The 72,089-nt window shown below is 42.4% G+C and overlaps 1 protein-coding gene and 1 long non-coding RNA gene across 2 annotated transcripts; one reads left to right on the top strand and one right to left on the bottom strand.

The window, feature by feature from the left end:
- Nucleotides 1–1,051: 1,051 nt before the first annotated feature.
- On the bottom strand, nt 1,052–22,390 carry LOC118292063. Its single transcript, XR_004786823.2, has 5 exons — nt 16,504–22,390; nt 16,287–16,416; nt 8,097–8,182; nt 4,683–4,851; nt 1,052–2,230 (listed from the first exon to the last, which is right to left on the bottom strand). It is a non-coding gene; the product is annotated as an uncharacterized LOC118292063 (long non-coding RNA).
- A 13,993-nt stretch (nt 22,391–36,383) lies between these two features.
- Nucleotides 36,384–41,559, top strand: LOC118292456. Its single transcript, XM_047330406.1, has 11 exons — nt 36,384–36,462; nt 36,947–37,179; nt 37,413–37,488; nt 37,584–37,861; nt 37,939–38,018; nt 38,287–38,358; nt 39,027–39,189; nt 39,311–39,414; nt 39,505–39,649; nt 39,768–39,864; nt 40,183–41,559. Exons 1-11 carry the CDS (start codon nt 36,384–36,386, stop codon nt 40,434–40,436), a joined length of 1,581 nt encoding a protein of 526 aa, XP_047186362.1. The 3' UTR covers nt 40,437–41,559.
- The last annotated feature ends 30,530 nt before the right edge of the window (nt 41,560–72,089 follow it).

The raw sequence follows: 72,089 nt of genomic DNA on the forward strand, positions 1-72,089 counted from the left end.
GTGTGAGATTCGGATATTGTAATTTTATCACTCGGAGACCGGGCGTGCAACCGCTGGTGTCGGAGTTCTTGCAGATAAAATACAATACGGATCAGACACGTGCAATCAAAAATTAGCACCATAGTAAATACTTTGAACAGTATTCTGCAGCGTTAAAAACGGACTCACGTCCTTCAGGTGATCGGCAGCAACACAGATAAGGTCTCTTAAGTCCACAAGCTTTACAAACAGTCATCATTAACAATTCAATTCAATTTTATTTGTATAGCGCCATATCACAACATACATTGTCTCAAGGCACTTTACATAGTGAGGTCAATATTACAATATTACAGGGAAAACCCAACAAATCCCACAATGAGCAAAGCACTTGGCGACGGTGGAGAGAAAAAACTCCCTTTTAACAGGAAGAAATCTCTGACAGAACCAGACTCAGTTGTGGGCGGTCATCTGTCTCGACCGGTTGGGGTGAGGAGAGAGAGGAGGAAGAGAGGAGAGGTGGGCAGAAAGAGGGTGGGAGGAGAGACAGTAGGAGAGAAGAGAGAGAGAGGACAGTTGTACAACCGCCGCTGTAATCTCTACCAGACTGATACTTATAATTAAAAAATACAATTATGTTGTTGTCATTATATAGTGATGACATTAATATTAATATTAATAATAGCAATAATAATAATGACGGGTTTGGGTCCTGCAGCTCTGGGGTCAGAGATACACTAGGAGAGATAGAAAACACAAACAGGGTTAGTGACATGTACTGTAAACATATCGGGGGATGGGGGGGGTAGTATAACAGTTGCTTTAATTTCTACTAGACTGATACTTATAATTAGTGAAAACTGATACTTATAAATACAATGATGTTATTAATAATAATGATAGTAATAATAATAATGACGGGTTTGGATCCTGCAGATCTGGGGTCAGATCTACTAGGGGAGAGAGAAAACAGAGTTAGTGACATGTAATGTAGATACATGGGGGCAGAGAGAGAGAGAGAGAGAGAGAGAGAGAGAGATTGAAAAGGTGGGAGAAGGAGAGAGATATAAAGGAAGAGAAAGAGGGAGAAGGAGAGAACGGGAGAGGGAGAAAGATGCTCATGATATAAGTTCCCCCAGCAGTCTAGGCTTATAACAGCATAATAAAGAAATGGTTTATTAAACACCTGAGCAATAAGTTTACTCGATGGTCAAACTTATAATAAACACACATCAGCTAAACTATCTCTGCCCAGATAAGGTTGCCTTGCATCGGAGCGACCGATGTCGGTCGTGGCGAGTGTAGGCTGTCTTGGCATGCAGCGTAGTGTACAGCGGCTGAACAGACTTTGTTGGGCAGCGAAGGGCCAGCGAGTTGAGTTGAAGAAGAAAAAGGAAAGGGGAAATTTCGTTGTCGGCCATCTCTGTCGTGGGGTCCGCGGTGTGTTAAACGTGGGTTAACACGAGGCGATCTCCCTGACTCCAGCGTGAGGTGGGGGAGGAGTTGCAGGACCTGGTTCCAAGCACGTCTACATCCTTTGGTGAGGTTACCGGAGTGCAATTTTGAAGAGGGGGACAGTTGGTATTGTTTAACTGGTTTAAGCTGGCATGGTGACCGGAACTTTCGTCAGTAAAAAAAACTGACACTTATAAATGCAATGATGTTATTAATAATAATAATAGTAATAATAATAATAGTAAAAATAATAATGACGGGTTTGGATCCTGCAGCTCTGGGGTCAGAGATACACAAGGAGAGAGAGAAAACAGAGTTAGTGACGTAATGTAAATACATGGGGGCAGAGAGAGAGAGAGAGAGTGAGAGAGAGAGAGACACATTGTCAACAATGGACCTGCCGGGCACACTGTAGGTCTGGGTCCTGTGGATGACCCGGTTCATCACCTTTTTCAGCCGGGAGGACAGGACCTTGGACAGCAGTTTGTAGTCCGAACACAGCGGAGAGACTGGCCTCCAGTTCTTTATGTCCATTAGGTCACCTTTCTTAGGGAGGAGAGTTAACACTGCCCTCCTGCAACTCTGCGGAAGCCAGCAGTCCCTAAAACTTTCGGTGAACACATCCATAATGTCTGTTTTTAGTTCCTCCCAGAAAGTCTTGTAGAACTCTGGGGGGAGACCATCGATGCCAGGGCCTTTGCCCCCCTGCATGCTCTGTAGTGCTCTGAAAACCTCCTCTTCACTCAGGGGCTCCTCCAACTCGTGGTTGTCGTCCCCAGAAACTGTGGGCAGGCCCCTGCAGAACACATCGAAAGCCTCGTCATCTGCCGTGTATCCTGTACTGAACAGGTCGGAGTAGAACTCCACGGCTCTCCCCCTTATCTGTGACGCTGTGGTGAGCTGCTGTCCTCCTGCCGAACGCAGAGCCCCCTGTGCTTTCAAACCCAGTAGATTTGCCAAGACTGCTTTTCCCTTCCTGAGGTCGTCAACACACCCCTGATTCCCATCGGACTCAGCAGAAATCTGCAGGTCCACTATGGTCTTTTCTAGATTTTGCATAGACTTGGTAATGTCCCGGGAAACATTGAGAGTGTACTGTTGACAAAGCTGCTTGATGTCAGTTTTACCCCGGTCCCACCACAGCCTCAGTGAACTAAACTGACCCGTCTGTCCCTAAAACCTTTCCAAAAGAAAATGAAAACATCCCTAAAGTGTGCATCCAAAAGCAAAGCAGTGTTAAAATGCCAATATGCAGATCTGCTTTTTATGTTAGCAATATATACATCGCAAGACACACATGAATGATCAGAAAACCCAACAGGTGATATAGTGCACCCCTTAAAAACATTAAGATGGTGGGTGAAACAATAAAACCTGTCTAATCTAGCCATAGTGAAAACATTTTCCCTGCTATGAACCCATGTGTACCGCTTCTGCCCCGAATGCCGTTCTCTCCACACATCTGCCAAACTGTGAGTCTCCATCAGCTGCTTCATGTTTTTTTTTGAAGGAGCATGTGGCGCACTATGATTCCTGTCCAGTACATCATCACTAGTGCAGTTAAAATCTCCCCCTAAAAACAAATACTCACACTCACCCAAAACCCGACGAGCTCATTCAAAAAAAGAACTCAGGTCCTGAGCTTGGAGCGTAGACATTTATAAAAACCAGATGAAAAAGCTCATACTTGGCTCTGACTACCAAAAGCCTGCCCTTCACTCTCCCTTTTCTATAGTGTGGGACTCTGGCAGAAAATTCTTCGCAAATAGGAGAGCTACTCCTCCGCTGGTTCTGCTAAGATGACTCCAGTCCGTCCTGTTTAGAGTGTCGCTGTGCATTTCTTGTAGCAGTGCTATGCTAATTCTCTTAAGCTGTAAATGCTCAAAGAGGCAAGCCCTTTTTTTCACATTTCTGCCACCGTTTATATTAAGAGTGGAGATGGTAAAATTACTCATAAGATCAGCCATGAGGAGAGATACACACATTAAAAACGATACAAAAATTGAGACCGACAGCAGACGGACCGTCTAACAAGTCTTCTTTTTCCTCAACATTCAAAAGCTCAAGTTTGAGCCTCCAAACCAGATTCTTGAATCTGTAGAACTCCTGCTCAGTGAAGCCCCCTTCACCTCTAAGGTTTATCTGACCTCGCATTGAGGTCAACAACACCATCTTGTCCCCAAAATGGTCTTCAAACTTCACATTTTTGCAGTGTTTCGTTTTCTGAAGGAACTTCTTTATCTGCTGCACGTGGTATATCTCTTCCTGCACCGAACCAACAGCGACCTGTGAGTCAGTAAGAGGCTGACTGACAGTCTCCTTCCTCGTCGTCATCTATCTCCATCCCATCGTCCCCATCCCCCCCCCTTTTCCCCAGCCTCCCCCCCTCGTCCTCCTCCACCTCCTGCCCTGCCACTGCCGCCCCCACCACCTGCGCCCCCCCGCCACTTTGTTGGCCTGAGAATCGCCCTCGTTCATCCGTATTATCACTTCCTCCCTTCCCACCCCCACTTTTTTGGCCTGAGAATCGCCCTCATTCGTTCCTTCCTCCTCCCCCACCGCCACTTTTGGTGACCTGAGAATCGCCCTCGTCCGTCTGCATTTGACCTTCCTCCTCTCCCACCGCCCATTTTTGGCCTGAGAATCGCCCTCGCTCTTCTGTATTTTTCCTTCCTCCTCCCCCACTGCCACTTTCTTGGCCTGAGAATCGCCCTCGCTCGACTGTTTTCTTTTCCTCACAGCCATCACAAGAAGAGGCCGTCCCCAATCCCCGTGCCCTCCTTAGTATTGGTTTCCTCCCCTCCCCCACCCCCTTGTCTTCCACCACCACTCCATCGCCACTGCGGCGACCTGACAACCACCCTTCTTGTTTTTCTGTTTCCTTTTTTTCGCAGACACTTTGATGAAATTCCCATTGTCGCCCACCAAACCCTCAGTAGTCCCCACTGTGTCCACTGCTGTGACCGCAGGGACGACAGGTGGCCCAACCTCAGCCGACTTTCTATTTTCGGTGCGGGTCTGACCTTCAGTGGGACTGTGAGGTCTGTCCACTGACTTGCCCACAGCCCCCTGTTCAGTCTGAGGCTGAGTCGCCCCATCCTCAGACTGAACTACCGACCGAGTGTCATCTGTTCCTGATGGCATCTGATTGCCAGACTGACCTGGTGGATCGTTTTCCTTCGCAGGACCAGCTGGGTTCGGATTTTTTTTTTTTTTTTTGTGCGACGGCAATTGGGGTGCAGACTGACCTGGTGGATCTTTCCCCTTGTCAGGTTCAGCTGGTCTCTGACGTCTCCCAGGGCAGGCTTTCACTAGGTGTCCCACCTCCCCACAGCCAGGGGGTACCAGTTTGAGTAGAAAAAAATTTTGCAATCACCGACATTAACCACGGGAAACCCGGAGCACCAGCAGCGCAGCCTAAGGAGAGAGGGAGAGAGGGAGAGAGATGCTCATGATATTAGTTCCCCCAGCAGTCTAGGCCTATAGCAGCATAATAAAGAAAAGGTTTATTAAACAACTGATTAGCTCTAACTATAAGCTTTATCAAAGAGGAAGGTTTTAAGTTTAACTTTAAATGTAGAGAGGGTGTCTGCCTCCCTGACAAAAACCTCAGTTTTTTCTGAATTTAGAAGTAAAACATCATAAGTCATCGTGGCCTTTATGTCTTTAAGACAGTCCTGAAGTTTGTCTACCTGATTAGTTTCATCTGGCTTTATAGATAAATACAGCAGGGTATCATCAGCGTAGCAATGGAAATTGATGTGGTGTTTTCTTATAATATTGCCTAAAGGAAGCATATATAAAGTGAAAAGTATCGGCCCCAGTACAGAACCTTGTGGTACTCCATGTCTCACTTTTGTATCAATGGAAGATTTGTTATTAACGTTAACAAACTGAAATCTATCAGATAAGTAGGACTTAGTGCTACTTATTCTAGTGCTGTTTCTTTAATCCAAAGGTGTTATAGTCTCTAACAGAATTTTGTGATCGATGGTGTCCACTGTCTGAGGCCATGAGAAGGTCGTTGGTAACCTTCAGCAGGGCTGTTTCTGTACTATGATGTTTTCTAAACCCTGACTGAAAGTCTTCAAGCAGACTATTTCTGTGTAAATAGTCCACATAACTGGTTAGCAACAGTTTTTTCAAGGATTTTAGAGATAAAGGGGAGGTTTGATATGGGTCTATAGTTAGCTAAGATATCTGGGTCTAGAGTCGGTTTTTTGAGTATAGGTTTAACTACTGCCACCTTAAAGGACTTTTGGTACATAGCCTGTTAATAGAGATAAATTGATCTGATCTAATATGGAACTATTGATTAAAGGTAATACATCCTTAAATAGCCTTGATGGAATAGGATCTAAAAGACAGGTTGATGGCTTGGATGAAGTGACAGGTGAAGTCAGCTCAGCCAGATCTATAGGAGAGAAGCATTCTAAATATAAATTAGGCGATACTGTTGGTTCAGAGGCTACTGTAATGGACAGTGTGTCTGTGCTATTAGTGGGAAGAAGCTGGTAAATTTTTTCTCTGATGGTAATAATCTTATTAGTAAAGACGCTCATGAAATAATTGCTACTTAGAGTTGGGGGAATAGACTGTTCAGTAGAGCTTTTACTCTCTGTCAGCCTGGCTACAGTGCTGAAGAGGAACCTGGGGTTGTTTTCATTTTCCTCTATTAGTGAAGAATAATAATTGGTTCTGGCATTTCGGAGGGGTTTCTTATATGTTATTAAACTTTTTTTCCAGTCTAGGTGAGAATCATCTAGACTATTGGATCGCCACTTCCTTTCTAACCTACGTGACGTCTGTTTTAAAGCATGTGTCTGTGCATTAAACCATGGAGCTATCCTCCTCTGTTTGACTGTCTTCTTTTTCAGGGGGGCGACAGTGTCAAGTGTGGAACGTAGTGAGGCTGCTGCACTATCAACAACATCATCAATTTGTGTGGGAGTAAAGTTTTGATAACTATCCTGCACTGTATCGACACATGGCAGTGGAGTAAATAACGAAGGAACTTTTTTCTCTGTTAGAATTTACTAACAGAGTTTTCTGATAGACACCTGCTGTAATAGAACTTTTCTCCAAATTCAGTAAAGTTAATCAAGAATTCAAATGTAACTACGTAGTGATCGGACAGAGGGTTTTGAGGAAATACTTTTAGATTGTCAATGTCTATGCCATATGTCAGAACGAGATCGAGGGTGTGATTAAAACAGCAAGTGGGTTTGTTTACATGTTGAGTAAAACCAATTGAGTCTATGAGCAAATTAAAGGCAGAACTAAGACTGTCGTTTGCAACATCCACATGAATGTTGAAATCACCCACTATTATAACTTTATCTGTGCTAAGCACCAAGTCAGATAAAGAGTCTGAAAATTCAGATAGAAATTCAGAGTAAGGGCCTGGTGGTCGATATACAACGACTACAATAACTGGTTTTTGAGATTTCCAGCTTGGGTGAAAGAGGCTAAGAGTTAGGCTTTCAAATGAGTTAAAACTGTGTTTAGGTCGAGGGTTAAGCAATAAGTCTGATTAGAAGATTGCTGCTACTCCTCCTCCCCGGCCTGTGGTCCAAGGAATTTGAGTATTATTATAAGAGGGAGGAGTTGATTCATTTAAACTAACATATTCTTCTGGCTGTAGCCAGGTTTCATCATACAGAATAAATCAACGTGCTGATCAGTTATCAGATCATTCACTAACAAAGATTTAGATGGGAGTGACCTAATATTAAATAATCCACATTTTATTTTTCTATTTTAGGTTCATTTATAGGCTTTGTGTTGATCTTCATGAAATTTGTGTGAATTACACCTCTTTTATTTACCTTTGGTATAGATAGTCGAAGTGGTCGTGGGGCAGAAACAGTTTCTATGGGGTTTTGTGTGGGCGACTCCTGTAATAGAAGCACAGAGAAGCGTGTAAGACTGCAACTCTGCTTCCTGGTCCCAACTCTGAAATGTCACGGGTTTGACGAGTCAGGTTTCTACAAATGATGGGTCAAGCTCTGCTGTCATAAAAAAACAACTCCTGGCTGTCAAATTACTGGACCATTTTTTAGAATTTTTTTGGTGTTCTTTTATGGGGGATTAATGGTGAGCAAAAAAATCCCCTCTGGGTTTTGTGCAAGTGGACATTTTGATTTGCACCTCTGAGATGAATGTTTCCGTAGACAACTGCTCAAAATGTGAAGCAGATTGACATGATTTCCTTGTTGCACCTCATGATCACGGCACTGACACAATGGTCTATGATTTAGCAAACAACACTCAAATACACATCCTTCTTAAATGTGCCTATACGTTATTAACTTGACATTAATTATGATTTTTTTTATGTGCCAATAACCTGTTGTATGTGAGTTTTATTCTCCCATATGACCAAAAGCTGTTTGTTTCTGTGGTTCTGAAATCTTCCACTGTGTCAACAGTGTAACCATCTCTCCAGGCCATGGTGAGTGTGTGTCGCTGGACTTTTAGAGGATGAGGATGGGATTCATTGAGATTTGAAATAGGAACCAGACTAGCAGAGGCTGTTCCAGGGATGATATATCTGTGCGATAGTGGGGTCCATCCAAATGTGTGTGGTGTCTTTGTCTCTGCCTGGCTCCCAAATGTCCCTCAGGGGGGCAGAGCAGCTAGGGCTGAAGGGTTCTGCATACCTGCGTCTCTTCAGAATCAGCCGTCAGCATCCTCCGTGAAACCGGAAACCTTTTTCTGTGGCATATCCGTGATCATGATCCATTATCTACAAGAAAAGATTAATTGTATTTTACAAATTACATATCAAGAAGTGATCCAACAGAAATCCTTAAATCATGGTTTAAGGTTAGAGGTTATCTTATCAAAATATGGCAAAAGAGATGAAAAGCATGTTGACTGTGAATATGATTTTTAACATTGTCCACATAATGCTAGTTGTCCTTTTTCTGGATGCCGGTTCCTTCTATTTTGCTTTGTGGAATTTTTTGTTTTGTTTTCTTGCAGATAAGAAACAGGCCCTATAAAAGTCTGCATACACTCTGGCCTCTATAAGGAACAAATTCAGAGACTACTTTGCTTTGATTGCTTCAAGATGAGAATGTGTGCCTTGTCTCTGTTACCTGTTTATCAGTGGTGACTTAAGACCGCTGAAACAAAAACATGGAGGGTTTGTGCAAAAAGAGGTGCATCTAAGCCTGTGACTCCTTTTGAAATTATAAAAACCATGAAAGCCAACTCTCTGTTCCCTAATTGACATGACTTCACTACACATGATTAGATTTTGAAACAATTAATAATTGCATGTTATTTTCTGTATACGGTTCGTAAATTACAGCGGGGTTTTCCAAACTGTTTATTTAAAGTCAGATATATGTTGAACTTGTGCACCAAAATGGGAAATTGATTGGCCTATGGGGGAGTAAACAGGCTTGGTTTGTTTAAATGTTGTTGTTGAGAGATGCTTTCCCACAGGAAACAAATGTCCTCTCTCTCTAGAGTATTGGAATCAGACAGTGTGATGATGTTGTGTTAAATAAATGAGAGCGCTCATGCCCTGTCAAATACCTCCAGCTGGACATTGCCAATTTTCTCGGATCTTCTCTTTTTAGGATGTTAATGGATTTGAGTCATAATCTGAACTGCATGTCGGAGTCTTGGTTCCATTCTCTACCATCCTCATTCCTTTTCTCTTTCATTCCAACTTCCTTTCACTCTCTTTCTGAACCTGTAGCTGTTTGAGGGAATATTTTTGTCTCTTTCATTCTCTGTTTGATCAGAGCGTCTTAATATATTACCTGCTTGTAGAGGTTATGCAATGATTATCCCTTACTCTCTGAACCTTTACCATGTCTTAGACTTCCCTCTTCATCGGCAAGCAAATGTCACGCTCACCAGAGGATGGACCCACAACTGCACGACTCAGGTAAGTACAACCGGTTTTATTTACAAACTGGCGCAAGCTTACAAACAAGTGTCCAAATCGACAGGCAAACGGGAAATCCAAAAGACAGACAATGGTCAGAATCCAGGGGGGAATCAATACTCAGAAAATCAGGATACAGGGGAACAACGCTCGAATGCTGCACGTTAAGAAATCAGACAATCTCGCACTGGGGTAAGGGGAAGAGAGATCTTAAATACACTGGGCAGGAATGACAATGAGCCACAGGTGTCACACATTAAGGCGGGGGCAGGTAATCACCCAGGCGAAAGAAAACAGGAAGTATAACAAGCTCACACATAGGGGAACAGAGAATCACCAAAATAAAACATGAAATGGAAAAAACTAACAGCAGACATGACAGCAAAGGTGTGTATGTGAATATGTGCACGTGTGTGTAATGTGTACTCCATCCATCCACTCCACTCAGCACATCTGCGCCACAGCTGAACGTTCCTTCAGGCAATGTTTGCACTGTTTGGTTTTCAACATCTTGTACGTGTGTGTGTGTGTGTGTCTGAGAGAGTGTTTGTAAGGATGTGTGTGTTTATGTATGCTCTACTCTATGAAATAAGACAAGCAGAAAAGGATAAGTAATTTAGGAAAAGGATGGATGTCTATCATGTCTCAATATTTGCGCTTGTACTTTAATCTTTATCACTGTGTACATGTACATTTTCCATGCATATAGGATAAACGTGGATGTCACTCCTTTATGAACCCATTCACCCCTACGTCTATACCGTTTCCAGGTCCCCTGGGGCTAATATTTACTAGGTAACAAAATATAGTTAATAGGGAGGACTGTCTTTTAGCCTATGTATTTTCCTAATTTTTCCTAATTAGCAATGATTTTATGAGCTTCTTTACTGATAAGATTATTACCATCAGAGAAAAAATGTACCAGCTTCTTCCCACTAATAGCACAGACACACTGTCCAGTACAGTAGCCTCTGAACCAACAGTATCGCCTAATTTATATTTAGAATGCTTCTCTCCTATAGATCTGGCTGAGCTGACTTCACTTGTCACTTCATCCAAGCCATCAACCTGTCTTTTAGATCCTATTCCATCAAGGCTATTTAAGGATGTATTACCTTTAATCAATAGTTCCATATTAGATCAGATCAATTTATCTCTATTAACAGGCTATGTACCAATAGTCCTTTAAGGTGGCAGTAGTTAAACATATACTCAAAAAACCGACTCTAGACCCAGATATCTTAGCTAACTATAGACCCATATCAAACCTCCCCTTTATCTCTAAAATCCTTGAAAAAACTGTTGCTAACCAGTTATGTGGACTATTTACACAGAAATAGTCTGCTTGAAGACTTTCAGTCAGGGTTTAGAAAACATCATAGTACAGAAACAGCACTGCTGAAGGTTACAAACGACCTTCTCATGGCCTCAGACAGTGGACATGTTTCTATTCTCGTCCTATTAGATCTTAGTGCTGCATTTGATACCATCGATCACAAGATTCTGTTACAGAGACTAGAAACACATTGGGATTAAAAGAACAGCACTATAAATGTTCAAATCCTATTTATCTGATCGATTTTAGTTTGTTAACGTTAACAACAAATCTTCCATTCATACAAAAGTGAGACATGGAGTTCCACAAGGTTCTGTGCTGGGACCGATACTTTTCACTTTATATATGCTTCCTTTAGGCAATATTATAAGACAACACCACGTTAATTTCCATTGCTACGCTGATGATACCCAGGTGTATTTATCTATAAAGCCAGATGAAACTAATCAGGTAGACACACTTCAGGACTGTCTTAAAGACATAAAGGCCTGGATGACATAATTTTTTACTTCTAAATTCAGAAAAACTGAGGTCATTTTACTCGGCCCTTAACACCTCAGAGAAACATTATCTGATCATATAGTTACCTTGGATGGTATAACCTTGGCCTCCAGCTCTACTGTGAGGAACCTTGGAGTTACCTTTGACCAGGACTTGTCCTTTGACTCACACATAAAACAAGTCTCTAAGACAGCCTTCTTTCACCTGCGCAATATTAAGAACATTAGAAACATCCTATCTCAAAAGGACGCTGAAAAACGAGTCCATGCATTTGTCACTTCTAGACTGAACTACTGTAATTCAGTACTGCTATGATGCCCCAATAAGTCTGTGAAAAGCCTCTAGTTAATCCAAAATGCAGCAGCACAAGTGCTGTCAGGAACTAGAAAAAATAGATCATATTTCTCCAGTGTTAGCATCTCTGCATTGGCTTCCTGTAAAATTCTGAATATAATTCAAAATCCTGCTCCTAGCCTACAAAGCCCTTGATAATCAAGCTCCATCATATCTTACAGATCCGCTGCTGTGTCCGACCCAGCGCACGGGTAGAGTACTGTATATACACCGTGTGTGTGTGTGTGTGTGTGTGTGTGTGTGTGTGTGAGACAGTGGGGAGAATGTTTTGGTTGAGACAGGGGAAAAGGAGGTGGAAAAAGGGGAGGAATGAAACATATTAGATCTGTTTCAGTGAACAGGTGGAAGTTAAGACAAGTGAGGAGGAAATACAGGCAGGTGAAGGAAAGGAAAATGAACAGGGAAAAGAGGAAGGAGGGAGCAGTGAAACTGTTAAATAGAGTCTATGGAGTGAACAGGTGGAAGAGGCTGAGATGAAGGAAGAATTAATTGTCAAATCAAAGACGGCAACAACAAGAGGGAGGAAAACTAAAAACACAAATGATGCGAAAGCTAATAAATTGGAAAATTCAACACAGATGAAAGTGAAACTGATGAGTGTGTGTCAGACAACAGCGATAGTTTGAACAGCAGCCAAGAGAAGAAACTGTACAAATCAGAAAAAATCAAGAGCTTTTTACAGCAAACAAAAAAAACATAACGGGTGAAAATAGGAGCTCATTTCCCAGACTTAGGTCTTTTTTAAACTTTGGCCAGGCTCCACATAAGTCGTAGAGCAGAGTCTGGCCTCACCGATCAATAGGTTTTCACATTAAAGAAACTTGTGCTGAAAGCAAAAAAACAAATAAATGATGACGGGAAAGGCAGCTGTTTTAATTAATTAATTTGTTTTATTTCTTGTTTTTAATATGTCACTCATTATGGATGTTTTTAGAGGTGTTCTTAATGTTAACGGTGCTAGAGACATAATAAAAAGAGCAATGATTTATGAAACTGCCATAATGAAGAAAATAGATGTATTTTTTTTTTTTACAAGAAACGCACAGTGATTTTATGAATGAATCAGACTGGAGGAGGGAGTGGGAAGGGGAAGCCATTTTAAGTCACAACACTTCTCTGAGTGGAGGAGTGGGCTTCCTCTTCTCCAGGGCTTTTAAACTCAACTCACTGGAGGTCCAACATTTTATCCAGGGGAGGTTGCTTTTAATCAAAGCTCAGTTCAAGACGTTTAAAGCTGTTTTTATTAATGTGTACGCTCCAACACCTGGTGCAGAGAGAAAGCCTTTTTTTACAAAAAGTTAATGATGTTTTAAATGGTTGTGCATCGGAGGATTTTATATTCTTGGGTGGGGATTTTAACTGCACTGAAAATGCATCTTTGGATCGCAATCACGCAGAGCCTCATCCAGCCTCTCAGCATGCCTTAAAGCAGCTGGTCCACTCCCATGGCCTGGTGGATATGTGGAGGAGGATGCACCCAGACAGTAGACAGTACACCTGGTCCCACCTCAGAGAGAGTAGGGTCTCCTCAGCCAAGTTGTATCGTATTTATTGTTTTAAACATCATTTTAATGTTGTAATATTTTACCTGCCGGTTTTAGTGATCATTCCCTGCTATTATGTAATGTTATTATCAGAAATATTTGACCAAAAAGTGCATATTGGCATTTTAATTCTGTTTTAATATTTGACAACAAGTTCAGGGAAGTCCTTATTTATTTCTGGAATGTTTTTAGACAGAGGAAGGGTAATTTTAGCAGTCTTAGGCAGTGGTGGGACAATGGTAAGACTCAGATAAAAATGTTGTGTCAGCAGCACACCCTCAATGTCACACGAGACATCACCAGATCTATGAAAGATCTAGAGACCGATATAGTGGAACTAGAACATTTAAGTGAGTCCACAGAAAATCGAGGCTGTTTTGAAAGTCTCAAAGTGAAAAAGAAAATGGCTTTAGCCGACCTGCTGGACGCTAAAGTACAGGGTGCACTGGTCAGGTCCCGCTTCCAGAACATCAGGGAGATGGTTGCTCCCTCTAGCTTTTTCGGGAGACTGAAAGTAATCCACACACTGCTCTCGAACACAGGGCAGGAGCTTGTGGAACCAAGCCAGATACGAAGGCGAGCTGTGAGTTTCTGTGCATCCCTATACAAAAGTGAATATGAAAAGGAGCTGACACTCCTAGAGGAGTTCTGTGACAGACTGCCTCAAGTCTCAGAAGAGACAAACTCAGAGCTTGAGGCCCCCCTCCAGATGCAGGAGCTGCAGACTGCCCTGCAGGGGTTGATGGCCTAACGTAGAATTTCATAAAAAGAAGTGTCTGGCCTCTGGTTCCATGCCAGTGTCCTGCAGGGGGGCAGTTCTGACACTACTGCCAAAGAAGGGGAGCCTGCAGGACATCAAAAACTGGCGCCCTGTGTCATTGCTCTGTGTGGATTACAAACTTCTGTAAAACGTCTTGGCCTCCAGGCTGGGGAGGGTTATGGAGCAGGTCATCCACCGGGACCAGACCTATTGTGTACCTGGCAGGTCCATGGTGGACAATGTCCACCTCATTCGGGATGTTTTGGATGTCTCTAGTACGTTGGGTATAGATACTGATCTGATTTCGCTAGACCAGGAAAAAGCTTTCCTTTGGAAAGTCATGGAGAAGTTTGGGTTCAGCGCTGGGTTCATAGCTAAGATCAAGGTGTTGTACAATGAAGATGAGAGTGTGCTGAAGATTAACGGCTGTGTGTGTGCTCCTTTTAGAGTGTGTAGAGGTGTCAGGCAGGGCTGTGCTCTGTCAGGGATGCTCTATACGCTCTCCCTGGAACCCCTCCTCAAAAAAATACGCTCTAACCTACAAGGTCTGGTTTTACCTGGTTTTAATGGAAACATGATTTTATCAGCATATGCGGATGACATTATTATTTTAGTTAAAGATCGGAGAGATGCAGACCTTTTAACCAGTATCATTCATGATTTTAGTATAGCATCGGCAGCGAGGGTGAACTGGAAAAAAAGTGAAGCCCTTGCTGTCGGTGAATGGCATGGCGGTCTCCCAGTCCTCCCACAAAGCCTAACCTGGAAAAAAGATGGGATTAAGTACTTGGGAGTGTTTTTGGGAAAAGAGAACATAGTTAAGAAGAAATGGGGGACCATTACAGAGAAAATAGATGCAAAAATGGAAATGGTTGCTCCCTCGAATGTCTTTTAAAGGTAGAGTTTTGGTTTTAAGTAACCTTGTAGCATCCCAGTTGTGGCACCGCTTAACCTGTGTAGACCCCCCTCCCCCCCAGGCTCTTTTGGGATGGTCTACACTGGGTGCCACAAGGGGTGCTGTTTTTAGCCAGAGTGGAGGGGGGACAGGGCCTCGTCCACCTGGCCAGCCGGACTGCCACCTTTAGGCTTCAATTCATACAGAAGTATCTCACAAGTTCGGCAGATCTGGTGTGGAGAGATGTGGCCAGTTGCATCCTTAGGCGTAGTAATAACCTGGGGTTGGATAATGCTCTGTTTTTAACTTTTCTAAATTTCTAAATTTAACAAGGTTACCTCCGTTTTATCAAGGTGTTTTTAAATCATGGGCCTTTTTTAATCGAAAAAGATGTCCCGAAGCCGAGTCTCTGCAGTGGTTGTTGAGAGAACCACTGATCCATGGAAACAGACTGGGTGTCAGCAGCAACGCAACACCTGGCCTGACAGAGGCGCTGATCCGGTCTGGGACCCTCACACTAAAACAGCTGGTGGATGCAGTGGGGCCAGCGCTGAGCGATGCCCAGGCTTTGGGTTCTCTGTTGGGGCTGCAGTCGGTGCGGTTGGCCCAGAGGATCCTGGGACTCTGGAGCTGCCACTTCTGGGCCCAGAAGTGGCAGCTCCTTAATTTTCTTTTATGTGAAGCTAAGATGGCCATTTATGTGTCCAGGAAGAAATGGGTGGAGAACAGGGAAGGGCAGGAGGCCAGAACAGTGCAGTTGGTGAACCTCAGGACCTCACTCTGGTTAGAATTCTGATTTTATAAAAACATTGGGGATATAGGAACTTTAAAAAAAATTTGGTGTTACGAAAAAATTCTTTGTTCTGCTGATAATGACGATTTGCAGTTTGCTCAATTTTGACTAACTGATTTTGTTTTTGAAAAAGGGAAATATTCACTTGTATTTGAACTCGATTTATGATGAAAACATGTAAATAAAGTGTTTTTGTATATCTCAAATCTCTCTCTCTCTCTCTCTGCCCTCATGTATTTACATTACATGTCACAAACATTTTCTATCTCTCCTAGTATATTTCTGACCCCAGAGCTGCAGGATCAAAACCCATCATTATTATTATTACTAACATCATTGCATTCATTAAGTTAATTTAATTATATAGTATAGTAAATTAATTATCAGTCTGGTAGAGATTAAAGCAATGGTTATACAGCTGTAATCTCTCTCTCTCTTTTTCTCTCTCTCTCTCTCTGCTCTCCTCTCCTCCTGTCTCTCTGCCCACCTGTCCTCTGTCCCACATTTATCTCCTCACACCAACCGGTCGAGACAGATGTTTCTCCCACAACTGAGTCCGGTTCTGTCAGAGATTTTTTCCTGTTAAAAGGAAGTTTGTTCTCCTCCACAGTCGCAAAGTGCTGCTCATTGTGGGAACTGTTGGGTTTTCTCTGTAATATTGTGAGGTGTCACTATGTAAAGTGCCTTGAGACAATGTATGTTGTGATTTGGCGCTATACAAATAAAATTGAATTGAATCTAATGACTTTATATATGAACAAACCTGTAGATAGGCCACTACATCTGCCTCCACGTCTGCCACTGGCCTATTCACGTCCATGGCCGCTCCTTTTGATGGACTTTTGTGGTGTATCCCCTCTAGACAGTGCCCGTTTGACATCTTCTGCACGATTCTGTGTGTTTAGGTCAAAGATCTTGTTAGACTGAGTTGCTGAGAAACTGAAACATTAGTTTGTGTACGAAAGGTGTTAATACCTTACCCTGGCTTCAGCTGGGTCAGCGGATTGGTTCATTTATCAACCCAATGGCAAGGTGTCTTCCATCTTGGCACTGGGGGTCATGGGGGTCAAGCTCAAACTTGTATGCCATTTTTCAAGGGAGGGAGAGAGAGACATAGAGACACATAGACACATAGGCACAGAGAGAAATCAATAAAGACTGTCAAACTGTCCTGCACTGAACATTTGCACTGCATATAGTCTATATACAGTGCAAATGTTCAGTGCAGGAACATTGCACATACGCAACACATTTTATGTTAAAATGGAATTGATAGAAAGATGACAGAAAATCGAATTTTAATAAAAATTAATAATAAAGGAAAATAACCCCATATTTGAACTGATCGTCGACTATCTTATTGTTTAATTCACTATTAATGATTAGAAGCAACGAGTATGTAGCATGCTGCCAGTGTATATAGTGCTGTGTGTGTTTTGGTGACATTACGGTAACTGTGTAAACAGAATAAACACCGTCGTTAAAACTGCTGTGTACGGTCTTGTGATTTAGAGGGAAGAATGAATATAATTGACAAGAGCCGTGATAATGTTAACACAGACGTTGCTAAACCCTTTAAGAGACTTTCAAAGAAAATTCACTCAAACTTACCTTCTGTGTCTTCTCTTCCTAGCTGCACTGGTACGTCGATAGTGCAAGTGTGCACATGCGTGAATTCAACCAATAAGCTCGTAGTGCTGCTGCCCATTGAAACACATGACTCGCTCTGAGCGTCAAATATTGCCGTGGATGGAATTACATTGGAATTAGTTGAAAGCCCCCTGCGTCTACCTGACACGCTAAGGGAGACTTTTTGCGGCAGTAACTGACGCCAAAGGTCCGGTTTTTGACGCGCTGGGAGTGATACTGTGTTGGTGGAGTAAATGCAAACCAGACAGACTTGGCAGAATGTTGATTACAATCTTGGAGATTGTTTAACAAAGCAGCGTCAACCTCTAAATCCATATCAGCGCTAAACTAAACCAAATCTCCTGTGAGTAAACAGGAATGGACATAGTCAGTCGCTGCATTTCTGCAGTTGCAATATCTCCACCAACACTTTCCACTAGCTCGCAGAATCTGGAGAGACACAGGGCTTCGCGATCCGACGATTAACGTTAACTGGTACAGAGTACTGTAAAACTTAGTATAAACTACTTTTGTTTGGTTAAGAGGCTAATACTGAACTAAAGGCAGCTCCGTCGTACTGGCCAAGTCAAGACCAAAAGTAGTAGGTTCGATGATCATGCCACTGTAACCAATTCAGCTTGAGTTAAGCTCGCCTACCTGATTACCATTCATACACTGACACAGAGACACAGAAATAAATAAATGTAGACATGCAGAAAAAGGAACTCCAGTACTGAGCCTTCTCAGGAGGTACAGCCTCTTCTGCACCCTGGAGCAAACATCTTCCACAGGGATCTTTGAGACTAAATGTACAGTATATCAATGTGGATACCCATGTACCTTTATGAGTCCGCCTGTACTATGATCTGGTCATGGATGACCACTGGTGAATGGTTACCAAGAGACCTAGGGTCAAACACCATCTTTTCTGGGTAGTTCTCTTCTGGGTTGTTTTGAGTGAATGTGTATTGAGAATGAGATAATAATAAAGCAGCTCACTGGCGTCCGTGTCACCCACAGAGCAATGCCATCGTTATTGAGATATATTGCTGTTACATTTAGAAAAAAGTTCCAAGTTTGATCCTAAAAGGGTCGACAGTGAATGTTCTTATGAAATGCATCCCTCTTTTTTGACTTTCCTGAAAGATATTAACAACTATGGCAATAAAAACCTTAGTTCGCAAATGTTTTTACAATCAACATTCATGGTCTTCACCTTGAAGTGTATCAATTACATCATTTGAACATGGACATTCCTCAGTCATTGGCCTCGGCTACCTGCCAACTGGGAGGGAACCAGAAAATTTGACTTATCATCAGATTAATATGGGAGCATGTTTAAGCCCTGGAACATATTTAACTCAGACTTAAACTTAGCGTTTTTATCTACTGTATCAGAAAATTGGAAATTGGAAAAAAAAAGTTCACTAAGCAATTGGAGCCCACAACGGAGATCTTAGCAAATCTTAAGTCTAAGCATTTTTCTGTCAGTTACAGTAACAGTAAAAATACAATTATGTCATTTAATTAATTAGTTTAGGAGAGGCTAGCCACAATAGCAAGACTATTTTCCAAGATTATTAATCATATGGTAATAAATTAACATAAAACATCTTTACATTTAAAACATTTTTTTTCTATTTTCTTCCATATTTTCATTCGTTTCCTTTCTGCCTCCAATAAGATTTTCCAGTTGCAGTTAGACTCTTTCGCTCAACCTGTTCCAATCAATGAGATCACTTTTGCCTCAAAAGCATTTTTGACTGAGATGTTTGTATAACTAAATCTCTAGTCTGCTGTTTGCATCTGTATGCAGAGAGGATGTTATGATAGTCCCACTTTCACAAACAGGAAGCATTTTAGCCCAAGCGACAGTGCAGTTTTCAGCATTTTGATTTTGACTTGTTTAGATCTCAGCACACCACCCCCCCCCCCCAGAAAGTATTGTATGCAAATACATGATTTATTTTTGATACACTTGCTTGCTCCTCGAAGTGATGAAACATGGTCAATTAGTGTGGTGAAAGATCTTTTTACTTTTACCTTATCAGATGATGTGATTGAAGTTCTCTGACTGAGAGTGAATATGGGAGGTTCATTGCGTCAGTGTACTTGAAAATGTAGAAATTTACCTGCAAAAAGATTACTATGCAAACGGATGGTATATTGCTTCCTCCTTGTGCCAAGTTAGAACAGTGGGACACCCAAATTACTTAAATTCATGCTATTTCACCCATGCTGCTCGTGCATGTGCATGTTTGGGACTCTGCTATGCTTTGCACCATTGCAGCAAAATTGATTTCCTCAGATTGTCTCATTATACTGAGGGCAGGAAGCAGGTAGTGCTTGTTTCAAGCACGCAAGCGTGAATGTTATGCTCTGATAAACTGTGCTTTAGTGACACTTGCCAAGGAGCGCTGTTACTGCCTGAACCGCCCAGCGGTTGTGCAGACGTGCGTGCGTGTCTCTGCGTCTGTTCAAGTTTTCTTGCTTCCTTAATGCATCGATTCCTACGTCTATTTGTCTTCTCACAAATGGGTGGCTGGCTTTGCACAGGGGACTCATGTGAGATAAGTTTCAGAGGTCACTGAGTGCTCATTAAATACTCCCTCGAGATCTTTACATCAATGAATATCAGTCCAGTCAGTAACAAAAATGAATATCATATAAATACTGTAAATAAATAAAATCAGAAAAGATCTAAACTTAAAGACTGTCCGGAGAGATCTGTGATCCACAGCATTACTCAGCTGGACCGGGGGGAGAAGATGGATTAAGTCTTGGCCCTGACCTCTGCCTCCCCCCCTTGAAGGAACCCTCTGCTCTTTATCCCTGAAAGTTACGCCTGACAGAAGCCCTATTTGTCCAATTCATATATGCCTTTTGTCAAAAACAAAAACAATGAAAAGATGACAGTGTGTGTGTTATGTAACAGCACTTTGGTATCTACACCCTCGTGCCTAACACAGTGGGAGGCAAGCTCAAGAACACATGCAGTTGACTGTCAAAAAGTGCCTATGATTTCACTGAGGCTGGCTAGTGTCATGTATCCCACTGTGGGTATATGTGAGGCTGACAGCGTAACTACCCACTGGGGAGCAGAGACTTTACAATGGACCTGTAATCAACTGTCACCCCACAATCCTCTGACAACCTCTGAGGTCATGCAAAGCATTTGTGTGGTTTTGACAAGGGAAGAAAGAAATACTTCAGCTCATTTATCATCTTACAAGGCAAGTGAATGAAGAGAATTAGTATTAATTTGTAATTACTTTCTACATATCAGAGCGCAATGTAAGTCAGAGTCTTTAAAAGCATTTGGAGTGTGTAACAAATGTTTCGGACGCCTTTGTGTTTTTACATTCCAGATGTACAGTGATGAGGGTCATTCGTCTTGTGCGGTCATTTGTGTGAGTGCCTGTGTGTGTGTGTGTGTGTGTGTGTGTGTGTGTGTGTGTGTGTGTGTGTGCGTGTGTGTTGGTGTGTAATTGAGTGTGGGCGGAGCACATATGGGAAATGAAACGATTTAGGCCAAGGCATTAAGTATAAATGGGTGTACAGCGAAAGACAGGAAAAACAAAGTGAAGATTGATAAAGTGAGAGAGTGGAGTGAGGCAGAGAAAATTAAAGGAAAATAAATGGGAGGGTAGAGAGGCAAGTAGAAATAGAGGAACAAAGTGTGGTGGAAAATAGTGGAAAAAAATAAGGAAGGTGGGAGGGAGGGCTGAGGGTCTGAGGGAGTGGAAGTGAGGGTCGTTTGAGTTGGTGCAAAATGAGAATGGGCTTTGGGAAGCGAGAGAGGGGACACTGTGAAATGTTAAAGAAAAAACCTCCTCACAATTGATGGTGTTTGATTTCCACAGTAATTACCATTCCTCTGGCTCTGTGCATTCCCAATCTGGGCCTATCTTATATCCACGCCAAATTCCGCAAATGATTAGCTGGCCCACTGTTTCTATCAGCTGCCCACGGACCAAAGTCTATAAAGGAAGACAGGGTTTAAATGTTTCTCAGAGCAACAAAAAACAAGAGGAAAAACATTTCACAAAGAAAAGAAAGAGCAGAATACAGGAAAACGCACAACTGAAAAAGAACAGGAGAGCGTCTCTGCCAAGCTTATGCGCACAGTGCCAAGAGCAGCCATGCTAAGCTGTGTGAAAATAACTGGCTTCAGGCTACTATAAAACGTCCATTTCACTTTTCTCTGTTGATAATTGTATACCAGAGAAGAGGTGGTGTGCAAGGCCAAAATACATGCAGCCCATCATCCAAACTACCTCCTGCTAAATTATCAGTTTAAGTCTGTGTGTACACCCTCTCACAGTTATGAAATCCTTGTCTTCTTGTGTACTTGTATTTATCTGTTTGTGTGTGTGACTGCATAATAAGTAAGTTAGTACATTATTCATATTTATTAATATAGCACCTTTCACAGACACTTTCGAAGACAGTGTGAGCACCTGGTCTCAGTCTGCATGACTAAATAAGTTTGTATGGTTTATAAGACATATTTCTTTTGATTAGGTCCACTCTTACCACTGTACTTTAAAACAGTGTTCCTGGATTTAATTTCAACCAAACCATCTGGGAGACCAAACAACAATTGAAGTCGGATATGCTTTTCCATTTCGACTCAAAAAGGGATCATATCAAATTAAGCTTCACCCTGTAAGGGTTTTTTGCCTAAAGACCTCATCAACATACTCAATGATTCATTTTGTTTAGCCTCACAATGTTATTGGGTGGTAAATGTGCATACAGGCCTGGCCACATGGCCATGAACTCACAAAACATGCAATGGGAAATTCATCTAAACTAAGCAATACATGCAAGGCCAGCCAAACCCATGGGGTTTCTAATTGTGGTTAAAACTAAAATCTCTGACATGCTCTGTGACTTTGAAGTGTCAACGGAGTACAAGCCAAATCTGAACTTGGATTGTCAGGTGATGTTGATTCAGTGAAGCCACCAAAACCTACATTAATGTTGAGAGGCCTTACATTGTGGGTGCCTACAATAAATACAAGGTGATGGAGATGTTGACTTTTTTGGACTAATTTGCAGCCACAAGTTCCTCATGAAATTGTGGCGCTGGTACATTTACATCTTCTGGCTCACCGTCATCCTCGCCATGGTTAACATCTGGCTCCTCTACAAGTGGGACTGCAAAGCTCTCAACCTTCCTAGGAAAGAGATAGTGAACAGGAGACTGTTCCAGGCACAACTAACATCCTCTCTCATCCTGGTGAACACAACTGTCACACCAAAGAGGACAACCATCTTGAGGCAATGGGAGCCCAGTAACACAGACAGTGCCATCAAGGAGGCCTTTGACTGCTCAGAAGAGACCTTGCTCAGGTGATCAGAGTCCACCAAATATAGGGTCCTAGCCAAGAGGACTTCTGTGCACCACCTTAGTGGATATACGCAAGGACATGATCGCACATTTCCCTGTGAAGATGAAGAGAGAACGCTGCAGACACTGGGAGGAAGGATTCACCAACACTCTGCAGTAAGTGCAATGTCTGTGAATAAAGGAGAAGAACTGTCATTGGGACTGTCACTGCTAATGATCATGGTGGAACACCATATATATAATTTCCCCACCATTTTTCATTAATAAATTACTATTCCTTAAAAAATATGACTGTTGTTTGATGATTATTCATGATATTTGTTATTATGGGGCTATATAAGCAAACAAGGCTGTAAATAATCCCTTAGTAGTTCTGTATATTCATTCAGAGTGTGAGTGTTAAAACAGAACTCCTGCTACCACTGAGGCCCAACGTTGCAACATTACAACATTACCCTAAAAACTTACTAAAACGTAAAAAAATTCAAAAACCCTTTTTTCTATATTTGGGCTTTACAGGGTTAAACACAATACAGGGATCACTGACGACACTCATACCTCTTTCACACCAAAATTACTGTGTAGTGACAGTTTGCGGCCATAGATGTAGATGGCGGTAGAGAGCGGTGCGCGCCATGAAACAAAGAAGAAGAACAGTGTAGTAAACAAGAAAAAGCATGGTAGCCAGTGAGCCGGTGGTCAACGTTACCTGTTATCTTGTACTTGTCACTCTTTCAAAGTTTACAAACTCAGTGCAGTGTTACGAGCCAAGCGTGGCCCTTTAAGCAGGTGGCAATATGGGTTTTGAAGTGTGTGTGTATGTATGAGAGAAGAAGAAGGTTGGCGCTGCACGCTATGTTTGTGTACGTAGCTGCAGCCACAAGGAGAATGGGCTCCGCACATCATCCATGTTACCGACAGTTTATGGCCACTGCGTAATGAGCGACCGCCTGATGAGGTTTGTATGTCCGCCGAAGGGTGGAAATAAAGTGCCCCGTTCTAAACCTCATTGATGATCTGGATTGTGTTCATTGTTACCACCAACGAGCCAAAGCTAGGCTTAGCGAGCTAGCTACATGCGAGAGGTGTCTTTAATAAAGTTGGTGAGGTAACAGCAGTTACCGGTGCCTCCGTCATGGCACAATTAGAGTGTTCACCCGGGTGTGACGTTCACATCAATGCCGATCAGAGGTGAGGCCGATTATTACCCGGGTCTAATGCAGACTCATTTGACCCGGGGCTGAATGACGATTAAACATTTTCACACTGCAGAAAACGCCGGGTGTGTGCGGGTTTAAAGCTTTTTTTTGGCCAATGTGAAAGGGGCTTCAGAGAGCAGGTGTCCGAGCTTGAAAACAGAGTCAGCACTAATGAGGACAACATCACAGAAGGAAAACTCCTACCTGAAGGAAAAGATTGAAGACGCAGAAGATGAGGGTCGGGATATTCTTGGCTTTATGAAACAACTGATCCACCTCCTCCTTGGCAAAGAGAATTTCCCAACTCCGGCAACTATTGAGAGGGCTCATCGTTCTCCTACTGCTTGTCGAGATGATTCCAGATCTGGAACATGACCGATCCTGGTTAAATTTATCATTGGCACCATTCTCATTCAGAAAGCACAGCATTCAAGTCATCACAACCTGAATACAATTAGCACCCAATTTCTCAGGTGGAAACACTGGAGTACAAATTGTTCACACACCAATCAGAACCTCAGGATGGATAGATAAAAGGGCCATGGGGCAGTTTACTGGTTTTGGAACAAGTGATCAACATGAAGGAAGAGGAAGAGTAATAGGAGGAGACAAATTGTTTCAGATGAAATTCTTGTTGACCATGTCCTTGTCCATGAGGGAGGTTGAGTGCAGCCGAATCTTAGCAGCTTTACTATAAGTAATATGGACCTTCATAGAGAATAAAAGCTAATTTACATACTGCTCTCTACTGTAACTTTGGATTCCTGTACTCTGCGCTGTTACATCACATACATGTACTGTAGCTGTTGTGCTGTATGCTGTCGGAAATGCATTGAATTATGGTACCATATCACATACAGGTACAGTAATTTGTAGTTATTGTATGCTTCTAGTTTTTAAATTGGATGGTTTCCCATCAGTACTTCTATTATTGCAGAACTGAGAGACGAGCACCTGAAGGAGGCAGAAGACATTTATTTTCAGAAGCATAAGAGAGGAAAATTGTAATTTATGGTCAATGCCAGGCAGCTGAGTCAGCCAGGAAATGATTATACTGTATTCTACAGTACATTACTATAAGGAATAAAACAGTTCAAAATGTATACATTGGTTGTGTCTTTATATTGTGTTTATCATTTAGAGTAAAGAGTTGCTGTTCAGGGGTAAAACCATAAGTGTCTTTAATGGCAGTTTGTAGTGTGTGAATTTGATGCTTTAGTGTGATGTCTTCACCCACTTGAAGTTCAGCATGTTATATCCTCTTTATAATTTATTGAATTTATCCTTATCCACATGTGAAATTCCCCTAAGTAGGAAATGTGCCAGTGTTACCCCATTGCATAAAGGTGGTGATTCTCACAATTTTAACAACTATAGACCTATTTCCACGATTAACAATTTAGCAAAACATTTAGAAAAGTTAATCTTAACCAGCTATCACATATGTTAATGATTTCCACATCCTTTCTCCATACCAATCTGGTTTCAGACCTAACTTCTCTACAACCACTGCCCTTTTGAAATTCACCAATGAGATATCCTCATCCCTCGACAAAAATATGTCTACAGGCACAATATTCATTGATTCAATTCAATTCAATTTTATTTGTATAGCGCCATATCACAACATATATTTTCTCAAGGCACTTTACATAGTGAGGTCAATATTACAATATTACAGGGAAAACCCAACAAATCCCACAATGAGCAAAGCACTAGGCGACGGTGGAGAGAAAAAAACTGGAAGAAATCCCTGACAGAACCGGACTCAGTTGTGGGCGGTCATCTGTCTCAACTGGTTGGGGTGAGGAGAGAAATGGGGAAGAGAGGAGAGGTGGGCAGAAAGAGGGTGAGAGGAGATACGGGAGGAGAGAAGAGAGATAGAGGAAAGTTGTACAATCGCCGCTTTAGTCTCTACCAGAGTGATAATAATAATAATAATGAGCTGTGGCTCAGGACGTAGAGTCGTTCGTCCGCCAACCTTAGATCCCACCTCCTGCCAGTACACATGCCGTTGTGTCCTTGGGCAAGACAATTAACCCTAACTTGCCTCTGACGGCTCTTCCGACAGTGCATGAATGAGTATGAATGTGACAGAAAAATGCGTGGTAAATAGCAGCGCTGTTTGAATGTGTGTGAATGGGTGAATGTGACTTTCCTGTAAAGCGCTTTGAGTGGTCTATATGACTAGAAAAGCGCTATATAAATACAATCCATTTACCATTTAATAACAATAATAATGAGGGGTTTGGGTCCTGCAGCTCTGGGGTCAGAGATACACTTGGAGAGATAGTTAGTGACATGTAATGTAACCATATCGGGGGAGAGAGGAGTTGTATAACAGTTGCTTTAATCTCTACCAGACTGATACTTATAATTACGGAAAAACTGACACTTACAAATGCAATGATGTTATTAATAATAATAATAATAATAATAATGACGGGTTTGGATCCTGCAGCTCTGGGGTCAGAGATACACTAGAAGAGAGAGAAAACAGAGTTGGTGACATGTAATGTAAATACATGGGGGCAGAGAGAGCAAGAGATGTTTTTTCGATTTTTGAAATCAACTTTTATTAGGCTTTTTTTTCTCAACTGTACACAGTGTACCAAGTTATTTCCTAATCAATTATTTTCAAAAACATTTCTATAAAATAAATAATTCACATGATAACACATGGTAATTTGCAGAAATTAGTTTCCCAGCTGTGACAGAACACAAACTGTTATTAAAGCACCACAGATCTTTAAAAGAGTCAAGGTCACCTGCTGTTCTGTCGAAACTAAAATCAACCAACAGTCTGGCTTTGATCAGGTAGACACAGACAGGGACCGACTCAACATGGAGGTTTCCCTCCACCTTCGTCTTTCTGCTGACGTACACCGCCATCTTGGCCTGCCCTAAAACAAAGTTTAAAAGCTGGCTCTTCTGTTTGTGTTGGCGAGTGTAAAAAACCCCCACAGATAAACCCTGCTTACTAAAAACCTCTTGAAAACTGGTAAAAATAACTTGTAAAAACAGAAACAGCGCTGACAGACGATGACACTCATAAAAACAGTGAAAAATAGTCTCTCAAGCCACAGAATGGGCATTTGTCCTCCATAGCTTGATTTATAATGGACACGAAAGAGTTCACTGCCATTATCCCATGGAGTATCCTCCACTGTAAGTCCCCATGCCTCTTGGATAGTGGAAGTTTGTATAAAGACCGCCACTGGGGCCTGGATCCCGGGTCCAGCCCTAGGTATCCCCTCCATGCAGTGTCAGTCCGTCCGTTCAGTTTTTTTCTGTTCAAAACTTTGACCAAAATTTTATAAAAGCTTTTCCCCGATCCTCGCTCCAGGGAGACCGGGTTTACTGGATCTAAAAGAGGAACAGAGTAATCCATAAAATCCACAGCCAGAAAAGTGGCAGGAAAAGGGTCCTCTGTGTCTGGCAACGATCCATCAGTGAACGTTTTTAAAAGCAGGAAGTCTTGATCTGTCAGTTTTCCCTTCCAGTAATCAAGCAGTTTTGTTTTATAATCCTAATGGATCTAACTCCCAGTTTGTCAGCCAGCTCAGTGGGGTTCTCCCAGCAGGGCCCCGACCAGCTCCACCACCTGGCCCAGCATGGAAACCCTCACAGTCTGCAGCAGTCTGCTGCTTTCTCTCCTTTTTAAACAGGTTCCAGACAATAAAAACACTTTTATAAAAACCAGGAAGAGATGATGCAAGAACCTTATTGTCATCCATAAAAACCAGGCTTAAATCAAGACCCAGGCTGTTAAAATGCCTCAGGATACACCAGGATAAAGGTCTCCACAGAGTGTCCTCTGGCCCAGTCAGTAGCCTTTGGATAAATTGGAGTCGGAAGCCAGCGCCCCTGCTGGCCAGATGGACCAGGCCCTGGCCTCCCTCCTCCTTTGGACGGAAAAGGACACTGTGGGACCCAGTGCATCCTGGCCCAAAAAAAATCTACTAAAACCTGCTGTACCTCTACCAGGAGAGAAACTGGAGGATCGACACAGTATCAGCCGGTGCCACAGGCCAGATGAGACCAAGTTGTTTAAAATCAGGGTGCAACCTCTGTATGACATGTTAGGTGACAGCCATTTCCATTTACTGAGGCGCCCCTTCACCTTTTCAACCACATCATTCCAGTTTTTCTTTTTGTAGGTCTCATCCCCCAGAAAAACCCCAAGGTACTTGAGTCCTCCTTTTTTCCAGACTAAGCCCCCAGGCAGCCTGAGCCAAACCCCCAGCTCTTCCCCGATCATCAGAGCCTTGCTTTTCCCCCAGTTCACCTTCACCGAAGAAATAAAACCAAAGTCCTTCACAGTATCAGATAAAACATCAATGTCCTTTTGTGTATTGACCAATACAATAAGGTCATCTGCATATACAGATAGTTTAAAAGACACAGAACGCTGGGGGAAACACACACCGTTCAAATTGTTCCTGAGTTTATGGAGCAGGGGTTCGATGGCACAACATGCCAGAGAGAGACCAGCCCTGCCTTACCCTTATCTGGACGTCAAACGGAGCACTCAGCCCGCCGTTTATCTTTAGGACACTCGCAATTTCACAATAGAGAACCCGGATCATGGCTATAAAACCTGGGTTGAACCCAAAAGCAGCCAGAGTCTGCCATAAATACTGGTGTTCAACCCGGTCGAAATCCTTTTCCTGATCTATGGAAATCAAACCAGTTTCTACAGCCAATGAACTGGAGAGATCCAAAACATCTCGAATCAAAGTGACATTGTCACTGATGAGTCTGCTGGGCACACAGTAAGTCTGGTCAGGGTGGATGACGGACAACATCACCTTCCTCAGTCTCAGGGCTAGAGCTTTGGACAGGATTTTATAATCCGTGCACAGCAGCGAGACCGGCCTCCAGTTTTTCAGGTACTGTAGGTCTCCCTTCTTCAGCAGCAGGGTGATGACGGCCCTCCTGCAGCTCAGAGGGAGTCTTCCATTTGGAGACTTTGGTTCAGTACCTCGAGCAGGTCCTGTCCTATGATGGACCAAAAGGACTTGTAGAAGTCAACAGGAAGGCTGTCCATCCCCGGAGATCTGCCGTTCTGCACACTGGTCATGTCAGTGAGAAGCTCTTGCAGAGTCAACTCAGCTGCCAGCTGGGCATTTGCCTCCTTACTGAACTGAGGGAGACTACGAACGAAGCTACTGTGCACATCTGGATTATTTGACCACTCACTCTTGAAAAGGTCTCTGTAGAAACCGGCAGCAAACTTCCTGATCTCAGATGAGTCTGAGACTACAGAGCCACTACAAGTTCGTAAAGAATGAATGATCTTCCTTTGTCCATTTTTTTGCTCCAGCCCAAAGAAAAACTGGGAGGGAGTGTCCATCTGTGAGATTTTCGTAAAACGTGACCGGACCAGAGCTCCCTGTGCTGAAACGCCCAACAGATTGGCTATGGTCGATTGTTTGGACTTGAGGGACTTAATATGCTCTCGATCTCCTGTAGAAGCTGCTAAAGACTGTAGTTCTCCTACCTGTCTCTCCAGATCCTTCATTGACCAAGTTAAGTCTCTTGTGACGTTGCAAGTGAACTGCTGGCAAAGTTGTTTAATTTGTGTTTTGCCAAAAGTCCCACCACTGCTGAATGCTGGAAAAGGCAGGCCTGCTCTCTCTGTGGGAAAACCAAAACAACGTAAAAGCAGTTCTAAAAGCCTTGTCTTTTAAAAGAGCCGTGTTCAAATGCCAATAGGCGCTCTTTAAACGAACATTTTTTATAAAAAACCGAGCAGGTGATCAGTGAAACCCACAGGCTGAATAAAACACCTTTTAAAAATATTAAAATGGTGTTTAAAGCAATATAGGCGGTCCAGTCTGGCCATAGATAAAAGGTTTCCCCCTTGAGTGGCTCCAGGTGTACTGCTGTGATTACTGTTAAAAACCCTCCACAGGTCAGACAGCTCATGTTCTTCTACCAGCTGTCTGATCCTGTGGGATGAAGCAGGATGTGGTTCAGGATGATTCCTGTCTAAGTTCGGATTAACTGCACAGTTAAAAATCGGCCACCTTAAAACATAAAATCCTTACTACCACAAGCTGTAACAGTATCACTTAAAATGTTTAAAAACAGTACTCTTTCCACCCCATTGGTGGGCGCGTACACATTTAAAAACACAAGCTTCACATTCTCATATTCAGCTATGACTTTCAATAAAACACCTGGAATTACTTCTTCAATTACACATGAAACAAGTAAAAAAACCACCCCTCCACTCAGACTGGACTTGTGGCTTAAAACAACCTCCCCGTGAAAAGCCATCCTCCATTCACTTTCATTATCTGGTGTGCTGTGGGTTTCCTGTACAAACATCACGTTTACTTTCTTCATCTCCATGAGCTTAAAAAGAGCAGCTCTTTTAAAATCAGACCTGGCTCCATTCAGGTTTAAAGTGTTGATATTAAAATCACAAATTGGTGGAGGGAAGTTTAAAAAGAAAGCAACAATGATAAAACCAAAATTGACTCACTAATGCACATTACCATACACAGTGAAGAAAAGTTCCTACCTCTGTTTTACACCTCCAACACATATTATAATTCATCAATTTCACTCTATGTAATCTCACAGGGGTATGATAATATCTATGTATGATCTTATATTGTGTGAACTTCCCTCTTGCTTTCCTTACATACTTTCCACAGTCTGCTAGTACACCCAACCATTTCTCCTGTGTAAAGTTTATTCTCAGGTCTCTCTGCCATAACAATTTCACATTAGAGGACTCACCACTTACTGAATAGTTTGTTAGTCTATTATAATTGTGAGGCTTTGCAGGGTTCCCGTGGCGCATTCAGATATTCTAAAATATAATTTTTTGAACAATTACCAATTCGAGATTTTACACAGTCCCTGATTTGTAAGTATTTCCAAAAATGTTGTTTGCCTTCGAGTTTAAATTGACGCGATAATTCCTCATAAGACATGAATTGTCCATTTTTGTACAGGTCTCCTATAGTACATACACCACTTGAACACCACTGCCTCCAATACACTGACATAACCAATATGTATGGCAGGATTAAACCACAATGAAGCATATATCTGTACATATTGCGACAACTTTTACATTCTGTGTACCTTGGCCCACACCTCCTTAGAGTGCACAAGAATGGGATTTGTTGTTTTACTTCGTTGAGACAGTTGCTCCTTTGGACTAAATGGTAAACATAACTCATTCTCAATCTCCATCCATTCTGGCTTGTTGTCTGTCGTTTTCCAATGTTTGGCTAGTTTAGCCATTTCAAAAGATATCCCATATAACCTTGGATCTGGTAAACCTAATCCCCCTTTCTACTTGGGGGCGCAGAGTTTACTTAGTTTTATCCTTGCTCTTTTCCCATCCAATAAAAACTGTTTAACTATATCATCATACTTCTTAAAAATGGCAGGCAGTATCGTGATTGGCAGCATCATTACTAAATAGTTCAATTGAGGAGCTACTATAATTTGAATAATATTGACTTTTCCCCACAGAGTAAGTTTTATCTTTTGCCACTTCTCCAAATTTGTTTTAATTTTTTGCAACACCGGGGCATCTCTCCTAGGTCTTGATTGAGTTTAATCTCAAGATACTTCATGCCTTGAGGTACCCACTTAAATTTAAGTTTTTCCACCATGTAATGGTGGCATGCAGAAGTCATAGGCATAGCTTCGTATTTATTCCAATAATTATGTAACCTGAAAGTTTAGAGTAGGACTGAATAGTATCCATCAAATGTGGTAAAGATGCCTCAGGGTCTGTCACTACAGCTAAAATATCATCAGCATATAGCAACAATTTATGTTCCTGTCCCCCACCCTCTTCTCCCTTAATTTCCCCATTATTCCTGATACTAACAGCCAGTGTTTCTAGACAAATTATAAACAATAGAGGGCTCAAAGAGCAGCCTTGGCGAGTGCCTCTAGACAGGCTGAAAAAGGGTGATATAACTCCATTGGTAATTACTGCTGCTTTTGGTTCTTTATATATTGTCTTTACCCATTGAGAGAAATAGGGGCCGAACCCGACATGTGACAAAGCGGAAAAGAGAAAGCTCCATTCCACCTCATCAAAGGCCTTTCGGCATCTAGGGAAATAGCAGCTATAGGCACATTTTTGGACTGGGCAAGCCACATTAGATGTATTAATTTCCTCATGTTGTCCGATGAGGATCTGTTCTTCATAAAGCCTGCTTGGTTGGGATGTATAATATTGGGTACAACTTGTTAAAGTCGTAGAGCCAGCACTTTTGTCAGTATTTTAAAGTCCATATTAAGCAGGCTAATAGGTCTGAAATTCGATGGGTCTGTTATGTCTCTGTCTTTCTTTGGAATCAGAGGTATTAAAGCTTCCTTAAATGTTGGCGGCATGTGGTCTTTTTCAAATGCCTCCTGATACACCTTCACCAAGACTGGGGCGAGAATGTCTCTGTACTCTTTGTTTATCTCCATATCTCCATGTCTAATTCACTGTTTCTGTTTGAAGCACTCTTCACCTGTATGTCTATCATTCTTTAAAACCCTGTACTCTGACAAAATATGAACACTAACACTTAACCTTTAACATTTAACGTTTTCATGTACATAATACGCAAAAGAAAAACAACAACCAAAAGCAAGAACTTAAATTCAAGCCAGAAAAAGTCTGACAGTCCTGTGGCTGACATATACAGGTTTAAAATGAAAAACTAAAATAAAACCTTATCTGGTCCGTTGGTTACCGCTCCTCCCGCCTGTAATCCTCCGTCTGTGGCAGGTTTACTAGACGGATCTCTCCCCCCGACGCCTGTCTTCACAACATGCATATGGCTCTTCCACATAGACATGAATATGCACTCATCTCCCTTGTCGGATGTTCAGTCATTACCCTGGTCGTTGTCGTTAATAAATGTATCCGCCTCCGTTGCCGTAGTGAAACTCACATTCTTCCCCTGCCACTTGAACCTCAGTGTGGCCGGGGAGGCCAGAGTGTACTTCACCGCCCGCTCCTGCAGTTTACGCTTCACCGAGGTGAAGGTTTTCCTCTTCTCCGCTAACTCTTTTGTCTTATCGGGGAATACAGATAGTCGGCACCCTTCCCATACGAAGCCCCGTTTTTCTTTAGCTGCTGTTATCACTTTGTCCCTCGCTGACTGTCTCAGGAACCATATCAGCACCGATTGTGGGGGCCGCTCCGGGTCCAGCATCGGTGCAAGCAACCAGTGTGCTCTCTCAATCTCAAACTTGGCATCAGCCGGAGCCCCAGCCCCTCCGTCAAAAATTTCTGAACACAGCCAAACAATGTCCCATTGGTCCCGAAAGTCTTTTTCAGGCCTATGAGCCTCACGTCCCACATTACATCCATTAGCTTATTTCTCTCGTCTCCATCAGTGTGTAGCCGCTCTGAGGTCTCCTCTAGGCGCTCAATGCGCATTTCTACTTCAGCCAGACTCTCTTGCATAGCCGTTACTGTCGCTTTCAACTCCGTTGTCGTATCTTTAATAGTTGAGACATCTGTAGCAACGCTCTGCAGTGTGCTGCTCATTTTAGTAATTTCTGTAAACAGACAGTCGAGACTGGGAGCTGGGTCACCAGGCCTTCTTCTTCATGTGGAGGGCTTTTTCGAGTAGCCATGCGGCCTGTGCCTTTGAAATATTTCGACAAGGCCATTTTGCGTAATTTCGGTTATTTCAATTTTCCAAAACAGCGCCAGCTGTTTTAACTTCGCAACCTGGGTAGTATTTTAATATAAGTATAATATTTAATATATATATTTACCTGTCGGGGAGCGGAGGATCCCCAATCACCTGCCATCTTGTTCGCCGTACCCACGTGACTCCAGCACTTCGTTCTTGAGGAATGGAGGAGCATTGGAGATGGTTACCTTGGTGGCTGTACTCACCAGCGGGAGAACGCGAGTGAAAGTGTCTTTAATCACAACCCCGTTCTCCACCACCTCGCCAACCTTAGCCGTGCTATCCAGGAAGATAACGATCGCTCCGTTCGTGTGGGAGGCAGACTTGCAGCCGTAACCCACCACCTCTCCCGCTAAACCTGCCTCCTCCAGCGAGCACTGCACCGCTGGGAGGAGTTTGATTCCGCGGCAGCAGCAGCAGCCACCGGCATCGTGCCAAACAAAGATGCTGATATTTACAAAAACACTTAATTGACATGTTTTCATAATAAAACAAGTTCAAGTAGATTGCAAGTGACTACTTCCCTTTTTTTTAACAAATCAGTCAGTTAAAAATTGTGCCAACTGCAAATCATAAAAAAATTCCTATATCCCCGATGTTTTCATAAAATCGGAACTCTAACCAGAATTGTACAACACCTTGGCTATGAACCCAGCGCTGAGCCCAAACTTCTCCATGACTTTCCAAAGGAAGTTGTGCTCAACGCGGTCAAAAGCTTTTTCCTGGTCAGGCGAAATCAAACCAGTATCTATACCCAATGAACTAGAGACATCCACAACATCCCCAATGAGGTGGACATTGTCCACCATGGACCTGCCGGGTACACAATAGGTCTGGTCCCGGTGGATGACCTGCTCCATAACCCTCCCCAGCCTGGAGGCCAAGACCTTTGACAGAAGTTTGTAATCCACACAGAGCAATGACACAGGGTGCCAGTTTTTGATGTCCCACAGGCTCCCCTTCCTTGGCAGTAGTGCGAGGACTGCCCTCCTGCAGGACACTGGCATGGAACCAGAGGCCAGACCCTCATTAAACACTTCCAGGACATCTTTAGTGAAGATGTCCCAGAAGGCTTTATAAAATTCTACCGTTAGGCCATCAATGCCAGGAGCCCATCGTCCCTGCATGCCCTGAAGGGTAGTCTGCAGCTCCTGCATCTGGAGGGGTGCCTCGAACTGTGAGTTTGTCTCTTCCAGGACTTGAGGCAGTCCGTCACAGAACTCCTCTATGAGTGTCCTGTTCATATTCACTTATGTAAAGGGATGTATAGAAACTCACAGCTCGCCTTCGTATCTGGCTTGGTGCCACAAGCTCCTGCCCTGTGTCGGACAGCAGGGTGTGGATTACTTTCCTCTGCCCGTTCTTTTTCTCCAGGCTGAACATAAAGCTAGAGGGAGCATACATCTCCCTGATGTTCTGGAACCGGGACCTGACCAGTGCACCCTGTACTTTAGCGTCCAGCAGGTCGGCTAAAGCCATTTTTTTTAACTTTGAGACTTTCAAAACAGCCTTGATTTTCTTAAGACTCACTTAAATGTTCTAGTTCCACTATATCGGTCTCTAGATCCTTCATAGATCTGGTGATGTCTCGTGTGACATTGACGGTGTGTGCTGACACAACATCTTTATCTGAGTCTTACCATGTTCCCACCACTGCCTAAGACTGCTAAAATCACCTTCCTCTGTCTAAAAACATTCCAGAAATAAATAAGGACTTCCCTGAACTTATTGTCAAATGTTAAGTCTCTAGTTAACATTAAGAACACCCACTCTAAAAACAACCTTAATGAGTGAGGTATTAAAAACAAGAAATAAAACAAACAAATTAATTAAAACAGCTGCCTGTCCCATCATCATTTATTAGTTTTTTTGCTTTCAGTTCAGTTTCAAGTTTCTTTAATCTAAAAACCTCTTGATCAGTGAGGCCAGACTCCGCTCTACGACTTATGTGGAGCCTGGCCGAAGAATAAAAAAGACCTACGTCTGGGAAATGATCTCCTATTTTCACCCCGTGTTAGTTTTTTGTTTGCTGTAAAAAGCTCTTGATTTATTCTGATGAGTTTCTTCTCTTGGCTGCTGTTCAAAATATAAATGTCGCTGTTGTCTGACACACACTCATCAGTTTCACTTTCATTTGTGATGATTTTTTTCTGCCTCTCTTCTTCCAATTTATTAACTTTCGCATAATTTGTGTTTTCACTTTTCCTCCTTTTTGTTGCTGTCTTTGATTTTGCAATTAAATACTCCTCCATTTCAGCCTCTTCCACCTGTTCACTCCATAGAATGTTTTTAACGGTTTCACTGCTCCCTCCTTCCTCTTTTTTCAGTTCATTTTCCTTTCCTTCACCTGCCTGTATTTCCCCCTCACCTGTCTTCACTTGAAACAGATGAGATCATCGGCACTGATCTCATCTGTTTCATTCATCTGTTCAACACACGCATAACTTTCACGCCTTACTTCCTCCCCTTCTTCCACCTACTTTTCCCCTGTCTCAACCAAAACATTCTCCCCACTCTTTCTCACATCATTCACACTCACACCCGGTGTGTATACAGTACTCACCCCGTGCGCTGGGTCGGACACAGCAGCGGATCTCGGGGGCCGTGGAGCGGCAATTGGCCATATGTTTTGGTAATGCGAAAAAAAATGTTTCAACTGACAGTTCACGTTTTAATCTAGAACTTTGAAAAATAAAGCAGTGTGTTCAAAATAAAAATAAGTGTCGGAAAAGTGTCTTCAAATCAAATATTACAATTTATCATCATTTATTTAAATTTTTCACTTTGTGGTGATATTTGTGGTCTTATTTTTTCAGTTGCAAATTTTATGTTTTCAGATTCAAATCACTTTTTTTCAGTGTCAAATCAAATTTGTGACAATGTTGCACTTAGCAAGCTGTTTTTGGTACTACTCAGCAGTATAAAACCAATAAACTATGCCAGTTTGTGCAGTTAAACAGCCATACCTTCAGTTTTGCCGTTTCCCACTTTCCAGCATGACTGTGAACGCAGCGCAGTTAGACGCTAGCTATGGCGTCCGCTCCACCGAGGCAACCTGCTGGCACCAGCACTCAGGTAAGGAACGTTCGCGGTTTTTATACATGCTCTTGTAAATTGTTATAATGATTGAAGTGATTGGTATCACATCACAGGGACATATATAAGGTAAAAGACGTGATAGGTTTAGGATTTGTAGAAAGTGGAAACGAATAGCATCAGCCAACTTTATGCTATTAGCTAATGTCAGAGAATTTTACTCTTCAGTGTCCAGCTCAAGTTTTTGACTTTTTGTGAATATCTGTTTTTGCCAGAATGTCGACTATAATTCGACAGTGGCTGCAACTGCACAGAGCCGTATTAATGTCCTCACACAGAACCTGACTCAGGGACAGCAAGATAAAGAAAAAAAAGCTGGAACGGGGATCGTCCTCTGTAGAACAGGAGATGGCCAGGTTTTAGATTTGATGAGATTTTATTTTGCATGATTCACATTCATAGTTTGACTTATGTTAAAATGTACATAAATAAACGCATATGTTGTTGTTTTTTGATCAAACAGATCTTTCCCTGGATTTTTCGCAAAAAAAAAAGGTTCCTTGGAAAGCGAAGGTTCAGGGTCTAAAGACCCATGGTACACCATATACGAAAACCTGGAAGACTTTTGTTTTCTATACTTACCTGCTGAACACTACTTCAGAGACAACCCCAACCTCCTCTGAAGAGTTTGAACTTTCCCAGGCAGGACTTGGGAAAAGACACCTCACCATGTCCAGGGATATGAGCCATGAAGAGGTATTGAATAAAGAAATAATACTAGTTCCTAACTGCATTTGAACTTTCCCAGGCAGGACTTGGGAAAAGACACCTCACCATGTCCAGGGATATGAGCCATGAAGAGGTATTGAATAAAGAAATAATACTAGTTCCTAACTGCACTTAAGTGTTCACGTACCACCTTTTCCAAGTGTTAGGCCTTTCTTCAAACATGTAGACATCACGTTTGAAAATTTGTATCTTTTTCTTAGTTCATTGGACTACTCCAAAATGAGTACCCTAAAATGCAGGGATTAAAAGGAGGATGGCTCCTATACAAGGCTACAGGTGGAGTAAACCAGCTAAATTAAATCCATAATACGTTACTTTTCAAATGACACAAACAAACAACTGAAATGATCCTAACTTTTTCCCATTTACAGGTGGCCAGGGTAAAAGGAGACTGATAATGATTCCTCCTGATTCAGATGCATACACCGGGACACTTATTCGCAGTGCTACAACGGCAGGGAAAATCACCCTGTATATATCACCTTTGCAACATGAGTTTGACCTCTCTCCGTTACCTCCAGATGCCATTGAGTTCCAAAGTATGCCAAGAGCACAATGCCAAACGTGCAATGTAAGTTTTCCTTTGCAGATCTTGGCCCTCCATGTTCAGGAGTGCATGGAGTCTCAAGCAGGATCTGAAGATATCGAGGTAAATGAGGCTATGAAATATGTGATGTTGCATTTTTAAAATGTGACTTATTTTGATTGTTGTTTGCAATATCTTAGACATGCCAAAGTGAGGTCCAGCTAGTTTCTGTGACATCTCCCTCCCCATGCACTGTGACACAGAGACATCTGTTGATGAGGTACAGTATTTCATGTTTTGTAATCCACCGTGAAATTCCTACATACATGTTTGGAATGGGACAATCGCTAGTACTCTAACTGTTCTATCAGAAGTTTCCATGTCCTATCTGTTTCGTGAAATTCACACCAGAGTTCCTAGAGATCCATGCTAGCATGTGTGGAGAAAGGTATTTGAGATTGTGGACATCTACATATGTTCATTTAAAATGTGTACAGTACTTTATTTTACTATTAGTAACAATACATGTCTTCCTTGTGCTGTTGTAGGGGAAAGGAAGATTGTAGGATGGCTGAGACAACTGCCATGAGCCAGGGCAATGGAGATGAGCAGATCAAAGGGTAAATACTGTGTTGTAGATCATACATACATTTCTTCTTCCTACAAGGATCTTCATTCTACAGAACTTTTGTCTTCAGCTTGAGTCATTTACATGTCTTAATTATGAGTTTTGTTTGGTTGTGTTGATGATGTATTGGACACAATTTATCGAAGAGTAGACATAGAGAAACAGTTCAACATCCCAATCTCAAGAACAAACATTCTGGAGAGAGGCCTTCTGCAGTGGCAACGTCAAAAGAAAAATTCACCCACTGCTACTCTGAGAGTGACCTTTTCTGGGGAGGCAGGAGTGGACACAGGTGCTCTCCAAAAATAATTTCTCACAGGTAAAATTAATACTAACATATACACCTATTGCTTTCTCATACAGTATAGACTATTATTAAACAAGTGGAAAATCATCGTTGAAAAAGTTTCAGATTTCAGCTTCTGAATGATCTGTCATAATGTATGAAGACATTTTACACACACAGTAAATGCTGTTTTTCACTTCCGTGTAGAAATGGTGGCAGGAATTGAGGGACCAGAACATCAGAAGAGCCCACGATACTCTCTGACTGACTTTGACAGTGGCCTCTACAGATGTTTTTTTTATTTCGTAGTAAATGGCAGACTATTTTTTTAATCCATTGTATCTTATACTGTCATGTTCAATTCGTGTAAACAGGACTGTTGGAGAGATTTTGGCTGTTAGTTTTGCACAAGGTGGCCCGGCCCCTACCTTTTTCAGCCCATGGACTTACAGTTACCTCTGTAATTGGCAGATAAATACGACCGTTCTCAAAAGTGATGCAGTGGCAGATGTCCAGTTGCAAGGGTTAATTGACCAGGTTTGACCTCTTTAAGATGGAAATGCTGGGTTAATGAAAAAAGCATATCTTGTCAAATGATACTGTAGTAAGTTTACATGGAATATGGAATGTTGCCTTCAAATTTCTTAAATATTTTCAGGTTGATTTGTCAACTGAGGATTCCATTCAAGGCCTGTCAGATGAAATCTTAAATTGCGGTTATACCGGAGCCATCTCCGTTCAAAACAAGGAGTCCATTGTTCGGTATGCAAGGACAAGTATTTCTGTTCGTATTGAAAAATATAATTCACGAGTAAGGTTTTGTAGGAAATGTTTTCCTTTCTGCTGTTATAGTGCCATCATACTCCATGCAGTGCTGAGGTTGCAGCCTATGTTGGAACAACTAAGGGAAGGCCTGCAGCTCTATGACCTTCTTTTGCTAATGAGCCATTACCCAGAAATCTGCCAGCCCCTGTTTGTTCCTCAGGAAGATGCAAAAGTAAGAAAAACAAGAGTGAACATTTATTATATACACAATAACAACATACACTTACATGCTAAGAAATTTCATAATTAAAGGGTCATTTGATTAAGATCTTGATTTTATCTCATCATAGGTCAATGCAGAGTTTGTCATGACATCCATTGTCCCTCAACTTGTTGATAATGAGGAGATTATGAACTTTATTCAGGACTTCTTCTATGAAGCTGAAGGTATATAGTGTTTTGATGACAAATTATTGAAGTTTATGGCAGCCCGCTGACACCTGTAGTTATGCTGGTATTCAGGTTAAAGTTTTATTCTCCATAAAAAAATCTTCATTAAGGCAATAGGTATAATGTGCCAGGGTCCATTGTGTTTTTAATTCAGAGGCCAATTCTGTTACATTCTATGTAGAAAGAATTTATCTCCGAACCTCATGAAATTCAATTTATTTTTTTGATCAGCTGTTCTTTTGTGGCTGAGAGTACCCCTGTCTAATTTAATTTTCAACTGTCACATGAAGCCTTTTTGATTTATTTGCTTCATAGCTGAAGAACGTGGGCATGGAGATGACAAAGATGGTCCACATTCCATCACACCTGCCAGGTTTCTGCAGTGGATCACAGGCCAAGGTCACGTCCCACTTCTGCCTTTAGAACAGGATTTTGTTGTAACAATCAAGTTTAACCATGACTGCAGTGCAGACTTTGGACATCACAATGTCTGTTACCCTGTTGTGTCAGCATGTGCCAAGACTATTGTGCTATCTGTAAGGCACATGAACAATTCACAGAGGTTCTAGAGGAGGCCAAGAATTTAACATTGTGTAAAAATTTGCCATCAACGGCTTCTGTTTTTCAAGGAAAAACTACCAACCAAGTGTTTACTTGATAAATGTTTAGCACCAACTGCTACTGTTTTATTACTCTGTGTTCTGATTTAAAAAAAAAACAAAAAAACTTACTAGCAATACTGTGTTCAAAGACTTTTCCCTATTTGGAAAGAGGAGTAAGTCAAGTAAATATAACAAAAACAATGTGTGGTTTAATGGCAGTTCTGTTGAACAGTTGTACAAGACAAACATGTTAATATCTGAAAGTAAGTTGCAACAAGATTTCATAATTGATTTCCTGATATCATTTCTAGATGACTGATCAATCATCATGTTGTCTGACCAAAATTTTGGTGCACACAACTCTGAGAAGCATTTTGAGATTTGTTTTTACCATGAGGGAATGAGGTCACAACAAATAAAATAAAAAAATGCATTGGTCTCAAACTGGTTAAACCTTTCAAATACAAAATATGTTGCATGTAGGGGACATGATTTAGTACATAGTTTAAAGCAGCTAAGTAAATGTCTCAGCCGTAGGACTCAGATGGTCCTGTAACATCAATAGTGGCCCTGCCAGCCATATCCTGCTCAGGGAGGGGACATTCAATTCGTGGAAGAATCACTCCAGAACTGGTTGCATCAAGCTCACTGGCGATGTTGAAATCAAGATCTGCATCCTCAGTTTCCTACGTTAAACAAAAATAAAAATAAAAAACATTTCTTAGTTAAACGTTTGTCATAGAAATTGGGAACAATAAGTAAAACTATATAGCAAAGCATATTTTAACTAGATCAACATGCTAACAGAGCTGGCGCAAGTATAAACATTTTACTATCACCTCTTTTATGATACTAACATGAGTGCTTTTATGTTTTTTCACTGTAACCAAAGACATGAGCGTCTGAGATTTTGAACAGTTCCACTGTCAAAGGTTTTGTGAGGTTATTAGAGGTAATTTAGAGGTGTAACCTCATACACGATGCAGTAATAGACTGCATGTATTGCATTTTAATAGTTCAGCATCACCCTTATATTAGTAATCATATTTTTTAAGTTGTCTATTGGAATAAAATAAAACTAGAAATGTTATCTTGTTAATGATTTGATGGTGGTGATGTGGAACCACTTAACATCTGTTTTTATGAAATAACAAACTAACATTAAGGCTGCACGGTGGCGTAGTGACAATACTTACGTCTAAAATCTTTCAAGCGGTGTAGCCAAAACTGTAACAGTCAATACTGCAAAAAAAGAAGGGGAAAACTAATTGAAATCGTACCTCTGCCAGTCCTGGAGCCTCGATAGGTTTCTGGAGGAGTCCTATTGTCCATAGTTGTTGTGGGGTCCGATTTTGTTCTGTTCTTAGAGGGTGATTATCCCAACCCATCCTGAAGACATCGAGATCCCTTTGCAGCCGTGGAAGAAATACATGCTGGGAACAGAACAGGTGGATGCTATCAGAGGCTCTAGAACACCTTCATCCTCAAGGCTGTGAAGAGTCTCGTAGTGCACATTCGAAACACTCATCCATACATCTCGCCACAAACGCTCTATTCTGTGAAAAGAAAACATGAAATTATCGTCAAGTTTGTACAGTATATTTGAACCTTCATTAATTATTACTCAGAAAATAAGCGTCTGAAATAATAAATACTACTGATTGCCAAAAATATATACCTTTGATTGTGCACACTCTTTCCTGACAGGAAACTTCCCCTTCCACAGCCCCTAATAGTGAACATGCATCGCGCTATGCCAACATTTTCCACTCCTTGGTCACGTCTTACTCTAAAAAGAATGTATCACACAAAAAGAAATAAGTTGACCATTTAATGTTTGAAACGTAAAAAATGAAGTAACATTTAACATTTTTAATGGATTTATAAATACTAGACTTTTGACAAAATCTAAAAATATTAATGTCCAAATCAGAATTCAAAGTAGCCAAATCATTCTTATAATTGTAAGATAGATAGAAGGTGATGTGATTAAGTATTGTAGTATAGTATTCATCAACAGGGCAGTTAATGCACAAATCACTGTGGAACGAGTGCCATGGTGAGCCACACCTATTTGTTGGTCTTACCTTAATGGACAACCATACTTTTGCACTGCCTCCAAGAAGAAATCGAGTGCAGTGGATGCTTTATTATTGGTTGCAGCACCCAGGTACATGATCTGAAGCATGGAATATCATTAAGCAGAAATAAAAATATAGATCCTTTAGAAGGACCTGTACACCCTACAGCAATTTTTTTTGTAGCTCCATATCTATAATTTTAAACTGTCATCGTCTTACTTTTTCTACAAGTAATGGTTATTGGTGAAAAATAAATTACCTTTCGTGAGAAGCCATCAATGCCCCAAAAAATAACAAGGCCATATGTTTTAGAAAAATAAAATAAATACACAAAATCAGTTCCTGTGTACATTTGTCAGCATATACAGTATTTGCTGATACAAAGCAAGTGTGTTCAAATGTGTTGAATTTATAAACATATGATATTTTTAGTATATCATCCTGGACTTAGCCAAAGTATTGTACATCTTAAAAGCATGTTAACATTAAATGAAAGGCCCACCTGATGAGCTTATGATTTGTGTCAACATGTACCAACTGCAAAGGACCCTAAACAGAATAGATCCTTCTTGCAACACACCCCATCCTTGTCATTCTTGATAGTACACCAACAGAGTCTACACAATGCATAGATGAAGATACTCTGTTCCACTGGACAAGATGGCCCATAGCCTGCAGGAGTCCTTTCATCATTTCGTATCCTACATGTCACCACATGTAGGATACGAAATGATGAAAGGACTCCTGCAGGTTAGGACACCACATTAAATGACAATCACGTAAAAATGGTGTGTATAAATGGTCCGCCTGTACTTCTTGCAGTACCTAAGTTTCCTGAAGGCAACGTGATCGAGGAACGTCCCCAGCCTTCTTTGTTATGCTCTCATCCATGATGCCACGCCCATTTAGTTGACACCACGCCCCCACGCCACATTTGTGCCAAAAGTCTGAACTGAAAAAAATCAACCTGAAACTGAAAAAAAGATCTGAAAGTGAAAAAAAGGGTGAAATGTGAAAATTTTATTCGACACTGAAAAAAGTGATTTGAATCTGAAAACATAAAATTTGCAACTGACAAAAATAAGACCACAAATATCAAATTATTTTTGAAAGTGAAAAATTTAAATAAACAATTTGAGTTGAATCAAAAAATCAAAAAAAAATATTTGATTTGAAGAAACTTTTCCTACACTTATTTTTATTTTTAACGGTTTTATTTTTCAAAGTTCAAGATCAAAACATGAACTTTCAGAACTTTCAGTAAGGTGACTGGTCCAGCGGCCGCTGGCGCCTGCGGCCGCTGGACCAGTCACGGGGGGCCCGCAGTCGCCAGAGCGGACTGCCAGGCAGCGGTCACCTGCCCCCCCGGTGTTGGAGGAGCAGCGCCGGTACACCCCCCCCCCCTCGGGCCAGGCGGAGCCGGATCACTCTGCATCGGACAGGACTTCACCGTGTGTCCCATCATTCGCTCCGTCACTCGCTCACACAACTCACTCCCAGCATGCACTCAGAGTAACGTTCTGATCTGGGTTCACGTAAATCGGCTCATCTCAGGAAATAACCAAATTAATTAAGATTGTTTTCTCATGTCATGATGACAAAAATAATTTAAAACTGTAACGATTTAACTCAATACAATACTGTCAAAACACATGAAATAATTGCTAACACTGATCCACAGGAAGAGATCAAATATAAGTGGTAATGATTGAAGAAAAACTATAAATAATAAATAAACTTTATTTTTGTATTATGCCTTTTCTTAAAAGAAATGCTTGACTGTACAAGAATTATATTTTCTTAAATGTATTTGTTCCTAGGTGGCTGTGAATGAGTGCTTACTTTTAAAACCATATTCGCCGCGGTAATTATGATACCAAAGGCCCCCCTGCTCTGCTCTCTCGCATCCCAGCTACAAGTGCAGATCAGTTTTGCAACACGCTGACTGCAAGAAATGTTGCAAAAGTCAAGGCGCAGATTCGTCACTTGTGAAGTTGCAGTGGCAGATTCGAGAGGTTGTAATGAGTGAGTTGTGGCTGTTAAAAAAAATGTATCGGTTAATGTCAGATTACAAGTTTGCAGCTGCGATTTTTTAATAAAAATTTTGTAAATATCAATCTGCACATTTGTGAATATTTTTTTTGTGACTTCCAATATAGAACACAGGTGTGAATTTTTTCTGTGACTGAAAATTTCAACATACAGTTTCAAAGTTCTCACATTTTATTCTACAGGTTCACAAATCCAGTCTATAAGCGCTTGCATTTTGCAACATATTTACCTTCATAAATACAGCTGGGTATCATCAGCGTAACAATGGAAATTGATGTGGTGTTTTCTTATAATATTGCCTGAAGGAAGCATTTATAGAGTGAAAAGTATCGGCCCTAGCACAGAACCTTATGGTACTCCATGTCTCATTTTTGTATGAATGGAAGATTTGCCATTAACGTTAACAAACTGAAATCTATCAGATAAGTAGGACTTAAACCATTCTAGTGCTGTTCCTTTAATCCCAATGTGTTCTAGTCTCTGTAACAGAATCTTGTGATCGATGGTATCAAATGCAGCACTAAGATCTAATAGGACGAGAATAGAAACCTGTCCACTGTCTGAGGCCATGAGAAGGTCATTGGTAACCTTCAGCAGTGCTGTTTCTGTACTATGATGTTTTCTAAACCCTGACTGAAAGTCTTCAAGCAGACTATTCCTGTGTAAATAGTCACATAACTGGTTAGCAACAGTTTTTTCAAGGATTTTAGAGATAAAGGGGAGGTTTGACATGGGTCTATAGTTTGCTAAGATATCTGGATCTAGAGTCGGTTTATTGAGCAGAAGTTTAACTACTGCCACCTTAAAGGCCTTTGGTACAAAGCCTGTTAATAGAGATACATTGATCTGATCTTATATGGAGCTATTGATAAAGGTAATACATCCTTAAATAGCCTTGATGGAATAGGATCTAAAAGACAGGTTGATGGCTTGGATGAAGTGACAAGTGAAGTCAGCTCAGCCCGATCCATAGGGGAGAAGCATTTTAAATATAAATTAGGTGATACTGTTGGTTCAGAGGCTACTGTAGTGGACAGTGTGTATGTGCTATTAGTGGGAAGAAGCTGATACATTTTTTCTCTGATGGTGATAATCTTATCAGTAAAGAAGTTCTTGAAATCATTGCTGTTTAGAGTTGGAGGAATAGACTGTTCAGTAGAGCTTTTACTCTCTGTCAGCCTGGCTACAGTGCTGAAGAGGAACCTGGGGTTGTTTTTATTTTCCTCTATTAGTGAAGAATAATAACAGGTTCTGGCATTTCGGAGGGCTTTTTTTTATATGTAATTAAACTATTTTTCCAGTCTAGGTGAGAATCATCTAGATTATTGGAACGCCACTTCCTTTCTAACCTACGTGACGTCGGTTTTAAGCATGTGTTTGTGTATTAAACCATGGAGCTTTCCTCCTCTGTTTGACTGTCTTCTTTTTCAGAGGGGAGACAGTGTCGAGTGTGGAACGTAGTGAGGCTGCTCCACTATCAACAACATCATCAATTTGTGTGGGAGTAAAGTTTTCATAACTATCCTGCACTGTATCTGTGTGAGCTGAGACTCGTTGGTTTCCCAGAATGGACTTGTGTACACCAATCTGGTGGGGAAAAGCTTCACGGTACTCCAGTGTAACGGGTAGGGTGAAACATTTAATCCACAGTTTGTGAAACCTTACAGATGTACCCAAAGCAAAGTACAGAGGGGTATGTCAGGTTACAACTAAGTTAATGTTAGTGAATTTTTTTTATGTTTCTACATTTGGTCGTGGTCACTTTAAGAAAACCAGGAAGTTTTGGTTGTGCCATGTGACATGTGACCAGTAATCAGAAAAAAGAGAGCATGGCTCAGAGTTGTTTTTTGTACACAAAGCTGATCCAGCGACATCTGCCTACATCTTTTGCCTTTGATAGCATTGTTTGTATTGGTACGTATTGATTTGTCTAATGTTTATCTACGATTGCATATCATTATTTTTGGAATATGTGTTTATTTTTATGTTAAAAACAGCAATGTAGTGATAATGTTTTCTGTACATTTTAGTTTCACCTTTCCTTGAGACATCATTAAACCTGTGGATAGGGCAGAACCTTATGGTACAGTGAAACAATGGCTCTCTAGCGGGCAAGATAACGCAGTTCAAGCTGGCAGACAATAACAACGACGTCACACGCAGCCAGTGGATGACCGTCAGAACAGGGTGTAGGCAGACATACACCACCAGACTGTGCCATGGAGGAGGAAACTTCATGAAAAATGAAACTAAAGCTAGAAAAAGTTGAAAGCATCTATGCAAATGCTCAATTATAAAAAAGAGACAGCTGCAGCCATTGCTGAAGCAGAAGCACTTGAAGCTGCTTTTGATTCAAATAGCGAGAAACACAGTGGCAGGTTAAATTTAGATTCTACACCCTTTGAAGCCGCACAACACACAGAAAAATATGTGAATGACCAGGCCAAACTAGAAGAGACAGAACTCCATCTATGTGATGATGGTTTCCAAGCCAAAATGGAGCCAAGCACCGCCTACAGCACCAAGACCTTCTTTCCTAACCCAGTCCGAATCAATACTGCTTATCAACCACCTCATCTTATCTCGCAGCAGCCTCACAACTATGAAGATGAATATGGTGAATAATTGCACAAAGCTACGCCTGTCCAACATTTCAGACCTCAAAATGACAATGTTCGTCCTGCTTCTTCACCTTATCCCACATATTCATAACATGAATAAAGGCAACACAAACATAAATGACTTTGTGAGATACTTTGCTTGACGTGAGCTTGTGGCAACAGGCTTGCTTTAATTTAATGACAAACCTCAGAACTACAGAGCCTGGAAGCATTCCTTTCAGACTGCAACCAGTGGTTTAGACTTGACACCAAGTGAGGAGATGGATCTGCTGCTTAATTGGCTTGGCAACGAGTCAGCAGAACATGTTGAACAGTTAAGAGCAATACACATCAACCATCCAGAAGCAGGACTGGCAATGATATGGGACAGACTAGAACAAACTTATGGCTCACCAGAAGTGATCGAAGTTGCACGATCTGCTAATGGAACTTCAGTCAGCCAAGGCTAAGGGAGACTTGCCTGGCCTCTCTTTCCTAGACACGGCAAGAGTCATTAACCCAATAGTACAGAAGCTCCCATTTCGTCTGCAGGAAAAGTTGGCGTCAGTTGGTGCATCATACAAGCGACAGAGGTGTGTCCCCTATCCTCCATTTGATTACTTTGTGGGATTCGTTAGCCAGGAGGCTAGCATTTTGAATGATCCAAGCTTCAACTTCACTGCTCACATGGACATGGCTCCCAGGACTGAGAAGACAGTTTGGAAGCCAAACAAAAATTGTGAAGTCTCCGTCCACAAAACTAAGATATTTCCCAGAACCATTTCTGATACTGTTGAGCCCCTAACGTAATCTGATGACCCATTCATAAAAAACGACACCCTGTACTTAAATGTCGTACATTTCGAGAAAACCCATCGAAGATCTTAAGACATTTTTGAAAGAGTGTGCTTTAAATGCTGTTCTTCTTCATCACATAGCAAAGAACTGCAGAATTAAAATTCAATGTTCTGAATGTAAAAGTGAAAGACATAACGCAGCATTTCACCCCGGACCTGCACCCTGGACAAAAGAGGCAGACCCTGCTCCAGAGCATGGTGGGGAGGAGGAAGAAGTTTTACCTTAATCTCATGTCACCACCAAATGCACACTGGGGCGGCGATCTGACAGACCGATCCTGGGCCAAAATATGTCTTGTAAAAGTGTATCCGGCTGGCCACAGAGACAAAGCAGTGAAGCTGTATGCAATTTTGGACGAGCAAAGCAACAGGTCGCTTGTTCGTTCACAATTCTTTGAAGTGTTCAGTGACCAAAGTCCAAGTGCTCCTTTCACGTTGAGAACATGTGCTTGAGTACAACAGTCAGCAGAACGAAGGGTCAGTGGCTACGAAGTGGAATCTTTGGATGGATCTGTCTACATCCCACTACCAAGTCTCATAGAATGTAATGACATTCCTAATAACAGGGATGAGATGCCAACCCCTGAAGTGGCTCTTCGTCGCACACACCTAAAGTCAGTGGCACACCTCATCCCAGACATCGACCCACAAGCTTCAATCATGCTTCTCTTAGGTCGGGACATCATCAGAGTTCATAAAGTGCGTAAACAGGTGAATGGGTCACACAACCAACCCTATGCACAGAAGTTGTTTCTGGGGTGGGTCATCGTAGGCAATGTATGTCTAGGTAGTGTCCACAAACCACTAACAGTCAACACCTTCTATACGAACACCACAGAGCTGGAACGCCCTACTCTCTTTGATCCATGCCCTAACATGTTCCATGTAAAGGAAAACTACAGTGATACCCAGGTCCCTTTAAACAACCACGTCAGCGGCTCCCCAACAACAGGCCCCAAGCACTGAAGCGTCTCATGTCTCAAGCGGAGTTTTGAGAAAAGGCCTAAAATGAGAGACCACTTCCTCAGCTTCATGGACACAATGTTCACAAAGGGCCATGCAGAGTTAGCCCCTCCTCTCAGTGAGGATGAGGAACATTGGTACTTGCCAACATTCGGCGTGTACCATCCGAGGAAACCAAAGCCAATCCGAGTGGTGTTCAATTCCAGTGCCCGTTACAATGGTGCATCACTCAACGATGTGCTGTTAACTGGACCTGACCTGAACAACACACTGCTTGGTGTATTGATCCGCTTCAGAAAGGAAGCAATTGCCCTAACAGCAGACATAGAACAGATGTTCTATTGCTTTTTGGTAAGGGAAGCTGATAGGAACTTCCTACGTTTTCTTTGCTTTTAAGACAATGACCTCATGAAAAACATTGTAGATTACTGCATGACTGTCCATGTCTTTGGTAATAGCCCCTCACCTGCAGTGGCTATTCATGGTCTACACCAGTCTGTTCAGATCAGCGACATCCACGTCGATCCTGACAATAAGCACTTTGTGATGCGCGACCTTACGTTGACGATGCTCTGAAGTCCCTTCCAACAGTTGAAGCTGCGGTCAACTTTCTAAAAAAGACACAGGATGTTCTCACCAAATCGAACCTGAGGCTGCATAAGACTGTCAGCTTCCCTTACCAAAAACATCTACTATCTACTATCAATTGCCTCTATGATCCTCTGGGGTTTGTAGCGCCGGTAACGATCCAAGGCAAGGCTATTCTGAGAGAACTCACTGCTGAGAACGGTGACTGCGATGCACCATTGCCTCAAGAAATGGAGGAATGCTGGAAATCATGGAGAGCTTCTTTGACAGAGCTGTCCCATCTTTTCATCTCCAGACCCTATACTGGAACCTCACCTTCAGCAGGCGTCAAGAGAGAATTGTGCGTCTTTTGTCGCAGTGGCATATCTCAAGGTCACAGACACTGCTGGGAACAATCATGTCGGGCTTGTAATGGGAAAAGCCAAGCTGGCTCCCCGCCCTGAGCACATAATACCAAGACTAGAGCGGCAGTGCTCGCTGCCGAGGTAGCAGACTTAGCTAGTCTCAGCAGAACTAGACCTTCAGCTTGATGCTATGACCTACTACTCAGACAGCAAGGTGGTTCTGGGCTACATTTATAATGAAACCAGACGCTTTTACGTCTGTCAGTAACCAGGTGCTACGCATCCGAAGATCCTCCTGTCCAGACCAGTGGCACTATGTGCCAACAGGCCAGAACCCTGCAGATCATGCATCGCATTCTGTCACAGCAGGCAGCTTAAAAGACACAAACTGGCAGAGTGGACCCAAGTTTCTGTCCATACCAGAGAAGAGTGTCTGTGAGAACACCTACGATCTTGTTGATCCAAGTTAATCCAGACATCCGACCTCTACACTGCGTGCACAATTATTAGGCAAGTTGTATTTTTGAGGATTATTTGTATTATTTAACAACTACAGCGCTCTCGCTCAATCCAAATGTTAATAAAGCTCAAACCTGAATATTTAAGAACGTAAAAGTGAAGTTTTGTCTTTCTCAAGAGAATATCTGTGTGCTGAATTATTAGGCAAATATTGGTGCGCAGAATTATTAGGCAACTAAATGAAAAATGAATATTTTCCCATCTCACTTGATGATTTTCATCTGTTAAAGTGAAAATAATGAACAAACAACTCTAAATATGCAAATTAACATTTCTAACATTTCCAAAACAAAATCAGTGACCAATATAGCCACCCTTCTTTTCAATAACCGTCACAAGCCTTCCATCCATTGAGTCTGTCAATTTCTTTATCTGTTGACGATCAACTTTTCGTGCAGCAGCAACCACAGCCTCCCAGACACTGTTCAGAGAGGTGTACTGTTTTCCTTCATGGTAAATCTCCCATTTAAGAAGAGCCCACAAGTTCTCAATAGGGTTTAAGTCAGGTGAGGAAGGGGGCCATGTCATTTTCCTGTCATCTTTAAGGCCTTTACTGGCAAGCCATGCATTGGAGTACTTTGATGCATGTGATGGAGCATTGTCCTGCATAAAAATCATGGTCTTCTTGAAAGATGCAGGCTTTTTTTCTGTACCACTGCGTGAAGAAAGTGTCCTCTAAAAACTGGCAGTAGTTCTGGGAGTTGATTTTTAGTCCATCTTCAACACGAAAAGGTCCAACTAGCTCATCTTTAATGATACCAGCCCATACCAGAACCCCACTTCCACCTTGCTGGCGTCTGAATCGAAGTGGAGATTTGTGCCCATTACTGATCCAGCCACGGGCCCATCCATCTGGTCCATCAAGATTCACTCTCATTTCATCAGTCCATAAAACCTTTGAAAAATCTGTCTTCAGGTATTTTTTGGCCCAGTCTTGGCGTTTCAACTTATGTGTCTTGTTCAATGGTGGTCGTTTTTTCAGCCTTCCTTACCTTGGCCATGTCTCTGAGCACTGAACACCTTGTACTTCTGGGTACTCCAGGTACGTTACAGTTCCGGAATATGCCAGCACTGGAGGACAATGGGTTCCTAGTAGCTTCACGCTTGACTCTTTGTAAATCTTTGGCAGTTAATTTGCGTCCTTTTTTCTCTACACGTTTCTTTCGACCCTGTTGACTTTTTGCAACAAAACGTTTGATAATTCTGTGATCACGCCACAATATCTTTGCAATGTCAAGCGTGCTGCATTTTTTTTTTTTACAATTGTTGACTTTTCAGAGTCAGTCAAATCTCTTTTTCGGCCCATTTTGCCTAGGGAAAAGAAGCTGCCTAATAATTATGCACACCTTGATATAGGATGTTGATGTCCTTAGGGCACAGCCTCCCTCATTACCCAAATACACATCACCTGATATGCTCAAATCCATTAAGCACTCAAGTTTATACAGGTTGAAGTTGGAAAAAATGCATAAAAATTATGATATGGTCAAAATACTCACTTGCCTAATAATTGTGCACGCAGTGTAGTGTCCACCTTCACACTTCAACGTCATCCAAGCAGCTGGGTTCCCAAAGATTTTCTAAGTTCTCTTCTCGGAAGTCACTTATTCGTGCTATTACTCGCCTTGTACACATAGTCCGTCTTTTCAGCACAAGCCAGAAGAAGAACGGCTGCTGTAAGGGCTGGCATTACTGCAAAGCAGAAGACACTGTTGAAGAATCCAATCGAGCTTCGGCCATCATCATTCAAGCAGTGCAGGGAGAAGTCTATAGTCAAGAGATCAAATGCATCCAAAGGCACGAGAAGATTCCTAAAAGTAGCCCTCTGAAGAATCTGGATCCCTTCATTGATGCCTTCTGAGAGTCGGAGGTCGTCTCCACCATTCGAATCTTGATCAGAGTGAAAGGACTCCTTTGATCATTCCTGGCAAAAGTCACATTGCAACTTTACTCATCAGACACCACCACGAGCAGATACACCATCAGAGTCGTCTCTTTACAGAGGGGCTGTCCGTTCAGCTGGCTTTTGGATAGTGTACTGAAATACTGAAATACTGAAATAACATTTTGTACTGTTGTATTGAAATAACACTTTGTATTGAAATAACAATTTGCACTGAACTAACATATAGCTAACTAATAGCATATGGCTAAATAAATACTGACACCTATAAAGCTTGACATATGTTATACTTAAGATTTTATAACAAATCTTGCAGAGCCTGCACTACGTTCATTAGACTAATTAACATACAGACAGTTGATGTCACAAGATGTTGTGTTCAGACCAAATTTAGCCTAGGACAGCAAAATAATTACACAATAACGATTACGATAAGTCCAGACACATAGTCAGGCGGTTCACCCACGTACAGACTGCACCCACCATGCGGGATAAATAGCAAATTAACTATTGTACCAGGTTCCTGTCCTCTGCGTGATCCAGCCCTGGTTGGTGCCTCGTGAGACAGAAACCCAGAGACTCTGTAAGTACTGTTATTGCTTGGAGCAAATAAACATGATTTGATTGAATGCATTGAACTCATGACTGTTTTCTCCCTCTGAATAAACAAACACACGGCAAGGACATGGCCGAGGTCTAGGACGAGAATCCTGCCGAACAATTTGGTGACCCCGACGTGATTCAAGGAGAAACGATTGTAAGAACAAAACTCAAATATGGGGGACAAGGACGGTGACTAATTCAGTGCAGGCCGCGGTCAACAAAAAGGTAAGCAGTAACCTTTTGTAATAAAATACTGCATATTGATCATTCTAAATTAACTGATTAAGTCATCGAATCTCCTTAGATCAAATTAAACGTGAATTAACACCCAGGATTTCAGCGCACCTTCGGGTGTAGAAGATTCTGAAATCGTCCCGGTATCACTGGCATTGCGTCCCCTTTCCACGGAACTCCACTAAGTGTATACTCTGTTAAAATAAGAAACATTTCTAGTTTCAAGGTAAAACTCGAGACGATACTGTAAGAATGTGGTAATAATTCGACGAATGCTAAAACCTCTGAAAAGGGTTTAAAAATTATGTGAAAAGATTGGAACAGAAACCATGGTGGCCACAACCTTCTGACCCGAAACCAGTTAAATCTCTGTTTCAACACCACATGGTGACCGCCGCTGCCGAGGTTAAATATCGAGGACAGCAATGTGATAATCGCACAGGCTGTTTTGGGTCGCGCGGGTTGAAGAAAAAATATAAAAAAGCAGGAAATACCCGCTTTTGGCATGAGTACATGACGAAGCATTTAGGCCGATTAGAAAAAACGGGACAGCCCAGCCGACCCCCGCCGTACAACCCGAAGGCACCCGAGTTAATGGCTCCCGTTATAGAATTCAAAGGAGACATAAAAGTAGAGGGAGAACTAAAAGAGATTCCCTCAGAGGAGGTAAGAGAGGAGGAAGAAGTAAGTGCGGAAAGGCTACAGGACCTTAAAGAGATGTTGAATGATTCACAGACAGTAAGACTACAACTAAGACATGAAATTGAGAAAATAAAAGACGACTTGGAGGTCATGAACCTCAAACGACTCGACATGGAAGACGCTGATAAGAGACGAGAGGAGAAGAGAATTAGAGAAAAGGAAGAGGAATGTCAGCAATTACAGCGGACATACGGGTTACAGGAAAAAGGGATGGGCAGATTACAGAAGGAGGTAAGAAAAGCAAGAAGTGGAAAGGCAAAGATGATAAAGGGGGGGCGGAAAAGTAAGAATGAAGGGCACTCTACTCCTGACAGCCGTGTGGAAACTGTGGTGATAAGAAGTACTATGACACATGACGACACCGACTATGACCCAGACGAAACCGAAAATGACAAATCTGACAACGACAATATGGGGGAAGTTGTCACGGAGGACGGTGTGGTGCAGCCATCGACACTGTCAGAAAAATATGTATAATACTAGTTAAAAGGACATGCTGATTGTAGAGAGAACAGTCTGTATTGGTATCTTGTATACAGACGTGATGTTGTGTTTCCTGTTGTCCACTATAGAGGCAGAAACACCTCAGGGCATGCATGAGCCTGCAATGTGACTCAGGAAATGCATGACCCTGCAATGTGACTTTTTCTGTAAACAAGTAACACACAGATGTACATTGTAAAGGGGAACCGCCCATCATGCTTAAATATCCTTGCATCTCCTGTATTCGTCGGACAACCTCAGTACTCAGACACTGTGCTGCTGTATTGACTTGTCCCCTTGCAGCAATAATATATGTATGTATTAAATGTTACTGTTTGCCTAAAAACTGAATTCAACTTTCTGTGTTCATTTCAGATTATTCTAACAGACACACACTCACAACACGAGAAGTAGAGGAGCGGAATCAGAATCATATATAGGATTTTCCGCCACACAATTCCCTTTACTACAGGGAACAGGCCCTCGCGCACCCCAGATTTATAAACCATGGAAGTTGTGCGACCTAGAACTGTTACAGAAAAAATTGCCCAGCATAAGGGGAGGGGGAGCGGCGTGGCTCCGGGCACTTGAGTCTCTAACAGTGGGGATGCAGTTGGCCGTAGGAGACATAAAAGCAGTGCTGGGGGCGGCGACATCAGCAGCAGCCGTACAGGCAATTGACGTGGCGGCGGCGACGCAAAACATACAGGACGAGGCACCATTCGGTCCATACAGGGGGCAATGGGGTCGTGCAATACGCGATGTATACCCTACAGATTGGGGGGCGGAGGCGTCCGTAAAATTAAGTCAAAAACCAGGACAAACAGCAGATGAATTTTGGAGACTGCAGCATCTGCGTGGGTGGATCGCACAGGCATTCACCCAACCCGAGATGGGGAAGTAACGAGCGCTATGTTTAGAATGGCGGTACACTCAGGGCTTCCAGGGGCGGTACAGACAAAGTGTGACGATACGCCTGAGTTGAGGGGAAAGGCGTGGGCGGAGTGGCGCACAACTATTACACACCACTTGCATCAATACAATCAAAAGCAAAGCGAGGCTGAGCAGCAAACCAAAGCATTAACAGCACCTGTAGTCAAAGCACAGGCCAAAGACACAAATGAGGGTAAAAAAGAGAAAAAAGACACCACACTTATGATGGTCACAACACCACACCCAAACCCACCCCTGGCACCACATTGTCCACCAATGTATGGAGGGTACGGCCCGTATCCGGACCCACCTCCATGGCCACAGCCACAGCCCCCCATGGGACCACCATATAACACCATAAACAATTGTTACAGGGGACAGGGGCAGCAGGGACAGTATAGGGGAAGGGGCGAACGAGGGTGAGGCGCGGGGCGGAACCCGGGGGGCAATTGTTTAATCTGTAACCAGCCTGGACACTGGGATCGCGACTGTCCACTTCAACAGGGGGCACCAATGCAGGGGCCCGGCCCCCAACAACCCCCACCCGCACCAATGCAGGGACCACCACCAGCGCCCAATCAATCCCTCGCGCCGCAGTATCCCATTTGGGGTCCACAATAGGGGAGCCCTGTCACCCCTGGGCCAAGAACACCTGAGCCCAGTATGGAGGTTACGATAAATGGACAGGTTAAGAGAATGATGGTGGACACGGGGGCCACACGCTCTACCATAACCCACACAATTCCAGGCACTTTGTCGAACTTACATACTTCTGTGGTGGGGGTGACAGGGACAGCGCAGACCAGCATATTTACACTTCCTCAAATCGTCGAGGTGGCGGGGCAGACTGTCAGACATTGCTTCCTCCACTGCCCGGACTGTCCCATTAATCTATTGGGAAGGGATTTGTTGTCACAACTCCGGGCTGAATTAATCTGCAGCCCCGCCAGCATCACATCAATTTCCCTAATGGCTCCACACAAAACCTGACCAACACGCCTGTCGCCTCGGCGCCTCACAAAGTGATGATGCAGTCGCCTCTGAATGATAATGACTCAGCGGACATTTATTGGGCTTTGCTGCGGCCTGAAGACTAACAACAACCCACCACACTGTACTCTTGCTTACCTGCGCGAACCTGATCTCCTGTTTGATGATGATTTTAAGACCATTGAAGGCCTACTTTGGCAGTTGACCACATCCGACATATACGTGGGGAAAGAGGGGGCAGCGGCTGTCGTCATATTAACAGGGGAACAACATCATTGGTATAAAATTAATAATGCCATACCACGTCTCTCTGGCTGTAGACGCCACAGGGGAAGAACGGAGTTTGGGACCGATGGTTAAACGTCTTGTCACACGCAATTGATTGGGTTCCCACTGCAATAAAGGGGGTGAATTTTTCCTTCTCGAATCAGGCTTACAAAATTACCTCATCTGCGTCTGACTCTGCCGTTTTGCAACATGACTCACTCACTCAATACCATGGCAGGGAAAAAACTGACCACCCTGCCGGGGAGGAAGTGTTTAAATTACTACCTCCCGCGCTATGGTCTGCCGGCCCTTTTGATGTTGGGTTTTGTGATGTTCCCCCTCCTCTATTTCTCCTCGAAACAAAAACCCCAGTGTACCGACCACAGTATCAAAACAAACCAGCTGAGGTGGCCTGCTTGCGAGACACCATTGACGGACTTCTAAAGTCAGGGGTGATTGAAAAATCTGACTCCTGTTGGAACACACCCCTTCTTCCGGTGCCAAAAGCAGACGGCTTAACGTACCGAATGGCACAGGATCTGCGCGCGGTTAATGACGTTGTGCTTCAGAGAGTGACGCTTTGGCTGCGGCTCAGTCAGTACTACAACAATTGGCCTCCTCAGGGTTCAAGTGCAGCAAAAACAAACTGCAATTTGTCCGACAGTGCGTGTCTTTTTTAGGCAGACGATTATCCGCTGCAGGTTTGGCTCCATCATCCACCCAGCTCTCCTCCATCCTCAACCATGCCCGGCCTCAGACTGTGCGGGACATGATGTCCTTTTTGGGCCTATGTAACTACAGCCGGAACTACATTCCCTCATACAGCGACAACACCGCTTGCGTCGTCTCATATTGGACAAAGGCGTGCGCAACCTGACTCTCCCACTTGACTGGTCCTCTGAGGCAGAGGCTTGTTTCATCCAGTTGAAACAACTCCTCGCACACTCTGTGACTCTCACGATTCCTGGCTACACGCGCCTGTTCTTTTTAGACGTGTCTGAAAAAGATGGCATTGTTAATGCTGCACTTTTTCAGAAGGGGGGAGGTGGCACAGGGAGACAAGTTTTACTATATCATAGCTCAAAGCTAGATACCGTAGAGACCGGTCAACCACCATGCACTAGAATGGCGGCGGGGGTGGCAAAAGCATTACAAAAAACAGCACATGTAGTGATGGCGCACCCACTGACTGTTTTGACAGACCACGGCATTGTATCATATATACAATCAGCCTCTTTTTCAATGTCACAAATGAGATAACAGCGACTTTCGAAAGTACTTCTACAACCACACATCACTTTCACAGCAGACGGCATGAACATGGCAGATCACATGAACCCTCTGCCACCGCACGATTGCCAGGAGTTAGTGATGCGAGATGTTAAAATAAGACCAGACATGAAAGCAGGACCGATACCAGGTGACGAGGTACAACACGTGTATACAGATGGTTGCTGTTTCAGAAACAAGGACACGGGGAAGTTAGATTCTGCATACGCAGTAGTCAAGTTGACAAAAAACAGGGGAAGTACATTACAGAGGAAGCACAGGCACTCGAAGTTGGCTCAGCGCAAAAAGCAGAACTTGTGGCTTTTATAAAGGCCCTGCAAAGACACAGTAGAGAAAAAATAAATTTATTTACAGATTCTGCATATGTGCAAGGCCTGTGTCATTGGGAATTCACAAAAATGCAAAGGGGCAGCTGGAACACTTAACCCGGTGAAACACCAACAGGAGTACAGCAGTTAGCCGAAGTTATAATGTAGCCCAAAGAGCTGGCCATTATAAAGGGTGCAGCACATCAAAAAGAAAGACCCAGTCTCAAGGGGAAATGAAGCCGCAGATGCAGCTGATAAACAAGCCGCCGGCTACACCAACACTGCCTCAAATATCATGATATTGGGCGAACAAAATGAACCTATGTCGTGCAAACTCTCTGATGTAAGTTCCATGCAGGAAAAAGCGGGAGTATACGAATAAAATCAATGGGTACGGTTCGGGGCAAAAAAGGGACAGGATGGTCTATGGAGGTCGGCACAGGGAAAGGTGGTACTCCCATGCAAACTATTTGACATAGTGGTGAAAGAAGCGCATGGCTACGGACACAATAGTCGAGCCAACACTGCCAGAAAGCTTGACTTTTGGTGGCATCCGTTTCTACTCCGTTGCGGACTTTGTAAAAACATGCACAACATGTCAAAAATACACTCCCAAACCCTCACTTAAACCACCTATGGGGCAGTTCCCAGTACCGGAGGCCCCGGGGGAACATTTGATAATAGACTACACCGACATGGGACCACAAAACAGAACACAGGGGTACAGATACCTGTTGGTAATTGCGGACGCCTACTCAGGGTGGATTGAGGCAGTTCCCACAAAAAGGGAAGACGCCGCCTCAGTAATTAAAGCCCTTATGAACATGCAAATACCAAGGCATGGCTTCCCATCACAAGTAAGGTCGGACAATGGCTCTCATTTCAAAAACACCGACTTACAAACTGTGGAAAAAGCATATGGCATTATGCATAAATTTAGGACGATGTACCACCCACAATCCCAAGGGAAGGTGGAAAGAGCAAATGGGGTGTTAAAACAAAAATTGGCAAAAATCACCAGTGTCACAGGAATGTCCTGGGTGGACGCTCTGCCCATTGCTTTACTCAAAACCAGATCAAGCCCACACTCAGAGACATGACTGTCACCCTATCAGCTACAAACTGGCCGATTGTTTAGAGAAGCCGCTGGGGAACCAACATCCCAGCAGTGTGAGGAACTACCCTTAATACAGGGGGTGCACCCACACTATTGGAACACACTAACGCAGGCAGTAGCTTCTCTCCAAACACAGGTGCGTTCTCTCCGACCACAACCAGAGAACGCAGGACCAGACACGGACGTGCAGTGGGTGTTCCTGAAACGATACAAAAGGAGGTGGGAGGAGCCTCGGTGGGACGGCCCGTTCAAGGTCACTGAGAGGACAACGCATGCTGTGAAAGTCGCGGGAAAAACTCTGTGGTTTCATCTCAACCAGTGCGCACCTGCGGAGCAACCCCGACGTCCTCTGAGTCCCATACCTCCACCGCCCTCGGAGGAGGAGCTGATGCATGACACTGACCCCTGAGTACATACACACCTCAGAGGCCAGACACATAGTACACTGTTAGCTGTATCTCCAAGTGCTGGCAACCTCTGGTGTAGGTCATAGAAGAGCGCGACTATAGCACTGATAAGAGGATATCAAGACACCAACCACAACGTGTATCATGTCACCTTGTACCTTTCTCCTTATGTGGGTATGTGTGTGTGTGTGTATTTGCATATGTGTGTGCGCAGAGGTGTGCCTCTATACAATGTTCTCATCTTAACAGGTGTGCTTCTATACAACGTTCTCAGTTTAACAACTGTACATCTATACTAAGTTCTCAGTTTAATGATTGTGATTTATACACTGTTCTCATTTTAAACCTTCTACTATGTGTATTATACTCAGTGAACGATTTTAGGGACTTTTTTATGTTCTCAGCTCAATCTCATATAATCAAATAACATTTTATTGTTCTCATTTATGCTCTTTTTAATACTGTGTTCTCATCTTACAACGTGTATACACCTTTATTAATGCTACTGTACTCTTTTATTCGACACATTCGAAGTTGTGGAAATTATGCGCTATAAAGTCACGTCCACAGGAAGACTCTGCGAACAGCACAAATCCACAAACATAAACGTCATCCAACCACGTCTGTGGCTCTCACTTTAGTAATTGTCGTAGCTATCCTCGTTGTCTTGGTGTGGTCATTCACCACTTTCATGGTTATACGACTGTGCGCTTGAACAATGTCGGACCGTCCGTTCAATCCGTTTCGTCGCTTGGGAGGGATGCGGTGCACCTTGACTATACTCCTGGTAATCTCTTTTGTGGTTGTGTTCCCCTTCCTTTGGTGGGAACAACACCAATACCCTGCGTTAAAAGCTAACAGCACCTCGACCGCCCCTGTCCAGACAACCCCCACCACTGCTCCTGCAGCACACGTGCGACGCAAACGCAGCACCCAGGAGACGACAGACCCATGTTTGCGGCGGTACGGGGGAATTGAGTTAAATTACACCCGGGGCTCCAACACCACTTTTACCTTTGACTTATGTGACGTTATTAGATGTGGAACAACACCCAGCCAGTGGCGAGGGTATGATGTGTACATGTTTGACTCTTACTCGGGAAGTCCCTTGACTGCTGACAACGGCTGGTGTTCACATTGGGGACGCGTTTTGTGTGGAACAGGCCCCAACTACTTAGGAGGGGGGTGGATCACCAGCAGGAAGGGGTCAAACACCGCTGGAATCCAGGCCGCAGGGAGCCTAGCGCGTTCTCAGATTACCACAGGAAAACTTAATGCGTTAATGTTCAATCTGCGAAACCTCACCTCCAATCCATATGGCCGCACAAAATCCGGGACATATTGTGACCAATCTGCTAACTCCATGACCTTTGTCCTCGGGGTGGACCACGCAGGAACAGACACCAAGGCGTTGGTCAGGGTCAACCTAATTGCCCTGCTGTTAGATCCACCCAACGTCACTTCCTCCAACAACCAGACCTCTCCCATAACAGACAGTGACGCCAAGGCTTTGAGCACGGACGATTTTTCAGTCCTGGATATATTAGAAATTGAAACAGGAGTATCCCATTACAACTCCTGGTTGGTAGAGATGGCCAGTAACGCCAACGCCGCGGGAATTGGGGGCTGTGTGGTCTGCAGTGTAGCGGTTCGGTTATTATTAGCACCCGTCCCATCACTTTTTTCCATAAGCGAGTACGCCCAGTGCATCCTCCAAGCACACAACGATTCTAATGTACCGACTGCATGTTCCTCTATCTCCGGTTTTAATTTAACTGATGTTCATCCAGTGGCACCCGCAAACGCCCGCCCACCAACATACCTCCGGAATAGCATACCTCATGTATGTGTGACCAGAATGGGCGCCAAAGATGTCGGACACTTCACACATTGTAACACCATCATAACGGTAAACGTCTTTGCATATTATCTAGTGGCCCATGCCGACCTCTGGTGGCAGTGTGGGGGATCGCACCTCCGTTCAACCCGCCCGACTGGTCCGGGACATTTACCATCTTAGCTCTAATTCGCCCCATTACCATGTTCAACGTCACAGCAGTGGACCTTACACTGATGGCAGCTAAACTGTCCTTCAAAACCCCGTCATTTCTCCAGCGCAAACGCGACGAAGTTCCGGTGGCTGCCATCACCACGTACATAGACGCTATCATCGTCCCAAGGGGGGTGCCAAATGAATTCAAACTCATTGATCAAGTCGCCTCAGGGTTTGAATCTACCCTGTGTTGGTGGTGCACTATTAACAAAAATGTCAACAACGAACAGCGCCTCACGAACCTTACGGTTAACGGGATGGGGGCTATAGCTGCCGAGTTACAAGCCAACACCTTGATGACCTACCAAACCAATTTGGCTGTTAATTACCTATTGGCCAAGCAAGGAGGGTCTTGTTTCATGATTGGTGATCAATGCTGCACTTTTATCCCCAACAACACCGCGCCAGACAGCTCTGTCCACAGGGCACTCACGGGGCTCCCAGTAATGTCCGCAAAAATGAAGGAAATGTCTGGGGTCAACAATCCTCTCACTGACTGGTTGGAGAACATGTTTGGCTCTTGGAAAGGCATGATCTTGTCCCTCGGGACCTCTCTCGTTGTTGTTATTGCCTCATTCATCTTTTGCGGCTGTTGCTGTGTACCCTGCATACGCTTTCTCTGCCTTCGAGTCATTGAACAGGCAATGGCCGGAAAACTGCCTCCAGATCGGGATGCGCAGCTACCACTGCTCGTACGAGGTCCTGCCGACTCTCTTCGCGACTATGACAACATATCATTATGAAGGGCTTAGGGTTGTTGATGACGACCAGTACAACAACCTTTCTTTCGATTACGCTTATGTTGCGGCTTCCGACGACGTTTAACGTTCTTTTCATGTGATTTGTGTTCTGAGGGTTTTTTTCTGATGTATTTCTGTGTGTGACGTATGTTCCATACGTCAACAGGGGGATTTGTACTGAAATACTGAAATAACATTTTGTACTGCTGTATTGAAATAACACTTTGTATTGAAATAACACTTTGCACTGAACTAACATATAGCTAACTAATAACATATAGCTAAATAAATACTGACACCTATAAAGCTTGACATACGTTATACTTAAGATTTTATAACAAATCTTGCAGAGCCTGCACTACGTGCATTAGACTAATTAACATACAGACAGTAGATGTCACAAGATGTTGTGTTCAGACCAAATTTAGCCTAGGACAGAAAAATTATTTACACAATAACGATTACGATAAGTCCAGACACATAGTCAGGCGGTTCACCCACGTACAGACCGCACCCACCATGCGGGATAAATAGCAAATGAACTATTGTACCAGGTTCCTGTCCTCTGCGCGATCCAGCCCTGGTTGGTGACTCGTGAGACAGAAACCCAGAGACACTGTAAGTACTGTTATTGCTTAGAGCAAATAAACATGATTTGATTGAATGCATTGAACTCATGACTGTTTTCTCCCACTGAATAAACGAACACATGGCGAGGACATGGCCGAGGTCTAGGATGAGAATCCTGCCGAAAAATAGTTGGTGGGTAAAGTAATGTGAGCTGCATCATCTAGAAATGTATAACTTGCAGACGGCTTAGAGCTCCACTTAGCATCCAAAAAGCCAACCTTCCTGCAGATCGTCTTTCAACAGACCCTCCCTTTACAAATATTGGGCTGTGTTTGGCGCTTGGAATGTCTCTTCACGTCAGACCAGAGGAGGCCTTTCCAACAGTAAACGGTAGGCTGTACTTTTTACGTGTATGAGTGTTAGAGCCGATCATATTGAGGTCATAGAATCTCTCGACACATCCAGCTTCATTAATGCATTGAGGCGTTTTCTTCAGTCCAACATATTCGTTCGGACCATGGCACAAACTTCGTTGGTGCCTGCAAGGACTTGACAGCACATCAGTGAAGACTTACTTGTGTCGGGATTCTGTTTTCTCTCTCTCTCTCTCAATCCCGGCGCATTCTTTTATCGTATAGGGAAAGACAACATGAGTCAATTAATCACTTGAGATGGAACAGTTCTTGGTTCATAATCAAGAAATTGTATTAATCAAAGACATTAAAAGAGCATTAAGACGATACACAATACTAGTCGATTTACACAGAGTCTGAGGGTCCTTCCTGCGGTCACTATGCGAACATAGCCCCGCAGTCCTGCATCAGGCAAAGAACCACGTTTCTTTCCCTTATTCCCCTCTATATTCCCTGCTGCAGGCCCTCCTCTTCAGCTTACGAGCCAATAATCTTCGTGTTCTGCCGCACCCTCTCGCCGGGTGTGTGGTTGACAGGCAGGAACACCGCGTTCGTAGGCAGATTTGCTCGCGCACTGTTCTAACTGACTTTTAACTGCCTTGAGATGTCTTCAGTCTTTAGTTAACCTCTCCATCTGACTCCATCTAACCCCCTTCGTACTTAAACATTTCATATCGATTGCCTAATGCTAAAACTTTAATATATTGAGCTAGCTTATCTGTCACAGTTAATGCTACAATATTAACGCATAAAAAGCTTATGTGGCTTAATAATTCCACACTCGTCAGACAGAGGTTGCTCTTGGTCTTTTAATCCTCCGCATGCTTCCCATTTCGGTGGAACGTGGGAAAGAATGTTTGGACTTGCTAGGAGAATCCTGGACTCCATGTTTCTCCAGCTAAAAGACAAACTCACTAATGAAGTTCTGGTGACTTTCATGGCAGAAGTAGCAGCCATTACCAACGCTAGGCCTCTTGTTCCTGTGAGGACTGACCCTGAGGATTCGTTCATACTCACACCAGCTGCTCTCCTCACGCAAAAAGTCAACTTTGTTCCTGTTCCAGCAGGCTTGACCTCTACAAGCGCCAGTGGCGTCAAGTTCAGCACCTGTCCAACACCTTCTGGTAGACACCTGCTGTAATAGAACTTTTCTCCAAATTCAGTAGTTAATAATTGAGAATTCAAATGTAACTAAGTAGTGATCGGACAGAGGGTTTTGAGGAAATACGATTTGATTTTCTATTTCTATGCCATATGTCAGAACGAGGTTGAGGGTCTGATTAAAGCAGTGAATGGGTTTGTTTACATGTTGAGTAAAACCAAATGAGTCTATGAGCGAATTAAAGGCAAAACTAAGACTGTGGTTGGCAACATCCACATGAATGTTGAAATCCCCCACTATTATGACTTTATCTGTGCTAAGCACCAACTCAGATAAAAAGTCTGTAAAAAAAGATAAAAATTCAGAGTAAGGGCCTGGTGGCCGATATACAATGACTAGAATAACTGGTTTTTGACATTTCCAGCCCAAAGAGGCTAAGAGTTAGGCTTTCAAATGAGTTACAACTATGTTTATGTCGAGGGTTGAGCAATAAGTATGATTGGAAGATTGCTGCTACTCCTCCCCGGCCTGTGGTCTGAGGAATATGAGTATTATTATAAGAGGGAGGTGTTGACTGAAACTTGGCTGTAGCCAAGTTTCAGTCATACAGAATAAATCAACGTGCTGATCAGTTATCAGATCATTCACTAACAAAGATTTAGATGGGACTGACCTAATATTTAATAATCCAGATTTTATTGTTCTATATTTAGGTTCATTTATAGGCTTTGTGTTGATCTTTATAAGATTTGTGTGAATTACACCTCTTTTATTTACCTTTGGTTTAGATAGTTGAAGTGGTCGGGGGCAGAAACAGTTTCTATGGTGTTTTGGGGGGGCGACTGCTGTAATAGAAGTGCAGAGAAGCGTGTAAGACTGCAACTCTGCTTCCTGGTCCCAACTCTGAAATATCAGAGATCTTACCAAGGCCTTTGATTTGGTTGATCACTACTATCTCCGAGACAGACTTTATGCAATTGGTCTTTCAAAAGATTCTTTGCTCTGGTTTTACTCATATCTCCATCAGAGATATCAAAGTGTTTCTTATCAGTGCAGTCAATCACATCTGACAATCATATAAAAGGGTGTTCCCCAAGGCTCTTCCCTTGGACCATTGTTGTTTTCTATTTTTATTAATGATCTCCAACATTTGCTCTGATTGTCACATTCAATTGTACGCTGATGACACTGATTAACTCCAGTAAATCCGATATTTCACAAATTCATTGTACATTACATGCTGGTTTTGATATATTCCATGAATGGTTTTCCTGAAACAAAGTTCTACTGAATAAAACGAAATCGTACTGTATGCTTGTTCGTAATAGATCTTATCCTCTGAATCTAATCAACAGTTGGCTTGTATAAATTTCCTTGATGGGACACCACTTGAAGAAGTCGAGGTAATAAAATACCTGGGTCTCTGGCTTGACTGCCATCTCTCATTTAAGCCTCATATCAACTCAGTGATCAAGAAAAAAAACTGCAGCCAGGGTCCGCTGTACTGATCTATCAACTGTTTCACTTGAAAATAATTTAAAAATGAATTTCTTTAACTATCCCTGTTACTTGAAAGAACTATTACAGTTTTTCTTGACCACTAAGACAACTTTCTTGATATAATGCCAATTGCATAACTGCACACTCTTTTTCAAACTTCAAACTTCCATTTCAAAACCAAAGTCTATACTCAAAACCATTAACACTTACATCAAAACTAAACTCTCCTCTCAAAACCGTACTCTTTATCAAAACCAAACTCTCCTCTCAAAACCATGTACTCTTACATCAAAACCAAACTTTGCCTTCAGACATCACACAAAAGCATCAAATTCACACACTACAAACTGCCATTAAACACTGGTGAGATCAATTCAAAACACTTCCATAAAAACCTGTTACTGCAATGAGTAATGACGCTTATGGTTTTACCCATTAACAACAATTCTAAATGATGAACACAATATAAAGACACAACCAATGTATACATTTTGAACTTTTTTATTCCTTACAATATAATAATTTCCTGGCCAACAACAACAAAAAACTAATACTGTAATGAATAATAACCTAACATAAGAAAAAACAGTTTATACATAAAAAGGAAACTGTAAGCAAATGATTCAAGATCCAAGATTAATTTTATTGTCCAACAAAGTGAGAAATTTGTCTTGGTCACTTCACCCATGCTTCACCCATGAACCAACATATACAACATAATACGAATACAATACAACAAATAGACAAAATATGACCCTAATGGTGTGTAATACACAACATGGTGTCACGCAGTGCATATAGTGGAACATTACAATAATAAATAAACTATCTGCCTCAACATCATATGCAATGATACCAGTGCAAAAACGCAAATCATCCTCATCGACCAGGCCTGTTCTGGCTTTTATCTGCTGCTATTTAAAAGTCTAATAGACGAATAAATTAAAAATATTTTTTAAATGGTTTAGTCTGCCACGAGGAACTCTAAACCTCCTAATAGAGGGCAGCAGCTCATACTCTGTATGCAGAACGTGAGATAAGTGCTCTTTGACACCAATAATTTTCCATGCAGTATGAATCAACTGGGACAGCTTATTTTTTAGCTGCAAAGAAAGGTTGGCAAACCAAGCTGTGATACTGAACCTGATTAGGCTCTCTAGAACTGCCTAATTAAATATCATCATAATGTTTTTATCACCATGAACTCGCAGACGACATAAAAAAGCAACCATTGTTGTACTTTGCAACAGAGGCTATCAACATGTGTGCTCCAGGTTAGTGACTTGTCAATATATACACCAAGATATTTGTATGAGTGGGCCTGAGCGATGGTTTTGTTGTGGATGACCACAGGTCTGTGGTCACTGACTTCTCAAGGGTCAAACACCATCTCTTTAGTCTTGTTGAGATTCAAAACAAGATGGTTATCGTCACACCACCCACAAACCTTTGAATTTCCATAAATTAGTCAGATGGGTCGCAGTTCTTTTTCAATAGAGATAGAATTGCAGTGTCGTCTGAGAATTTAATTACATGATTATTTGGATAAAAACTTTGAAACTCATCTGTGTATAAAGTAAAAAGGACAGGTGAACTGACAGAGTTTGAGGTTCAGATAGAGTACCATTAACGCTGACCTGCTGTCTATGATTGGTTTAAAATTGGTAGAATCCTCTAAGTGCCTGTAAATGTTTGTTGGCTATGACCATATTCACAATTTTCCTCTCTTACGGTTCTGAAAATAATCATCTTCTGCCTCCATTAGGTGGTTATCTCTCAGTTCTGCAAAAAATAGAAGTACTGATGGGAAACTAGGAGTATACATTAACTAAAAATTACTGTACCTGTATGTGATATGGTACAGTAATTCAATGCATCTCAGACATAATTCAGGACAACAGCTACATTACATGTATGTGCAATAACAGAGTACAAGAAAACAAAGTTACAGAAGAGAGCAGTATGTACATTACTTAGCTATTATCCTCTGAAGGTTTGTATTAAAGAAGCTACTGTAAAGCTGCTAAGATCCGGCTGCACTCTTTGCCCAGCCTCCCTCAGCCACATCCCATGTGGACAAGGACATGGTCAACAAGAGTTGCATGAATTTCATCTGAAACAATTTCTCTCTATATATCCTGAGTTTCTGATTTGTGTGAACAATTTTGACTCCAGTGTTTACACCTGTGGAGTTGTGTGCAAGTTGTGATGACTTGAGTTAATGGCATTGAATGCAGTGCTTTCTGAATGAGCAAATATTGTAGCCAATGATAAATAAAGGCATTTGTGTTTAGAGTTTTGGGAAATGTGTCTGTCTTTTGGTAGATGGCGTTATGGTTTAGGATGTTTAGTTAATGGGTCTAGGAATAGTGTGTAAGCAATAGAGAAACACTGTAAAAGAGGACCTGTGGATCCGAGTATGGTAGTCGAATTGGGCAGAGAGCAATGAAATGTCCTTTCTTGCCACAATATAGGCACTCACCTGCCCCACGGCGCATGTACTTCTCCTCCAGGGTGAGATGGGCCCGGTCAAGCTGCATGGGCTCTTCAGATGGAGTTTGAGGGGAGGCAGGAGAGGAGAATTGGATGGGGGTGCAGACTGGAGTGGCAGGTGGAGGCTGTGGCATAGAAACAGGAAACGGAGTGGCTTTCTCACTACGACGAGAGTGCAGGTGATTATCGATCCCGTTAGACAAAGAAATCAAAGACACCCGGTTAGTAGGCTCATCTCTGGAAACCAGTTCATCTTTAATCTGCTCAGTCAGCCCCTTTGTGAAAGCCACTCTAAGGGCCCCCTCGGTCCAATCCACCTCAGCAGCCAAAGTCCAGAATTCGATGGTGTAGTCAGAAACAGGGCGTTGTCCCTGGGAGAGATTCATTAGACGCAGGATGGTCAAAAACTCCTTTAGAAAATCATCAGAACTGATATCAGTGAATGAGAGTCGAGAAAACCTGGCTTCAGCCTATGTCAGAGCCTTGCCCCTTAACAGTCCGCAGATCTACTGAATCCTACAAGTGTCTGAGACAAATGAAGTGGGTTTTAGCTGAAAAACAGTGGACCATTGTTATAAAAAGCCTCAACAAAGATTTGGCTGACCTGAGTATGGGTCTGGGTCCGTGGAACCGGATTACGATGTTGTTCGTGTGACTGGAGGAGGGGAAGCTGCGGCTGCAAAGAGGAGCAGAAGCAACAGAAAAAGCTGAATCTTGAGTGGAGAGTAGAGCTGAAACTTGGGCTGTGAGCTCCAAGACTTGATGGGAGAGAGACTGGTTGTACTTAAACCCTAACCCTGAACTGGGAGCAGTTTAGAGCTAATGTCTGTGGGGTCCATGTCTTGGCCAGATCATTCTGTCATAGCGAGTGTTTTTTACTGGACCCACAATGCAGTTTGAAGGCCAAACTTGAGTGTGAACAATCCCAAAATAATACATTTTTCCACAAAAGAAAGGTCAAAAAATACTGAGGCAGGCTTAAGGGTCGTCTTTGCTGGAGTGGAGGCAGGAAGGAAGCTGGGCAGTGAGTCCAGGGGTTGAAATCCCGGGGCTAGTACGAGCAGGTTGGTAGTGACTGGAGACTGGGTCTGAGAAGCAGGACACAGTGACAGAGGATTAGGTTGAGCAAAGCACACGATAACAAAGGAACACATTTTACGAGGGGCCTGAGCAGTTTACTGTGGGGCAACCCTCTCTGATAGCAATGTTCTACACCCAGGGGGGGATTCTGCATCACTACAGTCTAGACAGCAAACCCTGAGGTGCCCTGTTCTAATACTTTATTTCCCCTTCTCTTCTCAATGGCTGTCTGTAGAGGACTGTGGTGATGTAACCACCAGGGCAGTGTTGTTTTATTTATTGTTTTCTCTTGGGTCTTGGACTATGGATCTTTTCTGATGTGGCCAACTCTGCAAAGGTACTGTAGAGTTTATGTTGTAACTGTAATGTAAATTTCAGGAGGAAAGCTCTGGTTTTGTCACTGTTTAATAGTATCGTTGTGGTAGTACCCCGTCATGCGAGCTCTCGTGAAGCAGCATGTTGCACCGTAAAAACAATTGTAGCAGCCTAAATAAGTCTTAATAAGTGTAATTACAGTGCATTTAATTACCCTTTTAGGGTCTCATTACATTCCATTAGATCCAAGCCCCTGCTGTGCTTCGTTTATGTTTAATTTCATCCTGTGAAATAAAATTGAATGGGTGGTACAGCTATTATCACTGTCTCCTCACAGTGAGTGGGTCTCGAGTTTGAATCCACCCACAAGCTGAAGTTATGGATTGAGATATATGTCAAGTAATCCCATTTGTGGACTTTGAATTTGAAGGTAGCCAGTGGAGATTTTGACCACTAGTAGTACTATGAGCAATATTTTTGACACCGTGTGCTTGGTTTGATTTTACTGTGGACACACAAGGGCACACGTAAAGTACAAGCACTTGAGTGGATGGACAGATGATGCTGTAAGATTGCAAAAAATATTTGCATACAAGTATTATCAATTAAACACAGATGTAAAGAAAATACGTTGTAATTTTAATAAAAAAATTACTTAAAATCCTTTTTTTTTTTACTGAATTTAAACAAAACTGTTCATTCAAAAAAATGTGTAACGAAGACAAGGTTACTAAAGGTGTATTCATATAATCTTTGAATAATGTCCATATTTTCATCAAATTTGAGGAGACTGTCACACTGTATTAATACCATTAACAGAGTTTAGACAGTAGTTACAGTTGTTGTTGAAGTATAGCTAGTATAGCTCATCATTCTAGTGTTATTCAGTATTTTCCTTTGCCAAAACAATAGAAATCATTGTGGTTTTGGAAACTATTTTGGATGTTTGTCCTTGAAAGAGAAGTCATGCACATTTTTGCATTAAGAAACAATGGAAACAAAATTTCAAGAATAAATAATGACACGCCATTCATAGCAAAGTGTTTCCTCATGCAGCTGAGTTGTTTTTATCATTTCAGGTTTTTTTGCCAGTCAAACCAACTCACATTACAGTGTTTTGTTAAGTGTTTATGTAAGATTGCCTGTACAGCTGGATGGAAACATGTTTGGTAACATGTATCACACTTACTGACTCTCTAAACAACTCTGCAGGGGTGTCGGGTTGATGATCATTTCAGGCTGAAAAAAAAGACCAAATGTGTTTATTGTACTTAAAAGAATCAAACAATAGAACTTTCTCCAACAGGCCAAGTAAAAGCCATGACTGTGGAGTCCTGTATAAATGGGAATGACGGATGAAAGGGATGGGCAGATTATCAAATTTTTTTCTCCCTGAGACATTGAATATTTGGAGAAGTGACAGTTGTGTATATGGGTAAGGACGAGAACATTTGTTTAAGCCAAAATGGAGGAGGGAAAATGAAAGTGAGAAAACAAACAGTGAATTCAATTGCACAATTCAATTGTGCAATGATTGCAAATATGAAATACAGTACATTTCATATTACTATGATATATACTTCTTAAGTTTTTTCTATAAAAATTAAACATCTTATACAGGGAGACATCAACAGAAAACAGATAGCATACATGGTTCAAAAATAGGATTTATCAGTAGTGAAACTATGTGTGGTAAAACTGTGTGTTTAAAATGATCTCCAGTGAAGATGGATTAAGGCATTAATTAGAATGTGTCAGTGAACCTAAATAAAAATCATCAAGTCATTTTATTCATTAAAAACATCAATGCATTATTTTCTTAGCAAATTCAATCAATGGGCATTGAATACTTTCTTGATGAAGGGCGGCACGTTGGAGCTGACCAGCGGATTTTTAAACCCCAGTAGCCGCTCACGTCCTGAAGATGTCTTCATTATTTTATTCATTAAGCTTTATTCATTCTGATCATCACATTATCAATTATTTTCTCTCCTAGTCAAGGAGTGTTCTCAAACAAGCAATTAAGTATGGGAAAAAGAAAGCAGTTATTAGTGATATACTGTAACAGTGTATAATTTCCCATTTTTTTTGGTTTATAACTTTTAAAAACTCC

Source organism: Scophthalmus maximus, chromosome 22, assembly GCF_022379125.1.
Source record: "Scophthalmus maximus strain ysfricsl-2021 chromosome 22, ASM2237912v1, whole genome shotgun sequence".
NCBI classification, from domain to species: Eukaryota; Metazoa; Chordata; class Actinopteri; order Pleuronectiformes; family Scophthalmidae; genus Scophthalmus; species Scophthalmus maximus.

Bases quoted from the DNA above. Each gene is read 5' to 3' on its own strand.
- LOC118292456 (XM_047330406.1), top strand. From the start codon at position 36,384: ATGACTGTGAACGCAGCGCAGTTAGACGCTAGCTATGGCGTCCGCTCC. The intron at 36,463-36,946 runs GTAAGGAACGTT...TTGATCAAACAG, and splicing joins CTGCTGGCACCAGCACTCAG to ATCTTTCCCTGGATTTTTCG. The intron at 39,190-39,310 runs GTTTGACCTCTT...AAATATTTTCAG, and splicing joins TGCAAGGGTTAATTGACCAG to GTTGATTTGTCAACTGAGGA.